Source organism: Quercus lobata, chromosome 11 (genome assembly GCF_001633185.2).
Source record: "Quercus lobata isolate SW786 chromosome 11, ValleyOak3.0 Primary Assembly, whole genome shotgun sequence".
Taxonomy (NCBI): Eukaryota; Viridiplantae; Streptophyta; class Magnoliopsida; order Fagales; family Fagaceae; genus Quercus; species Quercus lobata.
In genome coordinates, this window is record NC_044914.1 from 18947396 (window position 1) to 19000357 (window position 52962).

General features: G+C 35.0%; 4 protein-coding genes and 1 pseudogene across 10 annotated transcripts; 3 read left to right on the plus strand and 2 right to left on the minus strand.

Annotated features, from left to right (window-relative positions):
• Positions 1-4090: 4090 nt before the first annotated feature.
• Positions 4091-4672, plus strand: LOC115966524. The gene has a single exon (XM_031085743.1). It carries the CDS (start codon positions 4091-4093, stop codon positions 4670-4672), a length of 582 nt encoding a protein of 193 aa, XP_030941603.1.
• A 2212-nt stretch (positions 4673-6884) lies between these two features.
• Positions 6885-7715, plus strand: LOC115966525. The gene has a single exon (XM_031085744.1). It carries the CDS (start codon positions 6885-6887, stop codon positions 7713-7715), a length of 831 nt encoding a protein of 276 aa, XP_030941604.1.
• Positions 7716-14039: 6324 nt separating this feature from the next.
• On the plus strand, positions 14040-31663 carry LOC115966526 (annotated as a pseudogene). Its single transcript, XR_004086389.1, has 8 exons — positions 14040-14121; positions 15335-15574; positions 15827-15893; positions 27881-27996; positions 28163-28422; positions 28514-28672; positions 29668-29820; positions 31462-31663. The product of XR_004086389.1 is annotated as a WAT1-related protein At1g25270-like (transcript).
• A 5664-nt stretch (positions 31664-37327) lies between these two features.
• On the minus strand, positions 37328-39638 carry LOC115968918 (UPF0496 protein 4-like). 3 transcript variants are annotated; one of them, XM_031088460.1, is made up of 2 exons: positions 39509-39638; positions 37328-38895 (listed from the first exon to the last, which is right to left on the minus strand). In XM_031088460.1, exon 2 carries the CDS (start codon positions 38819-38821, stop codon positions 37634-37636), a length of 1188 nt encoding a protein of 395 aa, XP_030944320.1. In that variant the 5' UTR covers positions 38822-38895; positions 39509-39638; the 3' UTR covers positions 37328-37633. The 3 variants fall into 3 exon arrangements, with proteins under 3 accessions (XP_030944320.1, XP_030944322.1, XP_030944321.1); XM_031088462.1 differs by lacking the exon at positions 39509-39638 and adding an exon at positions 39383-39488; XM_031088461.1 differs by lacking the exon at positions 39509-39638 and adding an exon at positions 39375-39486.
• Positions 39639-42705: 3067 nt separating this feature from the next.
• On the minus strand, positions 42706-48782 carry LOC115968445 (tubby-like F-box protein 8). 4 transcript variants are annotated; one of them, XM_031087840.1, is made up of 6 exons: positions 48491-48782; positions 48260-48323; positions 47042-47477; positions 46754-46841; positions 45369-45501; positions 42706-43703 (listed from the first exon to the last, which is right to left on the minus strand). In XM_031087840.1, exons 3-6 carry the CDS (start codon positions 47387-47389, stop codon positions 42995-42997), a joined length of 1278 nt encoding a protein of 425 aa, XP_030943700.1. In that variant the 5' UTR covers positions 47390-47477; positions 48260-48323; positions 48491-48782; the 3' UTR covers positions 42706-42994. The 4 variants fall into 4 exon arrangements, with proteins under 4 accessions (XP_030943700.1, XP_030943702.1, XP_030943703.1 ...); XM_031087842.1 differs by having other exon boundaries at positions 47042-47506; XM_031087843.1 differs by having other exon boundaries at positions 48694-48710.
• Positions 48783-52962: the final 4180 nt, after the last annotated feature.

Consider the following 52962-nt stretch of genomic DNA (forward strand, 5'->3'; position numbering starts at 1 on the left):
ACCATGTCACTCCTCTCTTCAATGGATCATCATTCACCAAAAACTCAGGAAGAAATCCTAATAATATAGCATTCCCTTGGGTCAGGTGTTTTCCTCGACAGGATAAAGGGATGGCCCATGTTCCATTGCATCTGATAGGCATTGCTTTTCATTTGGGGGAGGTTGGCCATCAACTTTTGATATGGAATTCTCGTAGCCTATAGCTTGGCCACTACTCACTAGGATTGAAGCTCAGTTTGAAGACTTTGAGCTTGATAAAGTGTGAAAAAATTACTTGGCGTCAATTAGGCTGAGATTAGCCCGCTCTAGCAGAGGGATACAACATTGCCGCCGCCAGCTAGGGTCCCTCAATCTTTGTCTCCCCCTTCTCTCTCACACCATTGTGCGTTTGTGAATTCAAAATCACAAACATATGTGATTTTATTTGGAACTGGATTGTGATTTTAGATTTGATTTAAACCTAGGTTAGTTTGCTTTATTAGATTTGATCTGATATGCCAACTAATTATTTTAATTTATTAATTAAAAAATGTCAAATCATTGTTCCATTAGCCATGTAAGTAACACCACTAACAGCAGTTAGTAAAAAGACTAGTACAACTCATTTTTTAAACTTGAGGGATTAATTGCGCTTACTTGAAACTTGAGGGACCAATTGTGCACACAGAGTAAACTTAAGGGACCAATAGTATAGTTTCGCCTATATAATATATTGATTATTATAATAATAAATAATATATTATAAAGAAAAGAAAAAAACAATGAAAAGTAAAGCAACAAAATAAATAAATAGTACCTGGAAGGAGTCAAAGAGTTAAAGGGTCCATTTGGATACAACTGAAAACTGAAAACTGAAAACTGAAAAATACTGTAGCGAAATAATTTTTAAATGTGTGAATAATATCGTGGGACCCATTTTTAATGAAAAAGTTGCTGAAAAGTGAAATTTGTGGGTCCGTGAACAGTACACGATGTGCTGTGATTGGTCCAAAAAATTTGAAAAGTCAAATTTGCGGCTACTGTTCATTGAACAGTGCATGAACAGTAGCCGCAACACCCAAAACGCTCCAAAACGCGTGAAAAAAAAAAAAAAAAAAAAAAAAAAAAAAAAAAAAAAGGGCAGACAAAACGTAAACGCAGTTTTTTTCAGCCGAATCCAAACGCTCTCAAAAGCAATGGGTATTTAGAGCCGGTCGGCTATGAGGCTTAGATGCAACTACTACACTTTGCACAGTGAGGAGCCCACGACAGTGACCTGTGTAAAAAAGAAAGGTGAGGCAAAGTGACAAACATGCATTGAGACAGAGAGATAGAGAATCACTTGTGTAAGGGAAAATGTTTTGTAACTGTGTGAGAGACTTGGTGGTGTGGCACATCAACAAAGTTTATGACTTTTCAATTTTTATTGTTGTGTAAAAATAAACCCTAGACTTTTTAAATATATATGTGTTTATTATCAGGGATGGGGCCAAAATGATGAGGTTATTTTAAAAATAATTAATTAATTATTTAAGATATTTTCCAAAAAAAAATTTTAATTTTTTCAAAAATTTTAGGGGGCCCAAGGCCCCTTCGGTCCCTTACCAGCTATGCCATTGTTTAGAACTCTTGGTAAAGATTCTGCCAAAAACCGCAATATTTGTATAATCTTGTTAGGCAATTGGACAATCAAGTGTATATAGAGTTTTGGACAAAAATTCTTGTTAGAAATTTGGTAGACACTCGGTCAATGAAAAATCTTGCCAAACATTCGTTAGCCACTATAAATGTACTTTTCCAATTGATTTTCAATGTTTCTTTCACATTATCTCTTCTAAAGAGATAATAACACTCTTCCACTACTAAAGTGTAATCAAACTTGTATTACAATCAGAAGTTCTCGGTGGGGGGTGGTCTACACTTATCTCACTGTAGTAGTGCATTTCCCTCCCAGTGGAGGATGCTGAGGTCCCTCTAGTAACGTCAAAACTAGGAGGGTATTAGTTTATATTGCTTAGTTTGGAGTGCATTGATTCTTTTTGGATATTTTTTTCAGTATGGACGACTTGACTAATAGGTGGTGGAGTCTCTCGCTAACAGAGGAGAAGGAGGCAAAGGTTGATCTTATAAAGGAAAAAAAGAAAACAGGGTCAGTTTTGGCCGCGAAGTTCTTTACTCGGAGGATTGTAAATGTTGAGGCAGTGGCAAAGACCTTCCGACCGTTATGGAGAACTAGAGGGAATTTTGAGGTTTGTGAGGGCAAAGATAACATCCTGTTGATTGATTTTGAGATGGAGGCAGATGCAGAAAAGGTTGTTCAGGGGCAACCTTGGGCGTTCGATAGGCATTTAATGGTGGTGCAGAGGTACGATGGGTCAATACAGGTCCAGGATCTAGCCTTTAAGTCGACAACTTTTTGGATTCAGATCCATAATCTTCCCTTTCAGTTATTGACGGTGGAAGTAGCACTTAGTATTGGGGAGACCATTTGAGTAGTGAGTTGGCCAAAGGACCTAGGAGAGATGAAAGGTGGAAACTTCATGAGAGTGAAAGTAGAGGTGGACATAACCAAACCGTTGTGTAGGGGGAGGAAAATATCATGGGATGACTCTAGGGAAGGCTGGGCAGTGTTCATGTATGAACAACTGCCTAATATATGCTACTGGTGTGGACTTGTCTCACACGATGACAAGGATTGCATCTTGTGGCTAAACAGTAGGGGTACGCTACGAACTGAGGAGCAACAATTCGGACCTTGGATTAGAGCACCGTAGTTCAACCATGTGAGAAGATCAGTCATTGAGGTGCAGGGTTTCGACCAACCACGAAGGATGAAGACACAATCAGTGGGTCCCAGAGAAGTGAGATCGGGATAGGGGGTGATGGTTTCTTATGGAAGAACTGATGGTACGATCTCAGTGGCAGCAACTTTGACGTCTGAACCTGGGACAGTGACGCCGATGGAGGTGAACGGTGGTGGAGTAGAGAAGAGAGTTGGTGAACGTGTGTGTGAAGTGGATGTACAGGAATCACGAACGCACATCCCGGATTTTGAGGATGTTTTAAATGAAATTGATGAGGCTATCTGCAACGGCCTTGGGAATCCAGAATTAAAGGCTGCAGTTTCTGAAAAAACGGCAAATCGGATGGAAAGCACTTTAAATCTGGTTGACGTTGAGATCAAAGAGGATAATCCGGATTGGAAGAATGAAGAGCAGGATCGAAATGGAGTGATGTTGGAGTTAAATATGGATACCATGATGTCAGGTGCTGAGTTTAGTTTGGGCTGGGTTAGTACGGGCTTGAAAGGAGTGACACACAATAGTAGGCCCAATAAGGGTGCAAGCAAAGGGAAGCAAAAAGTAAGGCCCAAGTTATAAGTGAGAGGCCTAGAAATGACAAAATAGATAAAGAGACAGTGGGCTTAAGTGAGGGGTCTTGGAAGAGACGAGCAAGACAAAGCCCATCAACTGTGGTGGATCCACCATTGAGTATTGGGGCCGAAACTAAAAGAAAGCCTAAAAGTTCTAATAGAGACATATTTGACGTGAACTTGCATGAAAAAAAGAAGAAGGTGACTGAGATAAGTAATATTGTAGAAGCGGCGGAGGTTGTTGGGCAACCCCGCCGAGACCAATGAGTCTCCTCAACTAGAACTGTCAGGGGCTTGTGAACCTCCGGACAGTTAAAGCCTTGGAAAATGTGGTTAATAAAGAAGAGCCCATAATAGTCTTCTTAATGGAGACAAAGTCTAGTAGAGAATAGATGAAGAAAGTAAAGGAAAGATGTAAAATGAAGCATGGCCTTATTGTTCCAAGCAATGGCAGTAGAGGTGGAATAGCAATGTTGTGGAAGGAAGGGGTTAAACTAGATGTGCAGACATACTCAGATGATCATATTGATGCATGGATGGATGGGGGAGTTGAGGTAGGATGGTGGCACCTTACTGGATTCTATGGCAACCCGAAGATAGCAAAAAGACCGGAATCATGGGCAAAGCTAAAACAGCTAAATAATACGTCCTCTCTACCATGGGTGGTCATAGGGGATTTTAACGAGATTACTGGTCTTTCTGAAAAGAAAGGGGGGAAGTATGAGGCCTAGGAGACAAATGGAGATTTTTGTTGAAGCTATAAACCATTGTGGTCTTAGAGAAGTGGATTATGTAGGTCCTAGGTTTACCTGGATATACCAACTTAAAGATGGAGAACAAATAAGGGAGAGGTTGGATAGGGCCTTGGCAACCCAGGAATGGATGGATCTTTTTCCTACAGCAAAGCTCCACCACCTCTCTTCTTCTGCATCAAACCACTCTCTCCTCTGCCTCCATTTAGTGCACCGGCAAAGAAGAAGAAAAGCAAGGAAGCTGTTCAGATTTGAATCCATGTGGCTTAAAGATAGATGGTGTGAAGAAGTAGTCAAAGCAGCATGGGTGGAGAAGGAAATGGTAGCCACGGATAGGGTGCTAGAAAGATGTTTGGAAAGGTGCAGGGTTGATTTGTCTGCATGGAATAAATCAGAATTTGGGCACGTGGGTAGGAAGATATCAAATTTACAAAGAAGGTTAGAAGGCCTAGAATTGCTACCAGCTTCTACAGAGCAAATCCGTGAGTTAAAGAGTACCAGAATTGAATTAAATTGCTGGTTGGAAAAAGAAGATGCGATGTGGAGGCAAAGGTCAAGACTTGACTAGTTTCAGGGGGGTGATAGAAACACTAGTTTCTTTCATGCCAAAGCATCAGCAAGACATAAGAAAAATTTCATGGAGGGGCTAATGGATGCCAACGACGTTTGGCAGGAGGATGATGCTAGGATGGAGGAAATTGTAGTGGAGTACTACAATGATCTATTCTCTTCAACCAATCCGATCGATTTCACTGAGTTACTAAATGCAGTCCAGCAAAAAGTTTCCTTAGCAATGAATGAAGAGTTAACCCGTGATTTCACTGGTGTAGAGGTTCGAGCAGCACTGAAGCAAATGTACCCTTTCAAAGCCCCGGGTCCAGATGGAATGCCTCCTCTCTTCTACCAACACTTTTGGAGTACAAGTGGTGTTGTGGTCACAAAAACAGTGCTTGACTTCCTCAACCATGGTATAGTCCCTCCAAACTTTAATGAAACTCGTATTGTGCTTATCCCAAAAATTAAGGATCCTAAACTAGTCACAAATTATAGGCCTATTAGCTTATGTAATGTTGTTTACAAACTTGCTTCAAAAGCTATAGCAAATAGGCTTAAAAAAATCCTTCCTACTATTATCAGTGATACCCAAAGTGCTTTTGTACAGGGGAGGCTTATTACTGACAATATTTTGTTAGATTTTGAATCCATGCACCATATTAACCAGAAAAGAGAGGGAAAGGAGGGTGAGATGGCACTTAAATTGGATATGAGTAAGGCATACGATAGAGTGGAATGGATATGTCTGGAGAAGATTATGGAAAAGTTGGGGTTTGCAGAGAGGTGGAGAAACCTTATTATGCAGTGCATAACTTCTGTTACCTATGCCATTAAGATTAATGGGAATCCTAGAGGTCACATTATTCCATCAAGGGGTATCCATCAAGGAGATCCCTTGTCATCTTATTTATTTCTTCTTTGTGCAGAAGGCTTATCATCACTAATCAAGGCTACAGTTAACTCTGGGAATATGGAGGGCATAGCTATCTGTAGAGGAAGTCCAAAATTTTCTCACTTATTCTTTGCAAATGACAGCCTCATCTTTTGCAAAGCTTCTCTAAAGGAGTGTGCCTCTCTTCAAAGGGTGCTAGAAATATATGAGAATGCTTCTGGCCAACAACTGAACCGAGCTAAAACCTCACTTTATTTTAGTAGAAACACCCCCAAGGAGATCTAAGAGGAGATCAAAAGGAGATTTGAAGCTCAAGTTATCAAGCAACACGAGAAGTACCTTGGTCTACCATCATTTGTGGGGAAGAATAAAAGGGGCACCTTTAATGACATCAAAGAAAAGATTGGAAAGAAGTTACCTTGATGGAAGGAGAAAATGTTGTCTAAAGTGGGTAAGGAAGTCCTTATCAAGGCTATGGCTCTTGCTATTCCAACCTACACAATAAGTTGTTCCAAGTTACCGGACTCCCTTTGTGATGAGATAACGAACATGATCAGGAATTTTTGGTGGGGACAAAGACATGAAGAGAGGAAAATCCCTTGGATTAGTTGGGAAAAGTTGTGTGAGCCTAAGGAGGGTGGAGGTTTAGGCTTTAAGAACCTTAAACTGTTCAACCTGGCACTCCTAGCAAAACAAGGCTGGCGGTTACAGGTGGGACAGGAGTCGCTTGTGTACAAAGTCTTGAAGGCGAAATATTTCCCAAGGAGTGATTTTATCAATGCCTCAATCGGTCACAATCCTTCTTAACATGGCCTAGTATTATGGCGGCACAAAATCTGGTAAAGGAATAAGGTGGAGAATAGGTAATGGTGCAAACGTTCAGGGGTGGATGGATAAATGGCTGCCTATGTCATCTACCTACAAAGTAACATCCCCATGGCTGTTTATGCATGAAGACACACAGGTCCAAGAACTAATAGACACCTTTACTGTCAGTTGGAAGAAGTCAATAATTGATACTCTGTTTCTTCCCCACAAAGCTGAAGCAATCAAAGGCATCCCAATAAGGTCTCAGTTTTCTGCAGACAAGCTAATATGGATTGAAATGCAGAATGGCATCTTTAGTGTGCGTAGTGCGTATAAGCTAGCAATGAAGATGGCAATCAGTGGTGTTTGAGGGGACAATTCTGATAGCAGCTCTCTTAGGCGTTTCTGGAAAAGGCGTCATTTTGGAAGGAGAGCATGCCGAGAAGCCCTACCCACTAAAAGAAATTTGATGAAACGTAAGGTGATACCAGAGGACATGTGCGAGATTTGTAAGGAAGCCTCGGAGATGACTGGGCATGTCTTACGGAGCTGTTCGAAAGCACAGGAGGTTTGGGGTTGTTCCAAGGTGACGATGCGTGTTGCTAAGATAGAAGGAGTCTCCTTTTTGGATATTATATGGCAGTTGCTAATGATATATGGGGGTAGCGATGAAGTAGCTGCAAGGGTAATTACCATAGCATGGGCTCTATGGAACAATAGAAACGAGATGCAGAATGGTGGGGAAAGGAAGTCGGGACAAGGGCTGGTACAGTTGGCAATGGAATACCTTGCCAAGTATGGAGCAGCTATGGAGCTAACAGATTCAGTGGGACCGGTGGTGGAGCTTCCAGTGAAGTGGACTCCACCAAGAGAGGGGTGGTTTAAGATTAATGTCGATGGTGCCATTTTCTCAAAACAGAAAAGTGCAGGGATCGGGGCGTTGATCAGGGACGAGTTGGGAAGAGTAGAAGTTGCTCTGAGTAAAAAGGTTGATGCTCCTTTAGGCGCTGTGGAGGTAGAAGCCAAAGCTCTTAAGGCTAGCCTGATGTTTGCGAGGGATGAGGGTCTTCAAAATGTGGTCCTAGAGGGGGACTCGTTAGTTTTAATAAATGCTTTATGTGGGACCGCTTCTCCACCAGCTTTTGTGGAACCAATTGTCATGGGTGTGCTGGACCTATGTAGGGATTTTAGAAGTATAGCCTTTTCTCATGTACGTAGACAAGGAAACGAACCAGCACATCTTTTAGCTAAGCATGCGTCTAGTGTTGCTGATTTTATTAGTTGGATTGAAGAGGATCCTTGCTGCATTGAGCAAGCTCTTATCCAAGATGTACTGTCATTTTCATGTATTCAATAAAATTTCATTTTTCTTATCAAAAAAAAAAAAAAAAACTTGTATTACAATCTACTTGGATATACAAAATATCCAACACTCCTACTAGGTCGTAATACATCCTCTCAGTCATAAATTTAATTTGACATGTTGTAATGCATAAAAGATGTGTCTTTCAACTTAAACCTCCACTTAGTGTAATAGCCTTAAGACTCCAATAGAATTAATGGTGGCTAGGTGTTTAAACCAAAATTCTTTATGAGTTAATATCAGAAAATAACAAATATATGAGAACATCCACAACAATTTAAGAATTCCACCATTTTTGTTGGAATTGTTATGGTCTTATGCTCTTCCCAGTTTAATTGATGAATATTTACAAGAGAAATCCATTTTTCTCCTATGTTCACAAAGGTGAAGTTCGTTCTTTATGTCTTTATTACACATACTTTTAATTGTTTATGAACTTCGTCTAGAGTATAAAATTCATCCTTCAAATACATAACAAACAATACTAATCCATTCTAAATGAGATGCAAAATTTTAGTGCCTTTACTAACCATGTATCAATAGCTTGTTGTAGCACTTTAAACCTCCTAGCTTAAATCAATTCAAAGTTTGGTTTCCACTATTAGTGATTCTCTTAAAAAAATGGTTTTAGTCTCATTCCCATGAATATTACCCTAACCAAGTCTCGAGACAATGCTTTGGTAATATGGCTAGCCAAGTTATTACTTGAATTAACAAGCACAATTGATATGGTACCATCTTCTATCTATTGACTTATGAACTTATGTCTTATACTTATATGTCTAGACTTTCCCTTTTACACCCTACTATATGCTCAAGCCATGGTGACTTCATTATCATAGTACATCAAAATGGCTAGTATCAGTTGTGACCATAACCCTATATATCTAACAACATATTTCGTAGACATTTTGCTTCCTTGTCCTCTATTGCCAAAGCTATAAACATATATTCCATGGTGGAATGAGAACTATTCATTTGTTTCTTAGATGCCCATGAGATTGCACTCCACCAAGAATAAATATCCAACCATAATAGACTTGTTACCACTCACACTTTTAATCCAACTAGCATTCAAATACACTTCCAATAAGACTGGAAAATCAAAATAAAAGAGTCCTAGACTAATGGTTCTCTATAAGAAACCAAAGACTTTGCCAATTTATTGTCAATTATCCTCACTTGTATTACTTGTATATCTAAAAATTTTGCATGTTGCAAAGTTTGTGTCTGGTCTAGTGTAATGCTTGTCTAAGAAACACAGACACGGCAAAATTGTCAACACACTGGTGTCAGACATATATCTGATACAGACAAACACGTCAAGTACGCACTCAGAAAGATAAAATCAATTTTTAATTCAGTTGTTCTATTTTGATGTTAGAACAACCAAATTAAACAAAGTTCCAAAATATAGATATGTTGTAAAGTTGAGATGCTAAATTGAGTAGAAAAGGCAACCATGGTAACAATAAACAATTATCTACACAATCAACGAATTGCAGAAAGATTAATTACGCTATACTGACCTTATGCATGTTTTTACAGAAAAGTGCATATGTCTGGTAGAATGAAGATTGAAAGAATGAAGGGTATTGTTTTGGTCAATTTATTCTAACTGACTCGAAACATTGGATGGATTAACATTTTGCTAGAGCATGGAGTTTCGCATTTATTTTTTCAACGCGTCAACTTCTAAATTCGGTCTTTTATCCTATGTGAGATAACTAGAGATAATACAAAAATAAACTTTCACTTGCTTCTACTTTTACATGTAGTATTTAATATGATAACAGATCCATTCCTAACATTTAGAACAACAAGGTTTAAAGCATACAACTCATCTCTTATATAGATCATCTAAATGCTAAGGGTAGTAATAATTAAAATCAAAAAAAATTTAAATTTGACTTTTTGCAACAAAATCTTCTCCTTCTCTTGATTTAACTTTATTGCAACCAAAAAAAAAATTATTGCAATAACCGTTGCAACAAAAACTTTTATTGCAATAAATTTCCTAGGTTATTCTTGCCATATCTATTACAACAAACAAATTGTTACAATAAGTTATAGCAACTATATATTTCATTGCAATAAATATTTTTAATAATAATAAAAATATTTTATCGCAACAAATTTATTGCAACGAAACACTATTGCAACGAAATTTTTGTTGCGATAACTTATTGCCACAGAGTTTATTGCAACAGTGGGCAACAAAACTTTTTTTGTTGCAGTAGGTATTTATTGCAACAATTTTGAGTTTATTGCAACAAAAAATTTCATTGCAATAGGGTTTTTTTCTTGTAGTGAACTCTATGCTAGCAGCCACGGTAATATAGAGGATACAAGCATTATCTAGAATGATTAGGTATAAAGCATTTGTAGGTGGCTTTTTAAGTCTGCTATCAAATCCCAAGGCTCAACCCTGGACAAGCAATGGAAACTACCAAGCTGGAGTACGGTAGGGGCAGAGGAAATTTCCAATGGAGCGGTGAAATACGTAGAGATCAGAAAGAACACCAATGGTGAAAGCACTTTGTTGGGCCAACACTAACACTAAGAGACGAAAGTTAGGGGAGCGAATGGGATTAGATACCCCAGTAGTCCTAGCCGTAAACAATGGATACTAGGCGCTTTGCATATCGACTCGTGCGGTGCTATAGTAACGCAGTAAGTATTCCGCGTGAACACAATCACTATTTTGTTTTTTCTCTCTAAATATGCCTTAAAAAGTACTCTCTCTATCCCAATTTGTTGGTCCTCTACTCCATTTTGGGATGTCCCAAAATGAAGCCCTCTTTTTAAAATTAATAAATAAAATTTCTATCTTACCCTGTACTTTATTTAAAAAGTCAATGCCATTCTTTTTCTATAATTTAAATTAATAAGGGTAGTTCTGGAAACTTATATTTTTTATACAGCAAACAAGACAATAAATGATGTTCCCTTAAAAAGTTAAATTTTTTAAACAAGACAAACAAATTGGAACAGAGGGAGTAAACACCTAACATAAAACCTTCTTCAATTCCTTTTGCTTTAAAACACACAACTATTGGGTCTCAATAGCATACCAATGGACGACAAATATTCACCCCAATTCAAAAACATCAAAAAGTATAGAGTAAAATACAATGAATGAAAATATCAATTTGAAATGATAAGTCACAATTCAAATTGAGCCCTATGAATTCAAATATCAAAATATTTCGATGTACATAAACAAACAGATAACCCTATACTAAGACATGAACTTAAATTAATAAAGTAACCTTTGTTGTTAATTTTTTGGGAAAATTTTGTCCAACCCATCACAAGACGATTATTCCTTCTTGAACAACTGTCATGTAGTGGGTTTGAGAAACTTTCCACCAAACCCTTTCTCATATATTTAACATGCACTAGACAGTTGTGAAAAAACAAATAGATATTTCGACAAAATCCAAACTTATACAACCCATCACCAAAAGAAACCCTAAACTACAGTACTCTGGAAAGAAACCCTAAATTGCTTTTAAACAAAGAAAAATTCCAAAAAATATATTTATTTTTTGGGGGTTGGAGTTTGCTATGGGTTTTGCCTTTTAGATTTGGATTTTTATGGGTTTCTGCAACCCATCACCAAAACAATTCCTAAACTACAGCATTCTAGCAAGAAACCCTAAATTGTTTTGAAAAAAAGAAAAATTCAACATAGGAAAAAAAAAAGGTTTTGGAGGTTGGAATTTGCCATGGGTTTTGCTTTTGGGATTTGGATTTTTGTTGGTTTTTGTTGCAGTGGATTTTGCTATGAATGTTTTGTGGATTTCTGTGGATCTGGTGCCAGTGGAGGGGTTTGCCATGGGTTCATGACAGTGGGTTTCTATGTGGGCTGGTAGGCAAAGAAGAAAAAGAAGAGAGAGAAATAGATAGGACAAGAGTGAAATGAAAAAAAAAAAAAACTGAATTCTCTTACTCTCACCACTTATAGTTTTTAAATGTAATGTAAACCCACCCAGACTCTCGCTTTTTGACTTTTGAAACGACTTTTTTTTCTCTCTCACGTATAAACTCAAATTCGGTACTTTATGGATGATTTTACATTTTTTTTATTTCTATTATTAAATTATTTTAGTGAATAGTCAATAGATTTATTTAGTGAATGATTGTCAAAAATTCATTTAATAGTTTGCATTTAATAAAATTTAAATTCTAGAATGATTAAACTTTGTCTTAGATACTTTTGCACAAACTTTATCATTGTAACTAAGAGTCTGTTTTGGTAGCAGCATTTAAAGAGTGTTTTGTGTGATTTCAATGCATAAAACCATGGGACCCACTTTTAAGTTAGTTGTTTGGTCAAAAAACTTTAACAAAAGGGTATTTAGATAGGATTGAGATCTTATGTAATACCTAGTATGTATTGTACGGGATGCAATAACTTCAATATAAGCCATAGATTAAATCAAATGTTCATAAAATCAACACTTAATTATACAAAATTGACTTTTTCAGATGTTCCCTTGTCTTGGCATTCCCATAAACTGCTACAGATGCAAATCGTTGGGCATGAAGTCATTTATAATGTTTATAATGAAATGTCTAAATAGAATCAAAGTTCATCTAGAAATACTTTATATTTTATTAAAAGAAAATTAAAATCACTAAATTTTGGAAGATTATTTTGAACCAAAAAAACCTAGAATATTTTGGGCATGTACTCACAAAATATAAAAATCTATAATCTATTGCCTAGAATTTGGGCTAAACTAGTAAAGTATGATTAGTAACAATTCAAGACAACAAAAAAATTCCTCAAAAGTTCACCTATACCCATAGTTTGTATCTATAAAATGAACTATAAAAGGCCAAACATATTATCCTACCAGAATAATACATTGCTGCATAGTCAATCCAAATTTAGGAAAAGAACATGTACTTTAGAAAAATTAGGACAGAATAAGAATTTTTAGAATACACCAAGCAACAAAATTAATAATTAATGTATAATAAAAAAAACCTAAAATTGCTCAAAAGGTACTAGTCATTGAAGACTCAAAGAAGGCAACAACAACAACAAGACAAAGAAGTAATGCAATAACAAAGATAAAAGCAAAGGGAAATAAACTACAAGAAGGTTAATACATAGAACTTTACTCTTTACAAATCCAAATTTTTTTGTCTGCACTTACTTACTACACGTGTTTACATTGATGCCCTGCTTCTGTTTAACTCCTACTAGGACTATTAGTAACTATAATATATATATATATATATATATATTCACTTTTTTTTTTTTTTTGAGAATGTATAACACTTTTTTTTAGAGAGTTTCAATATATAGAGTCCGCTCCTGATGATAGCTCATTATCATCAAATCAAGACATCAATCAGTTTTTGGTGTAGGTTATCAGTTTTTTGTATAGGTGGGGGATTGAACCTCAAATCTCTTATACAACCATCATAGACTTTACCAGTTGAGTTAACTGGAACTCACGATAGTCACATAATAAGATGTGGGTAGTATTGTAGATAGTAATTATATAAAATGCTTTAATGTATGTATTTTTTTTTTTTTTAACAAAGTTTCTTTCCATGTATGTATCTTTAAACTTTAGCATTTGCTTTAATGTATGTATCTTCAAACTTTAATGTATGTATCTTTAAACTTTAACATTTGCTTTAATAAGATGTGGGTAGTTTTTTTTTAAAAAAAAATTAACATTTGCTTTAATGTATGTATCTTCAAACTTCTTATATATATCTTTATATTAGTGTGAATTTTGAAAATTTAACCGTTGAATTACATGTTTTTATTATATCCTTTATGCTTGCAAAATATCAAGAATGTCAAAGATCAATTGTTATGTTATCAAACAAATGTTAAAATTTCAATTTTTTGTGATCTAAAATTGTGTATAAAAGATAAGTTTATTAATCAAATAGTAAATAAAATCTGATTTGAACGAAATTTAATATACATATTAAGAACATAAGGAACATGAAATTCATCCACTAGATTTTTAAAATTCACACTTAAAAAATAAATATATGAGAAATTTGAAGAATATATCGTCAAATTAGTTTAGAGAGAAATTTTATTCTTTTTATTCTTTTTCTTTTTGAACTAATGTATGTATATAATATAATAGCTTGGTTAATGTTGTATTATAAATTCAAGAGAGGGTTAATTTAGTAAATCCATCTTAAGCAACTCACTAACACATGCATGAGTGACGTGTTCTCTACTTAACCCCAAAAATTTGCCAAATGACCGGCCATGCAAACAAACATCTCCAACTCTATAACTCTTTAACTCTCTAAACCCATGGGTCCAGCTTTCAAGTTTCTCTCAAAGCCTTCTTCAGAAATTCAAGATAAAATGAGTCTAGCTTAACCCCTCCAAGGACCGAAGCCTGAAGTAAGGAAATCTAGCCTCTCAGTACTCCTTTAATCATGGGTTTCTTTTTCTTTTCTTTTTTTCTTTTTTTGTAAATGGTGTATTGTGGTTGGGGTCTTAGAAAGCATGAAATTGTGAATGGATTAGTGAAATATATGCATAGGCCAAAGGGATTTGTTGAAATGGTTTAGGGCCTTTAAGTAGTTATAATTGAATTCATGTGTTGTATGGTTCAATTGGTCAATTCATACAAAGAAAATTTCATATGTTATTAACTTGACTTGCTGCCTGACTTTCTTGGGTAAACAATGATGCTTGAATTAAGTAACGTGCTGCTTGGCTTGGTATTAGGTTCAGCAGGTCTAGTATATGTATAAAAGTTCCCACATGAAAATAAGGTCACTTATCTCTAATTTGAGAATTTATGAGAAAAGTTGTCACTACTGCCACCTAGACAAATTCTGCATTGGTAGCTTATAAATTTCATGATAAATTGTATCTTTTGAATTAGAGTGTCTAGGGTAGCTCCCTTGATAGCTAACACACATGGTTGTAATGGAATTGGTATAAGGTTTTTTTTTTTTTTTTTTTTTTTTTAAAGCTATGCATCAAAATAAATAATTGATTAGAAGTAAGGCAAATTAAAGGCGATAACATAAATTAAAATGCGATTAGTTGATTTGTGTTAATATCAGGCTTAGGGTGAATTAGCATGCCCGTCTTCAGTACAAGATCACGATTTGGGTCGTGACAATTGTTTTTACATATATTAATTTTGATAAACATAAAGCCAAAATGACCAAAAGAAAAAACATAGAGCCAGAATTTTTTTTTCCGATGGGATAGAGCCAGAATATTGAATGGCACAAAAGGAAATACACATAAACCAAGATGTATTTAGGACCCGCTTTAAGAACTTTTTTTTAATAGAGTTTCTACCTATGGCATTCAATCATCATCTTGATAATAGCTCTTTATCATCAGTTTAAGACACCAATCATTTTTTGGTGTAGGCAGGGATTGAACCCCTGATGATAGCTCTATACTACTTAAGCTAACTGGAACCCACCGCTTTAAGTACTTGATTTTGCTAAAGATCTGAACTATGAGTGTTTTTTGAGTTCATCCTAATAGGGATGTAACTGCATATGCTTTATAGTTTATATTACGTCTCTATTGCTTTCTATGTTTAGTTTCTTTTTTCAGTAACTCTATAACAGCTCTCAGATACCAGAATGATCTCTCCTTCTCTCTCTTGAGTTCCACATCATATGCAAAAGATGGGGCACCTATGTAATGTAATACATAGCTTGAAGCCAGCGATTGTAATGGTAGTGGTTCAGATTACACACGCAGGGATGAATATATTGTTCAAACTTTTAGCAGACGATGGAATGCATTTGAGGGTCCTTATTGCCTACCGAATGTTGTTTGCCACTGCCTTCATGGTTCCTCTTGCTCTCATCTTTGGAAGGTGCTGTTCATATACGTATTTAAAAGCTATTTCTTTGGCACAAAATTCCCATTAAATAAATAGTGAAGTCTGCTTTGATGATATATCTACTTGTCCAAAATGGTTTTGCCATAAGATATGCCTTCTAATGATTTTACATTTTGTTAAGTAATTTGTAACATACGAACATAAAAACTTAGGGAAGAAGAAAAATGTAAGCTATATATGTGTATATCTCCTTAAGTTAGTGATTGTTTTTTACAACTTTTGCAGGAAGACCAGGCCAAAACTAACATGGGTAGTAATGTTCAAGGCTTTTCTTTGTGGGTTATTTGGGTAAGTTGCAAACATGTTACTTAACATTGTGATAGGCTGAAAGCCGAATTGTTGTTCAGCAATAACAAGTTAAAATGTAATAAATAAATTGTGAGAGTCCTATTCTATATATATATATATATATATAAAACCGAAGCCTTTGCTGGCACCACAATTTTCCACGTCAGCATAATATTTAAAAAATATATATAAAACCGAAGCCTTTGCTGGCACCACAATTTTTCACTTCAGCACACAATATTTAAAAAATAAAAAATAAATAAAAATTATAACTCCTCAAAACCCTAGCAACCTTACCCCTCTCTCAAGCTAAGAAATATAAAGTCACGGTTTCTGCAAACTCTCTTTTTCTCCAGACGTAGGAAGCCCTAAAGCATTCAAGATCTACAAAACCCTAGCAACCTTACCCCTCTCTCAAGTTAAGAAATATAAAGTCACGATTTCTGCAAACTCTCTCTCTCCAGACGTAGGAAGCCCTAAAGCATTCAAGATCTACAATGCACAGTATAGATTTTAGCTTATAAAGTTCAGCTTTTGTAAGGTTAGTTTTGTTTATATATTAATTAATACATAGTACTTTGTTCACCATTGAATACTCATACAATCAATTTCCAATTCAATGTTCAAGAATTAAACCAAAATTCTAACTGCGCTATCATAAAATATTATTATTAGTATGAATTTTATGGAGTTGCGGTGTTCAAGAATTAAACCAAAATTTTTTTAAATTATCTATAATATTTTGTCCTCTAAAAATTTTATCTCTTTGATTTTAGTATATTGTGTTTCTTAAGCTATAGAGAGATTTTCTTTGGTTTCTGCAAACTCTCTCTCTCTCCAGATGTAGGAAGCCCTAAACGCACGGTATAGCATTCAAGATCTACAACTCACGGTATAGATTTTAGCTTATAAAGTTCAGCTTTTGTAAGGTTAGTTTGTTTATATATTTAGTCCTTATGTTTAGGTTTAGGTTTTAAGAGATTTATATATTACTATTATGTGGCTGAATTTCCCGTGACATCAGTTTTATGTTTTTTTTTTTTTTTTAATTTGTATTATGTAAGGTTAGTTTGTTTACATCAGTTCTTTATCTCAAAGATAAGGCTTTTATTTCTACCGCAAGAACTATTTAGGTATGTATCCCTTGCAAGCACACATAAACTTAAATTGTCTTTTAATATATGCATGCTTTATTATTTTCTAATAGTTTTCCCGTGCATCGCACGGATTAGCGACTAGTTTATCTAAAAACGAAAACAAAAAATCATGGTGGAGAACTTATTGAATCATCACATCTTCTTTCTCTCTGAAGAAGGTATTATATGGGGGTAATTATCCTAATATTTTATTAAAAATTAAAAAAGCTTAATCTAACAACTATATCTTGAAAATAAGAATGAACGAATAACAATTTCCTAACACTCAAACCTAAACATAGGCAAGCTTAGTACTTTCCGGTCAAAATTGAAAATTAATCTACAAGATCGAAATGTTAGACCATCTTGCCTAGCTTGGAAGCCAATCTCCTAACCTTTAGAGCACAACTACTCACTTTTCAAGTCAAATGAAAAAAATAAGGGATAATTTCCTGGTGAATCACCATCTTTCCTGGGCAACCTTGAGGAGATTGAAGACAAAATTCTCAATTCCTTGGTGTTGCGCAGGCAGGGACAGACCTAGGGGAGCCCAAGGGGGCCCCGCCCCCCGGCCCCAAAAAAAAAATTTTAGGCCCCCTTGCCCAAAGATAAAAAAGAAAATTTTATTTTATTGGTTATATTTTTTTATTTTTAGAGTTGCGCCTCTCTTCCAAAAACTTAAGAGTCACTCCCTTTTAATCAGCTTAGCCCAACTACAAACTACTCAACTCAAAAATTTAACAAAAACAAAACTTTAAAATAAAAAATAAAAAATTCTAGTTAGCCTAGTATTTAGAGTACTAGAATCAACTATTCTAAATGCTAAATATTTAGTATTTAGAACACCAAATACCAAAAAAAACACTACTGTACGAGACATTTCAAATGCTATATTAAAGTAGCAATTTTTTTTTTTTTTTGGTAGTAGCTGATGCTCTTAAAAAACAATATTATTTTGTATTTTTTTGTCGTTGTTGGTAGATGATTGTATCTTAATGTATTAAGAAACAATGATTTTGTGTATTTATCTTGGTTGATAGTTTGTTAATACTATATAGATACGTATTTGGTTTTTTTTTTTTTTTCTTATTCTTCGACCCCTCTAGCTTGAAATTCTGGGTCCACCCTTGTGCGCAAGGGAGTTTAATGAAATTGCAAGTGATCATGAGAAGCTTGGGGGAAGATTGAGACTAGATAGACAAATGCAAAAATTCAGAGATGTGTTAGATGAATATGGTTTCAAGAACTTAGGGGTTTGAAGGAGGAAAGTTTACGTGGTGCAATGGACACAGGGAGGGGTCACACGATTTGGGACAGGTTAGATAGAGCTGTTGCCACTATTGATTGGCTCACTGCTTTCCCAACTACTAAGGTGGTTCATCTGGAATGTGGTACTTCAAACGACAAACCGATACTTATCATGCTGGCAGGTATTCCAAAATATTTGCAAAAACCATGGAGGTTTGAACAAATGTGGATGGAAGAGGAGCGTGTCATTGAAGCAATAGAATCTACCTGGTTACATGATTTTCCAAGCAACTGGCACCTCGATGGCTAAGGTAGAGAGGAAATTACATAGGTGTCACAAATCTGAAGTGGTAGAGCCAAGTTGTGTTTGGCAATGTTACTCGGGCATTAAAAGAGAAAAAAGATCAATTGAGAACAGTTGAAGATGCAGCCATCCAAGGGGGCAACGTCACGGGTCCTGAGGTTAAAGAAGGATATATATATGGTCTTTTAATTAAGGAAGAGAAGATGTGGAAGCAATGGTCTCGAGCTCTTTGGTTGCATGAGGAGGATAAAAATACTCACTACTTTCACTATTGTGCTACTCACAGATTTCGGAGAAACAAAATTGATAAACTAGAGGATGCCGAGGGGGCAATCTGTTCTGATGAAAAGGGAATAGCAACCATTTTGGTGAACTACTACCAACAACTGTTTACTACCTCAAATTTGAGTATGATTGATGTTGCACTAGATGAAATTCCAGCCTTTATTGATGCTGAAATGAATGGGTTGCTATCTATAGAATTCACTAGAGATGAGGTGGAAAGTGCTTTGAAGCAAATGGAGCCATTAAAGACACAAGAACCTGACAGAATACCACTCCTCTTTTTCCAAAAATATTGGCCGAACATTGGAGATGAATTTTCATTAGCTATTCTAAGCTGCCTAAATTCAGGTTCAATTCCACCTTCCATTAATCACACTTATTCCTAAGGTTAAGAGCCCAACTAAAGTCTCTGAGTATCGCCCCATTTCTTTGTGAAATATATTGTATAAACTTGTTTCTAAGGTTGTTGCAAACAGGTTTAAGAATTTTTGCCACATTATTTCTGAGTCACAGAGTGCATTCCAATCTGACAAAGCTATTTCTGACAACATCTTAGTAGCTTTTGAAACTTTGCACCACATGAAAAATCAGAATAAAAATAATAATAATAACAGGTTTTATGACTCTCAAGCTAGATATGAGCAAAGCTTTTGACAGAGTAGAGTGGCTTTTTCTGCAGAGAACGATGGAAATGATGGGTTTTTGTGAGAAGTGGATATCCTTGATCATAGCATGCATCAGATCAGCCCCATATTCAGTCCTTGTGAATGGGGAACCTAAGGGTAACATCAAACCTCCACGGGGTATTTGCCAGGGAGACTTGTTATCCCCATATCTATTTCTAATTTGCTCAGAAGGTCTTAACCACTTACTCTAAAGTGTAGCAAGGGCATATTTGATTAGGGGTTTTTCTTTATGCTGTAATGGTCCATGAATTACCCATCTATTTTTTGCTAATGATAGCTTACTCTTCTATCGGGCTGAGATGGGGGACCTGCAAGATATTCAGAATATTTTGCTTATCTATGAACATGCATCAGGGCAACAAATAAATCGAGATAAAACCACGGTTTTTTTCAGCAAAGCAGTTTTGTTAGAGATAAAGGTGGCCATTCAAATTTTTTTGGGGGCGACAGAAATTAGAGAATATGAATGCTACCTTGGTCTCCCCGCAATGGTGGGTAGAAATAATAAAGGCAGTCTAAACTACATCAAGGAAAGAGTTTGGAATAAACTCTAAGGGTGGAAAGAGAAGTTGTTATTTCAGGCGAGTAGAGAAGTCTTGCTAAAAGCAGTAGTGCAAGCCATTCCCACCTTCGCTATGGGTTGTTTCAAACTCCCGGTAGGTCTTGTTCATGATATTGAGATGTTGAGCAGGAAATTTTGGTGGGGACAACGCAGTAAACAAAGAAAAATTCATTGAAAAAAATGGGAGACTTTGTGCAAACCAAAGGTACTGGGAGGGATGGGTTTTAAAGATTTAGTCAAATTCAATGATGTGATGCTTGCAAAGCAGGTGTGGCAACTATTGACAGACTAATCTTCTCTTTTCTACCGTGTGTTCAAGGCAAAATACTTCCCAAATGGCTCTATTTTTTAGGTTGAGTCTTCCTCAGGGTCCTTTTCTTGGCAAAGTATCTTAAAGGCCTGTAAAATTGTTTCAGATGGGATGCTTTGGAGAGAGGGAGATGGCAAGACAAGTAGGGTTTTTGAGGATAGATAGCTGCCAGGTCAAAATCCTTCAAAAGTTATTTCACCTTGGACGAGTATCGATGATGACTGGACAGTTTCACAATTGATTGACCAAGACATGGGTTGGTGGAATAGTTCAATAATTGATGCTCTTTTCCTCCCCTTCGAAGCCCAAAAGATCAAAGGCATACCCCTGTGTGTGTCTAATCAAGAGGACTGCACTGTTTGGCTGAGATGCAAGTCGAGGCTCTATTTTGTCAAAACGGGTACCAACTGTTATGCAAAAAGCAGACCAATGAGGAGGCATCAAGTTCAAATGATACATCTTCCAGACTATTTTGGGGACATATTTGGAAGTTGCGAGTACCAAACAAGGTAAATATATTTCTGTGGCGTGCATTTGCCAACAAAGCTGATCCTACAGAAACGAAAAGTGCTAGACAATCCAAGCTGTAGCCTCTATCAATTAGCATCTCAGAACACCCTCCATGATCTATGGAGCTATGCACATCTCCATCCTATTTGGGACATTGCTTTCTCTGGGGTTCGACATGATTATCCCCAACTAGCTTCTTTCTCTGACTTAGTGAGAATCATTAGCCGAGAACCCCAAAATCTGGAATTGTTTGCAATGGTTGCTTGGTCTATTTGGCTACATAGAAATAAATTGCGCTGCAATGAACCCAGCCTCCCTATCCAAAAGATTTTTGAAGCTACTATTGCACTATTTTCAGAGTTTCAACAGGGGGCTCATGTGAGAATTCAGAAGCCATAGCTAGCTCCAATCAAGTGGATAACTCCATCTCCAAGTGAGTTAAAGGTAAACTTTGATGGGGCTACTTTTGCTAAATCTGATGAAGTGGGGATAGGAGTTATAATCTGGAACGAGAGTGGAGAGGTGATGGCAATGTTATCTGAGAAGATTTCTCAACCCCGTTCAATGGAAATCCTGGAGATATTGGCTGCAAGAAGAGCTATTCAATTCACATTGGAACTTTGCTTTCATCATGCTACTTTTGAAGGGGACGCTGAAGGTGTGATTAAAGCCCTCTCGCTAGGCAGTTTTCCTATCGCAGCATCTGATCATATTATCAAAGACTGCAAGTCTATAGCAAGCTCACTTAAGGCCTATTCTCTCTCATACAAAGAGGCAGGGTAACAAGGTTGCTCATGCCTTAGTAAGGGGAGCTAGATTTTCTTTTTCGTTGCAAGTTAGGATGAAAGATGTTCCACCAAACATTTTGAATTTTTTTTTTTTTCTGAAGGGGAACAAAGATTCATTGCCTCAAGAAATTGAAGTACAACAAGAAAGACAAAAGAAGAAAAGAGACCTCTAGCTACTAACCTGCCAGCGTAGGAACAACAAACCAAGAAAGACCCTCCCAAACCTAAAAAGCTTATACACACCGGCCAGCTAAAAACTTATAAACTATCTTGTTGAACTCCCTTTTCAAGAAGACAAAAACTAACAAAAGCAAGAAAAGCCCAAGATCCCAACAAGCACTGAAAAGTGCAGTCAAGTTAAACTGTCCCAAAGACAGCGTCAGCTAGACCCGAGTTGACCAGTTCACAGAGGCGCTTAGGAGCTCGGTTTTTCTCTTCCTCTGAAGCTTCATTTGCTCTCAAGTGCTTTGCTCCAATCTTCAACATCTAGGCGAGAGTTTGATCATCACTAACTTTTCCTTTCGCACGGGAAACTTTTTTCAGACTGCCTTTACCCAAAATCTATTTTCCTATTCCATTAGCTTTGGCCTGAAAAATTACACCAACTTGGACAGCATTGGCCGGATTCTTCTTCTCTGGGTTGTCTTTCTCATTTTTATCTAAAGGAGCTTTAGTACTTGGGCTCCCTTGAGAAATAGAGCCTTTTGGGCTTTGTGAAGTAGGGCTTTTTGGCCCATGGGAGAAAGAGCCTCTATGCTCAATTGAAAAATCCTGCCTTAGATGATCACGTGACTTCTCACAGGAACCCAAAACACTCAAGTCCTGTCCTGCCGCTGCACTCATCATCTGCTCTGTAGGTCCACTGAAGGCTTGTACGTCACCAACAAGCTGTCCATCCGCACATGTGGTGTTATCGCTTCCCCAGGTATCACCCTTCTCCAAGCTTCGTTTCCCGCCCACAAGACCTAAAGCCTCAAGACATGTCGAAGCAAAACCAGTTGTCGGCCGGGTCATTTACTGCACTTCTAACTCATCGGAGATCACTCGAATCGTGTCCTTGCTCGAGTTTCTTTCTTTGGCTGCCACTTTTGCGGTCCACCCCGCCCTTAACCAGTCTCCATATTGATGGCAAGCAATTTGCCAGACCCCAGATGTTGGGCAATGTTTTTTATCATGCCCAAGCTTCCCACAGATGAAGCAAACAATAGGTAGCCTTTCATATTTGAACGTAAGCCATAGTCATTCACCTTCAGAGCTTGCAATATAAGCTCTTCTTCTTAGTGGCTTATCAATCTCCAACTCCACACGGACTCTCATGAATTTTGCCTAATCAGATTGCCACAAACGCCTATCGACTTCAATGAATTTACTTAACTTGCTACCAATTTCTTCCCCAACATCCTATGACATATGCTCAAAAGAAAGACCTCAAATTTGGACCCAAAAGGAAGAATGGGTGAATGAAATATTTGTGGAAGTCAGCCCTGTTTTCCATCTACAGAGCAAGAGGAGGTTGTTATCAAAGCTCCAAGGCCCACACCTCTCAAACCACTCCATTTGATATTTTGAGCTAAACTTGAATTGGAGTATATTATTTCCAACTTCCACAATTCTCATGTCTGAACCCATTTTCCATGCTGATCTAAGGGTGTTCTTCAGAGCACGTTGGTTCTGTTGCCGATCAGAGAGAAGCCACCCAAAAAGACTTAGGGAACATTCTTTTAAAAGGCCTGAGCAGTTTGTGACTGTGATAGGAATAGCTTCTTCTTCTTCTTTTGTGAGTTGCAGGTTCTGTAAGCTAGAGAGAATACTTGGGTCCATGACTAGAGATTATTGGCTCTTGCCTAAAGAGAACAAAAGAAAACTATACAACCCCTAAAATGGAAGATTAGGGATGGAACAACTCGTATTCAAACGAGAGGAAAAAAAACTCCTACTAGGGAGAGAGATGAAAATAACATTTTGAATTTTAATGTTGACGATTTTCCAGTTAAATGATTAAGCCCAATGGGTGTAGATTCTCCAAAAAAAAAAAAAAAAAAAAAAACCAACAAGTCAAACTTAAAAAAAAAAAGTCAAACTTCAAAAATTCAATTATATAATGAAACAAAGTATCATATCAAAAAAAAAATGTTAATAAAAAGGTAATTGGGTGATGTAAAATTAATATAGATATATATTATGTTTAACTTTATAAATAAATTACATAATAAAAAGAAACAAGTTGTATTTTGTTTATACGATGAAGCACCAAAATTTGAAAGTAGGAACCAGGAATACAAGTTTATAATATATATATATATATATATATAAAACCGAAGCCTCTGAAGCTTCCACAATTTTCCATGTCAGCACAATATTTAAAAAAAAAAAAAAAAAAAAAAAACTAATTAAAAAACCTTCCTTTAAAAACTCCAAAAAAAACCCTACGTGAGCAGCATATCTGAAGTAGTACACAACCAGTGGCTGTATCTCCATCTGAAGTAGCATATCTGAAGCAAAACACAACCAGCGGCTGTATCTCCATCTGAAGCAGCATATCTGAAGCAGTACACAACCAGCGGCTGTATCTCCATCTGATGTAGCATATCTGAAGCAGCATTATCGCTAAAAGTTTGTCCTCTGATGATTGCTCCACTCATGCCCCTGCACAGACATACAATCTAGACGTGGTAACCCATGATATTGATAGTTATCTTTATATATATCCTTTTGGAGCAACATTATTGACGTTAATGGAAACTCATAATATTGATAGTTCTCTTCAAGAAGATTATGGTTCTGATCATAGGGATTTGTTATTAGTGCAGTGAAGGTTGATCTCTATTGAGTAGTCACATATTTTTTTTGTTTTGTTTTGTTTCAATAAATTTTAGGATTATAATCTTCTGATTGTTTATGCCTTTTGGAACTTCCAACAGTCATGGATTATTCTGGGGTATCTTCACCTACAACCATCGGCTTCACAAATTTACACCTCATTATAATTTATTTTATTTCTATTTTTTTTTTTGTTTAATAAATTTGAATTTAGGATCTAGATGATGATATACATACATGTGTGTGTGTGTGTGTGTGTGAATGTATTGGTTGGTGTAGAGTTTGGTTTGAATTCTGGGTTTTTTGCTATGGCAATTCACTCGAAATTTTTACTATATTTGAAAAAACGAAGTTCTTTTTAGGGTTTAATCTATTGTAGAATTATAGTTTCTCACATTATTTGGCTAGGGTTACATTGCAGTTGATGATAAGTATATCTGAATGTATGTATGTATGCTTTGGGCTAGCTTTAGTTTGATGATTTAACTTATGTTTGTTCCTCTTCTTGGCATTTGTGAATTAAAGATTTGAAGAAAAAAAAGTTTTGTAGCTGATACTACATTATTATAGCAGGGTTTCATTGATTTCTGTTTGATTTTTGTTGATAAGGCTTTGGGAGAAAAAATTTTCTATTATAATACTGTTCTTTTTCTTAGACTTCAAATCCTACATGAAGCAAAAGTCTCTAAAAAACCAAGAAAACAAACACATCTTCGATGTTGTTCTCTCACTACCAAAATACCAGTGTCTCCACTATTGCTATAGCTATTTTCACTAGGGGTAACCAATCTTTTTGTTATATTTCTATATTGTGAAGTTGTATATTCTTTGGTTTTGTTTCAATGATTTCTAGGCTTTGAATCATCTAATTTATTCTTATTATTTTTGGACTTTTGGAAATTTTAACATCTAATTCTTTGATTTCTCACTTTTTTTTTTGCAAGATCTGAAATTATCTAACAGATTTCAACAACTATATCCACAAATTATTCTTTTGAAGGTAACTCATCTTTCTCTGTGTAATTACATAGACATATATATTTTGTTTTGTTTCAATAATTTTTTGACTCAGAATATTTAGATTCTTTAATTTTTTTGGCATTTTGAAAGTTTTAACATTTGAATTTTTGGGTTCATTTTTTGCAATAACTGAATTTGTCAACTATATAGCCATGGATTACTCTTTTGAGTGTAGCCACATCTTTCTCTTATATTTCTCTGTTGTGTGATCAAATATTTTCGTTATGCTTTAATAATTTCAGCTTTGAATCTTATATATAACCAAAACTTCTGAGACTTCCACAATTTTCCATGTCAGCACAATATTAAAAAAAAAAAAAAGTAATAAAACTTTTCTAAAACCCGACTCTACCTCTCCCTTTCACGATGCTCTGCCTCCAGATGCTCTGCCTTTCCCTTTAACGATACTATGCATTCTCTTCCCTGCCTTCCTCTACTAGCTCCCCCTTGATCAAACCCTAAAATGCTAGCCTTATTTGTCTCTACTCTAGTCATGTATCTTCTCCACTATTTGGGTATTGGTCACATTTCCCTACCTTCGGTATTCCCCTCCCAGTTGCTTCTCTGCCTTCTGGCTTTCAATTATTTTGAAAAAACACACAGGTTGAAACATGGTGTATGAATTATATGAAATTTCTAATATGTATTGGTGTTATTCGATTTGATTATATTGGTTAAAACTTGGCTATATGATGTTTTTAGAATGACTTGACTATTTAAATTTTATATGACTTTAAAAGGTTTGCTTCTCAATTGAATGCAGTTCAGCTTTTTGATAAAATTCCTTTTTCAAAATATGCACGATACACGTCTAATATGAGTGTGTATATTCAATATTGTGTTTGTTTCTATGCTTTTAAACATGCATCATTGTTTGTAGTGTGAAACCCAGTTGAAATTTTCACCATTTCAATCAGTCTTTTTTGTTCATAACAAACACACAAGATAGTCTAAAGAATTACATAAAAATTATTACTTTTTTGTTTGATAAGTTATGGTACTTTATTAATGGAAACAATTAATATATGCTCAAGATAATGAGCATCAGCACATCGTAACATTAAAAAATTATGCTTAAAAAGATTGCTTCTTTCAACTTTATTCTGCAATGTTTTATATTCTACAATGTTCTGTTGATCAAATTGGTTGCAACCTAATAATCCTAAGTAGGTGACATTATTTGCCCATTTAGTAAGCCATTCTTTTTCACATCTTTTCTAAAACTTCTATTTTGTAGAGTGCTTTGATATGCTTATCTAAGCAACATTTTGTGCTAACCTTACATGAATTTTCTAATATGTGTTGGTGTCGTTGGATTTGATTATATTGGTTGAAACTTGGTTATATGATATTTCCAAAATGAATTTACTATTTAAATTTTATATGTTAATTATCCTTAATTTATTGTTAAGTTGGTGCTAAATGTTATTCAAAATCATATTTTGAGAGGTACTTTTTGGTTTTTGGTTTTTTTTTATTTTTTTTGGGATTATTCCAATCTTCTATTAAATTTGATTGAAATAGTAAGCTTATAATTTAATCTCCATTATGATTTCAAATTTAATTTTTCCTGCAACCAGTTTGATAGTTATTGTCATTGAAAGTGTCAAAGTTTATAATTTTAGTACAAATTTTGTAGTTTGTTATTGTGATTATCATGTTTAGTTTCTGCGGAAATATAATAATGATGACTATGAAAGGCTTATTTCATTTATTATTTTAATTTATGAAGGGATCTAAGAATATATTCCTCTCTCAAAATGGTTTTTTACCCCAATTGTTTTAGGGGTTCTATATACTTGAGAGACTCTTTAAAGTTTGAAGTTTCTGAGTATGTTCTTAGTTTTCGATATTAATTGGTGTCTATGTCAAATTTATGTTTCATCCCCCCCTCTCTCTCTTTTTGTATCATTGCATTATTATTTTTTTTTTTTTTTAATAATGACTTTTGTGTGTTAAGTCAAAAAAAGTGGGAATGTAATTTATATATATATATATATATATATATATATAATTATAGGTTATTTTTGGTAGTGTAATTGGGATTCAGCCATCTTTATATAGCTGTTGGGTATGATTTAAAAAAAATAAAAATAAAAAAAAATAAAAAATAAAAAAAAAAAGATTCTATTGATCATTGACGGAATGCAACACCTACTCTTCTAAGTTTATGAAAATTATTCTGAAGGAAAAATGTCAACAAGAACTTATTTCTTTCAGTAGGTTAATTACTTACTTTCAACAAAAATAATTGTCAACAACTTGCTTTAAATTATCTCATGCATCGCACGGGTTAGCAACTAGTACGTACTAATATTGCAGGGTACACTAAATCAAAATCTATATTTTGAGAGCTTTGCCTTCACGTCAGCAACAGTTTCTGTAGCCATGAGTAATCTCAATCCAGCCATTACCTTCGTTTTGGCAATTTCTGTCGGGTACTAATAATCCTCCTTTCTTACATATATGTGTTTTCATACAGCAACTAATCCACAGGTTCTTTTTCTCCCTATCAAATATATATAGGATTTATGTTACTGATAAACCAACACTTGGGCTTAAGTCTCTGACTATAATAATGAGTCCCAATAAATTTGATCTCAGGTTGGAAAAGCCTGCGCTAAGAACATTGGCTGGGAAACTGAAAATGGCGGGGACAATGGTAGGGATAGGTGGGGACAATGCTATTCACTTTATACAGAGGTGTGGAAATTGACTTGTGGTCAACGCACGTTGACCTTTTACATCATGATCATCAACAACACGTGGCACCATCACACCAGGGGAGCTCTAGCCGTCAAGTAATTGGCACCCTATTGTGTTTAGCCAGCAGTTTATCCTATGCAATGTGGTTGATAATCCAGGTCAAATAATTTTTTATGATTAATTTTCCTCTTGTTAGTAATTTTTTTTAATCAGTTTTAATTGTTCTATTGCTATTATTTTTAAGTACAGGCAAAAATGATTGAAAGCTATCCATGCCTTTATTCCAGCACAGCTCTCATATGTACAATGAGTTTCATGCAGTCTATTGTTTTTGCCTTATGCACTGAAAGAGATTGGAGTCGGTGAAAGTTGGGCTGGAATCTTAGGCTCCTTACAGCAGCTTATTCGGTACTTCAAACTGTATTTTTACTCCTTTTGACTGCTCGGCTAAATAGTAAACTACATAATAAACCCTAGAATTTAGGGGTATATATAAGAAATTAAATTATATTGTTTCAAAAGTAACAAATTAAATCTCGCCCTTTCTTTAAAATAAATTTTGATGGGGCAGTTTTTAAAGATGAGAGGAATACAGGAATAAGGGTGGTCATTCAGGATAATAAAGGATTGGTTATAGCCTCAATGTCACAGAGAGAGTTGCTCTCTCACATTCGGTTAACGAGGTTGAAGCAATGGCAGCCGTAAGAGCCATTGGATTTGTGCATCAACAGAGTGCTGAGGACACACTTGGGCTTATTTTGGTCATTTGATCTCATATGGGAAGTTGATTGTAGAATCCTTTAGTTCTATAAGTTTTTCAGGTGTACGTCAAAGAATTTCTATTGCTCGTAACCTTGCTAGACATGCTAGAAATGTTAAAAGTTTTTCAGTGTGGATGAAAGATGTTCCTCCTCACCTAAATGTTGTATTTCAAGCTAATTTGGCTCTGATTTAATTGGAATCATGGCTTCTTTCTCAAAAAAAAAAAAGGTTAAACTACATGTTTTTTTAAGAATTTAATATTATTTGAGGGTTTAATTTGTTTACATTTTGAAAATATTAGGATTTAATTTGTTACACCACTAAATTATTAGATTTAAAAGGTAATTTTCCCTTAATAATATAAGGATCTCCAAATTACCAAAGGCCCCTGTTCTAGTGGTAACTTTGATTCATCCAAAGGATAAGCTTGACCTTTTTTACTAAAAAAAATACGAACCTTCAAATTTATGTTTGGAAATCTTTTACCGAACATAATTTGTAGGCTTACCTCTATCTGGAATTTGATTTTTTTTTTTTTTTTTAAATTGCTATAAACCTAAATTTAGAAGAATCTTTGACAGTTTTGGAATTCGTCTTAAATGACTTTTGATGGGTGCTTTGTTTTTCCTTTTAACTTGTAGGGGATTGTGTCTTCTGGTTTGGTGGTGGCTCTAATTGTTTGGTGTATACAAGAAAGAGGTCCATTGTTTGTCTGAATCTTCAATCCTATTTTCTCTCTTAATCGTAGCACTTGCAGGATCTTTAGTATTGGAGGAAGAGCTGCACCTAGGAAGGTAAATATTTTCCAACAAATTCTTAAACATAATACTAGTCCTCCCACTTCCAAACCAAGCACTCCCTCGGTCCCTTTCCCTCTCCCTTGAATTTTTGATTTATAGCAAGTACTCTAAATACTACAATGGTCACCCATGGCATAACAATTAACAAATGTTAATCAAATAATTCCTAGTTTGAATTGTCTTTGGCATTCAATTTCAATCTATTATGTTCACAGATATATGTGGATTTTCACTAAATTTCTTATGAGTATAAAAGGAGAATCTAGCCTTTTGCCTTTGTTTGGCAAAATATTTGGCAATATGCCCCTGTTTGCAAACTATATAGGGGCGTGCCCCTGTTTCGGTACTCGATGACACTAAAATCGAGTTACTTAAAGAACTCGGTTACCTTCAAATCGAGTTATGCCCGATCAAACTAAAAAAAAAAAAAAAATTGCATAGAACTCGATTTTAGGGAGATTGAGTTCCAAAACACCGCTATAGGACTTTAAAACGTTATTATAGGGCTAAAAAACACCACCATAGGGCTCCCTCAACTTGCCATGGCACAATCACACTTAGAAAAAAAAAATTTGCAGGAAAACGCCGCTATATGGCTTTAAAACGTCACTATAGGGCTTAAAACGCCACTATAGGGCTCCTTGAACCTAGTATGAGGTAATCACACTTATTTAAAAAAAATTGCAGAAAAATGCCGTTATAGGGTTTAAAAACGCCATTATAGGGCTCCCTAAACCTTGTATGGGACAATTACACTAAAAAAAATTTTGCATGGAACTCGATTTCCAAGAACTCGAGTTCCATGCTTTTTTTTTCTTTTTTTCTTTTTTTTTAAGTTTGATCAGGCATAACTCGATTTTCTACAAAGCGAGTATTTAATTGAAACTCGATTTTAAGGTAATCGAGTATCGAAACAGGGGCACGCCCCTATATAGTTTGGAAACAGGGGCATATTGCTAAATTTTTTTAAAAAAAGGGGTAAAATGCCAGAATCTCCTAGTATAAAAGAGGTATAAGTTACCCCCAGTTTTTTTTTTTTTTTTTTTTTTTGAGAAACAAGTTATCCCTAGTTAATAATTGGTTAACCTGAAAATTAAAGAGCATCCTATAAAGTTTATCTAGATTAAAGTTACTAATTCGAATTTTTTTCACATTCAATGTCATTCCAAGAAGATTCTCAAAAAAAAAAAAAAAAAAAAAAAAAAAAGATAAATCAATCCAATAAGATAAGTCACGAATTGTGTGGAATTCCACTAAATTTTCTTATGAGTATAAAAAGAGTAATTATTGATTACACCTTAGCCAGCAATGTTATCCTGACAAGATGAAGAGTAACCATTCCTCTCTCTCTCTCTCTCTCTCAAACTTCCAAATATAGCATAAAGTATTTGAAAGTAAAAAATGGAAATATTTTAAATATAAGGCAATAAAATCGATTTGACCCCATACTTCATTAACTAAATTATTTCAACCCAAGTGGGGGAGTAAATCTCTTCGGCTAAAAGGATCAGTGGTCTCTTTTCATAAATGTTGATTGTCAAATTTGTTATATTATTGTAGATTATGTAAAAGCTTAATCTCTACTAAAAAAATTATAAATTATTTTATTTGCACTTTTATGCTTTCAATTGACAGTATACTAGGAGCGGCTTTGATCGTGTGCGGGTTGTACATGGTGTTGTGGGGTAAAAGCAAGGAAATGAAGATTATAAATCAACCAGAGCCATCAAAAAGTTCCCAAGAATCTCACTCTCAATTGAGTGAGACTGCTACCGCAACTGCAATAAATAATAACAACAGTGGCAACAATGGAAGCATTACAAGTAGGGGTGTGTAGCCAACTAGTTGATTAGCCAAAACTGACCTGATCTAACCCAAATCGCCAGGTTGGGTCAGTTTTTAGGGATTGGTGGGTTGAGTTAGATTGCCAAAACAATTTTTACGATGGGTCGGGTTGGGTGCAGGTCAATAAATTCACAAATCTGCTTAACTCGACTCAACCCACATATAGTTAATATTTTATTTACTCTATTATTTATCAACTGAGTTGGGATAGAACTATATAATATTCTACCAACTATAGAATAATAAAACTAGTTCATATTTATTTATTTTTTTCTCAACTCAATTGACATAGAACCATTTGATATCTTACTAACTAAATGAAATGTCATTTGGTTTGATAATTTGTGTATGGTGGATTGGTGGTGCTCTTACTTAGAATCTACAGATGGTAGGAGCAACTAATAAAATTATTTGATTTGATTATTTGTGCTGGTTTGAACTTTGAAGCCCTAATAAAATAGTTTGTATTGGCTTGGTGCTATACTCAGATTTATTAGGTTATAAATTTGCTCTTATTTATGTTGGTGCTATTCTAATGATCAATTTAAATAAAATGAAATAAAAAATTGTCCAAGCCAAGGATCCAACCCGATCCCAGTGAGTTGGGTTAAACCCAAGCCTGTGATGAGTTGTGTTGGGTTGGAATTTTTTCAACTCGACCATGGTGGGTTGGATTAAAAAAACCCTCAATCCAACTTATACACACCCCTAATTACAAATATTAGCCCCAAATAGCCCAACAACATTAAGCATAGCTATTGATGGAGATTTATCATAAATGAGATTTGAAGAAAATGAAATGAAATAGTAGTAGACACACAATGCAAAAGATGACTCCCACGTCATTTAGAGATCTAGAATTGAAATGGAGAAAGATAGATGCTACAAGTTAGTTTTTTCTTAAATTAATACTAGTGGCTGACCACTGCTCTGCTTTGCACCGAATTTTTTTATTTGTAAATATTAGTCTTTAGGCAACTATAGTATAATTTCTTTACATAAATCTTATAAGGGGTTGAATTTCTTTGCTTAATATAAGTTTACATTTAAACTAAATTAGATAACGATTAAGTTAAGGTTCTCCTTCTTTAGCAAGTATGCCTTCAATTAATTGTTTTTTTTCCCCCTATTAAGAGGTAAACACTGTAGGAATAAGAACTAGATTTGTAACCAAATTCAAAAAAGATATATACAAGAACTGATCTCCTCGGATTGTGCCGAGGACGATTTTCTTTAGATAAAACCAGTCTATCTTTACTTTCTTATCATCTAGATCCATTATAATTGTTATCCAACTCATTAAAGCCTAGTTTTCTAACCCACTCTCTACAAATTCATTGTATTGGACTCTTTGGACCTAGATCTTTTTATCTTTTGAGCTTAGGAAACAAATTGTGGCCTTACAGTAGTAAAATATAATTTCCATTTCAATAGATTGTCATTAACCAATCATTACATGATATTAAATATACCAAAAGTTCTACTTTATTAACCAAATTTTTTAATGATATTAAGTATACCAAAAGTTCTACCTTAGAAACTTTAGAAGATTACAATATCAATATAGCTATTGTATTTTTATTATTTATTAGAACAAATAACAAAGTAAATAAAGTGCTAAGTAAAAATATTAATCAAATAGAAAGATGAAATGTAAAGAACCAAGAAAATGAAACATTGAGCTAAAAAAAAATGAAACAATATATATATATATATATATAAATATATATCTCTCTCTCTCTTAAATCATATGGTGGGTCTCAATAAAAATATATAAAATAAGAGCAAAACTTAGGTACAGTACTTAGGTGCTACTCTTTAGGTTCCCCTTTTAAGATTTTGTTATGTGAATTTTTTTTCAAGGGATGGAAATATTTTTTTAGTTAAGTAGCCACATAACTGAATCTTAAGGGGGAAACTTAAGAAACAGCACATAAATTACTGTACTTAAATTTTGTCCATAAAATAATATGTAACCATTATTTGGGAAGTTATACTTGCACCCACAAAAATGGAATAATAAAATTGAAATCACATGGTAATTGAAATTTAACAAATTCAAAACCTATTAAAGATAAAAGAATAAAAATTGGCATTAATCTCAAAATAATATCAACCATTCTTAAAAAATAAAATAAATCAATCAATCTTTGGCCTCAAAATCATAAAATCTCTATATGAAGAAAGTAATTCATGAAAAAAATAAAAATAAAAAAATTCAGAAAATGAGATTAGAAATAAATCGCAAATGAGAGAGAGAGAGAGAGAGAGGGAGGGGGGTACCTTTGATGGTGGAGATAATTAATAAATAAATATTTATATCACTTGTGAAGCAAAAAGATTTTGACGTCGTACCTTTATTGGAAATGTATATTAGAGTTAGTCCTCTATTATAACATAGTGCATGGAATTGTACGCAATTGCCTTTTAGTAAAATTGAAGTTGGGTATTAAAAATAAGGCAAAAAATATCATTTTAATTCCTATATTTTAGAGTCACTATTAATTTGGATATATTTTTATGATTGTCAGTTTGATTTCTGTTATTTCCAACTTATAATTAATTTAGTTCATACCGTCAACTCACTAATGAAAATTGATTATAAGTTGAAAATAACAAATTAACTGCTACCAAAATATAGAGACCAAATTAAAAAAAAAAAAAAAAAAAAAAAAAAAAAAAAAAAAAAAAAATAAAATTTGCCTCAAAAAAAAAAAAAAAATTTAATTTCCTAAAAGGATTAGTAATAGTAGGTGGTTGAATAAGGGGGATTGGAATTCATAAATCTGCAACCCAACAACAAAACTTTAGTTACAATTACAAAACAGGTTGAGACTTTGCTTAAGAGAGAAGGGAGGTTGGATTGTGGTGTATGGCTTAGGAGTTTTTCTTTCAATATTGGAATTTGTATCAATGATGTTTCGGAACTTTGGTGTGTATTACAATTTTCAAGGCATGAATTTGAGGCTTTTAAGTTCTAAAAGTCCCAATACATCTTTTAAATAATGGTTGATATGGTAATCTGCATCCTACTACTTGAAATCTAGTCCAATCTAGCCCTTTTCTTATGGAATAATGGTAGGGGAATTTGTTATACCTAAAATTAAAACATTCCTAGAGATAAAGCAATGTTATGCTGACTGCTGATGAACATGATGCCAATCTCGTGATTACAACTCTGCTCTGGCAAATTAGACTTCTTTATTTATTTTTTTCTTTTCTTTATTGTGTCATGTGTGATATATAACGTATTTTAGTTGTTGCAGTTTATTTGGGCTTCTAAAATGAGTATTTCTAGTATCATATAAATTGTCACAATTTTTACCACAATTATCTTACGTGTCAGACTGTAACTGGCTGCATGTCACTTTTACATAAAGACAACTTTTTTTTCTATTATTCATAGTCTATCATATGGATAATTATAGCACAAATTGTGCCATTTTATAAGGTCTTAGAATTTTTCTTTTAATATATATATATAGTCCATGTAGCATCCAGTGCGCTGGAGCTGGATAAAATACCTCATCACGTCATTATAGGATTAAAAATTACATTGCCAATCATTTTTTATGCATATTTTTCTATAGATGTAATGACAACTGACAGCACGTTGTGTGAACTGCTAATGGAAATAAATTACGAGAAATGTTACATCTATAACTATTTTCACAACAAATCGTAAGTGTTACTTGTTCTAATTTGATCTCATCACCTGAAATTACTTTATTTTTCCCACCAATAACAGCCAATAACACCTGCCACTTAAAATTTGTTATAAAAATATTTTAAACACAGCATTTCTCATAAAATATTGACATATACAAACAAGAACCTTAAACAAGCAAAGCTTCGCCACCCAAAAGAAAAATGATAGAATGTAATGAAATGGTGACGCCATCCGCACTTTCACATTAACCATGCCCGATTGCCTAGGTGAACGGTTTCAGATCAAAGATGTGTGCGAATTGAAAAGTTCCAATTTATAAAATTTCTATAGCTTCAATATTGATTAAGGAGCCCCATTAGCATCAAAAGTCAAAACTAAAATGGCAATTGTAAATGAACCAAATTCAGAGCCTAAACATGCTTTGAAGGTCCATACCCAGCATATTGGCTCTAACAGAACAATAGAGCATTTCTATGATCATGATTCATAAAGCCTGCACCATTATTTCCATCATGAAATCTAAAAGATGTATTTTTCTGTTGTTTTTTCCTGTAAGTATCAAGTACAGTCCTCTAACCATTTTTTTTATAGGTAGACATTTTATGCATTTTATTTAAATATACAGCAACAGACATACTACTTTCTTTTTTCTTTTAACAAAGTATAGAAATTGTATTAATAATGATAAAGGGAAAGAGACAAGTAAACGGGGTGTGGGTGAAGAGTGGTGTTTCAGGTCTGAGGTGGAGTTAACAGATGTGAAGGAGCTTCTATCATGGCTGATTGCAGAAGGAAAACCACTTGAGTTATTTGCTTAAATGGCTTGGATGGTGTGGACTCAAAGAAACAAAGTACGTGTCACCCAACAAGCTGTTCCGCTCCATCAATTGGCAGAACAAGCGAAGCAAAAACTGACTCAGTTTAGAGCTGATCGGCAGAATTATGAAGTGCAGGTCACGGACAGCAATATTGGAGGCTCTAGATGGTCATGTCCGCAAGGTGGTTTGGTGAAAATAAATTTTGACGGAGCTGTTTTCAGTGAATCAAATCAGTCCTTAGTTGGAGTGGTAATCAGGGACAATAACGGAGCTGTGCTGGCTTCCTGTTCAGAAAAACTTCACCAAGCATACAAACCTGACGAGGTTGAGGCACTGGCTGCTCTGAAGGCAGTCACTCTTGCGTGTGATTTGGGCTTTCGAAAAGCGATCTTGCGTGTGATTTGGGCTTTCGAAAAGCGATTCTTGAAGGTGATTCTCTTGGTCTAATCAAAGCATTGAAATCAACAGAGGATTGCCTTTCTCCAACAGGTCTGCTGGTAGGCGATGTGAAACTGGTTGCTAGTAGTTTTGAACAATTGGTGTTTTCTCATGTTAAAAGAAACGGCAATAAGGTTGCTCATGGTCTGGCGAAAAATGCTTTACGCATACCAAATTTACAAGTATAGATGGAAGATGTCCCATCGCAAATTACTTTGATTTTAGATTTGGATATAATTGTTTCAAGTTAAATAAAATAAGTCAGTTTCTTTCTCAAAAAAAAAAAAAAAAAAAAAAACCTATTTATATGAATATAAATCATATAAAAATTTCTCACATGAAACACATTATCTCAAAGTAGAAATTTTGGTAACATCTGTCAACATAACCTCCAAATTCATTCACTGTAAGCCTATTTCAAATTAACGAACCCAAGTCCATTCAATGGCAACATTGTTTCTTAATGTAAACTGATTTTGTTCATAAAAAGAGGTTCCATGACCTCTTTTTTGCCGTCTCCCATGGCAACTTTTTTTTTTTGTTGTTGTTGTCTTTGGCAAGTTGCCATAGCCACCACTATTAAAAAGACTGCTTGTCAACTTAAACACTTTCCTTTTATTGCATATGCATATTATCCAGAGAAGTGCTGTCAAGTTAGTTAGAAGCAATTTCAGATTTCAGACAATACTCAAACATAAGTAGATTGCAACCCAAAAAAAAAAAAAAGGTGTATTACAAAAATGACTGGTTAGAAGCTTAACATACTTTCTCAAAATGAATGTGAGTTACCAACAGATGTGATAAAAAGAAACTGTAAAAAGTTCTAAAGCACCACCATATAGCAAAAAGATCTTATACAAATACTATGTTCTATACAGCAAGTATAGAGATAAATACAAGATAGCTACCTGTTTAACCATTTATTGCTGCTGAACACCTCAAGTCATTCTTCCTCCTTGCAAACGGCAGACAATATATAAAAAACATACTCGCAAATGTTTACATTTGATTCTCACCGGTAATTAACCATTCTCAGTTACTCCAGACTGTTTGTTTTACCCAAGAATTCGAGACCCTCATTCCGGCATTTCATAATCCTATGAAACACTTCCCTCACTTGGCGCTCCAACGGATCCAATCCATTTTTAAAAGCTTCACAAATTAGTGACAACTGCTGCACCTCCTGCTCAACTTCCATTTTCTGTTCCTCTGCCAATGGAAACTGAACTGCTTCTACCAAGTCAGTCATGTGGCGTGCACATCTCTCAACCTGATAAATCTCCTTCAATAACCCATTAGAGTTCCGGCGCTCTCGCTTCTTAGATTCCTCTATGATGCGCTCATAAAGCAAGTGCAGTGAAGTGCCCCAAGAGAATTGCCGTGGGAATGAAAAATGAATATTGAGACTCCGATCTTGACATGGAATTGCAGCAACAAGAACCCACAAAACGAACATAAGAACAGAGCTGATGGTAAAAACAGGGACTACAAGCCCACTAGTAGCCACAATCTCATTCCCACGAGGCGGGATCAAGTTGTTTGCAATTGACTGCAGTTGCTTAGCTGCAGACCAAGTACGAGACACACTCCATGAATGAGAACGAGAATGCCCCCCTGAGGACCCCCCTGAGGACTGATGATGATGCTTAGTGTTATAACGCCCAAATGACCTGTTCCTGTGCGAAAACACTGACCCAGAGTCTTTCTCATCAAGCATTGTAAGTGCCAGATCCATCAAAGCCTTTCTTGCTCGACGAAACTGGCCTTCACCCAATGCCCTCTGGCCAGATTCCAAAGAACACAAAATAATCTCCAAATGCTTCTGCCACAGTCGAATCTTCTCAATCCCATCACGAGTTGCATTACAGATATCAAGTGCCTTCACACTCCTTTCAAAGAATTCAGCAACCGATCGGTCCAAAGGTGGTTTAGAGACTGATGCTTTGTTGTTCAGTAGAATAACCCTGAATTCCTCCTGGCAGCTAACAAACACATCCAAAAGCTTCCTAATCCACACAATTGAGAGCAACTCATCAGCACTAACAGCTGACAAGCCATGGAAACGGTCTGTAACTTGTTTTTGGAACAATTCAAGCTCTGATTCCAGGGCACTAGACTCATGATTAACATCAATGGAATTAACCTGTTCTCGCCTTAGACTCCAAATTGAACGGCCAAATGGCGCCGAAGGCGATGAAGAACCTTGATTATCAGTAGAGGGCATAGTCACAAGATTCAAAAGATACCACCCTCAGGATACCCAAGAGCACACAATACACAAAATCAACAGAACCTCATCTGCAATTCAGCAAATCCCAACAACTCAGTACCAACAAATCCACCAAATCAACAAAAACCTATCTGCAATTCAGCTATACTCATCAAACTCAAAACAACAAAAATTCACAAAATCAAAAGAACCCCATTTGTAATTCAGTTTCATTTACGAATCCACACCCAATATCCACAAAATTTTCAAACCCACCTAAACAATTTATATAGGTTCAAAAGCTGAAATGCAGAAACTTTTTACAACCCAAATCTATAAATCTCAAAATAATTAAATAAAAATAATAATAAAAAAAACCCAACAAAACGTAAAAGCAGTTATATCAAACCCAGATCCTAAAATCCCAAAAATCTCAATACCCAGATATGCAAATCCAAAACCCACAATTCCTAACACCCAGATCCACAAAAATTCTCAAAACCCAGATAAAGATTGGAAGCCAACAGTAAAAATAGAGCATTAAAAAAAAAACAACAAAAGATAGTACCTTTATACCTTACTTCATGTCAAAGTATTACAGTTCAGAATAAAACATAGATGTGCAGAGAATCAAACACATATAAAGAGCTTTTTAGAAGGAAGAGAAAGAAAAAAGAAAAGTCTAAATACTAAAATACATACAGCAGCAACTTGAACTTATACAGCCAACGTTGGATCTCCCAACCCAAGCGAAGGACATGAGCCCCTCGACTTGGTCGAACCCAGAGTCAAAAGACCAGAAATATTGGACTTAATCAAAACCCAAAAATAAATCAAAATATGAAATTAAAAAAATAATAATAATAATAAAACGAGTGCATTGACTTTTTGCCCTCCTAAGTGTTGATATTTGCAAATATTTCTAATATACCTTTGAATTCTTTTCGGTTCCTTATGTGGATCACACGTGTTTATTTCATTTATACCCCTAACTTGCTGCTTTCCTTTATTTAACGAAAGCTTTTTTAGTGGTCCCTCATCCTAATAACACTCTCCCTCCCCCCATTTTAAAATTCTTTATTTAATATTTGATTCTACCATTTGCACTTAATTTTGCAAGAATTCAATGTGTCCTAAAGAATGAAAGAGGTCACAAAAAGAAATGAGATGGTCGGTTAGTCCATCACATGTAGTTCTCTTCTTGTCTTTCTAAAAAAAACTAATTTTTTAGGTTATGCATGGTTTCAAAAATCGGAACGGTCAAAGAACCGAAATAGGGATCCATTCCTAGTCTTATCTACTTCTTGACCAGTTTTTTCGGTTTTGACCAGTTATTTACTGGTTTTCACCAAACTAGTTCTATGTAAGATTAATGGTTTTAAAAACTAGACCAGCCAGTTTGATCGGTTGAGCTAGGAACCGACCACTAGTCCGGTCCGGAAAAAACACTAAAAACCAGTCAAAAAATGGATAAAACTGGGAACCAAAGGCAAATCTAGTTTTGCCCCGATCCGATTTTTAAAGCCATGGTACAATTCTTGATTCAACTAGTTGAACCAGCTGACTCGATCCGTTTTTTAAACCGTGCATAAATGGTCTTATTCCCTAAAGTTGTCAATTTTGTTCCAATGGCTATTCCAATCAATGCATTGAAATGACATATTTCTGAACCCATTTGTTTCAACATACCATTTCAAGGTTATAACTTATAATTAATTTTAATACACACACACATATTATGTAGCACAAAATAAATATACCTATATTTTATAACTTTGTATAAACTCTGACTCTAACTCAATTACTCAAATGCAAATTCAACACAAAAACCTCAGCAATCGTCACACAATAACTCAAGGTTTAAACCCAAAACCCCAAACAGCCTAACCCCCCACACACAGATAAATAGTGAAATACCAAACCCTAACAAAACCATTTCAAGGTCAGCCAAAAAAAAAAAAAACCAAACCAAACCTAAACATAAACATAAACATAAATCAATAGCACATTAATCAACCCTCAAATCTTATTAGATTTAGTAGAAACTAGATTATGGAATTTACCTCCTAAAATCACAAGAAACCAACTCGCAATAAAGAGAATCAAATATGGAACTTCTCACAATAGCGAAATAGGTCTTCCTCAAGATGACAATCAAGGGCAAGCAACAATGGGTCTTCCTCACAAGGCTTTGTTGGAATGAAAGATAAAGAGAGAGTGTGTGAGATTGGATTTGAAAAGGGGAAAAGAAAGGCGGAGTTTAAGAGAAGTAAATGGGAGGAAAAAGGTCTTGGAATGCGTAATGAAATTTCTCAAAATTGACCAGAATGGATGGAACCAGCCAAAATGGTCTGAAATTTAGGCTAAGGTGGAAGGTGGTGTTTTCTTTTATTACAATAAATTTCAATTGTTTTGTCTTAAATGAAACATATTTAATAATTTTTGTATTTTATTGTTGTATCTTACAGGCTTACACTAATGACAGGTATGTTACCTTTTTGGAGTGAAATCACGAATTAAACTCACAATTTCACTATAAAATAATGAGTTCACCCCAATATTATGTCTACCATTAAACTACAAATCTTCCACAAATCAATTATCCACAGCCTAAAGCCAATGTAGCCTCATCAATAATTCCCAAAACCACAATGCTACCGATGGTCAAACACATACCCAAAACAACCACACCAGCCAATCAATTTTAACTCAATATAATTTCAAAGAAAAATGGGTTAAACGAAGGGATTTTCTTAGCCCAAATAAAACCAAAAGAGAAGAAAGATTATGTGGAGGCATTCAATATTGGGAGCAATCAAACTAGGAGTACCTTGGTGGAACTAATTAGACGTTAACGTTGATGAGATTCTCGAGCTCAATCTCGTTCATGTTTGATTGGGAGAACAGGGGCTTATTGAAGTGGCATGTGTCATGTTATTGTTTTTAAGTGTTTTTCTTTTTTCTTTTTTTTTTTCTTTTTTGGATAATTGGATAGTTATAACAATAGGAAAGAATTATTAGAATCTTGGATCCCCAAATAAATTAAAGCAAATTATGTCATTATTTGCTTAAAAATAATTGACACACATGGGAAATTGGGAATATTGACACTAATGTGGGGGTATATTGCAATACTTATTTCAAATTAGGAGTTAATCATCATATTTGACACATGGGAAATTGGGAATATTGCAAAATAGGTGATTATTAGGAATAGTGAAGTATGACCTGAATAAAATAAATTTAGAAGGAAAAAGAAAAAGGAAAATAATATCCAAGATTCTCCTACACGTTGGTTGGTTCGGTGGTTAGGAGTTTGTGACCCTGCCTGTCAGGCTTGGGTTCAAGTCCTCTCCATAGCCAATTGTTGGTGGGCATCCTTGGTGGGGTTGACCTCCCACACGGTTTGGTTAGAACGGCCAGAGCCTATGTCAGACCGGCGCCCTGTCCGGGGGTATAATATAGTCATAAATACCTCCTTTTTCTTTAACCCAAAAAAAAAAAAAAAAAAAAAAAAAAAAAAAAAAAAAAAAGATTCCTTTCAAGCATCAAATTAATTATACCATATTAGTACATCCTTCCTATTCATCGACCAACCATCATTATTGAATTGTCACGAAATCAACCAACATCACACCATTGCATGTCTACCACTTGCTCCCCATCTATTACCATACTCACTATGACCACCAATTCTGCTGTTGTTTAGGGTACATAGGCACACGATTATAAATTCATGTCTCTACATTACAGGGAGGAAAGGAAAGGAAAGAAAAGGAAACCAAATATTTTACCTTTGTTCCTACTTTCGAACATTAGCTTAAAAATACAAGTCGAGGGGCTACATTCCTCGGGAAGCATTTAAATAGTGTTAAGTAGGCACCAAAAGTAACCAGATGAATCAAAATCATATGCCGTTGAAATTCATAATTGATTGAGCATGAAACAAAAGGTACTAAAATTTTTAGTTCACAATGCAGTAAGCTCAGTTATTAGAATAGCACCATAATTGCAAATGAGTTTTACAACAACAGAATAGCATTAACAACAATTTCCTACCCTAATGACAGCAAAAGGAAAAGATACAAAGAACCACCAAGAGAAAAGGAGAAAAAGGATTGTCATTTCACTTCTCTGCTTTTTGATCCTTGCCACCCTTCAGTTTTTTGCATCCTCTTTTTTTAATTATTATTCACAAGCCAATTTGGTGTCAAAGCTGCTCAAGCAAATTGCAAAAGCCTGAAATGCAGATAAAGGATAACGATAATCCATGGTGAACATATCTTTACCAACTTTACCAAACTGTAGAATTATCTTATCGTGCTCTGGTGGGGCAGGCTGAGATGGTGTTGGTGCACCAGCAGCTGGCTGTGTAGCAGCAATCAGCTGAAAGTTTTTAACAGATGCTACTGTTACCCGCCCACGGAAGTTCAAGCACCAACACTGTAATTGTTCATGCCATCTAGGGGGCTTATTTTTCAGAACCAAGGGTCTAAGTTTGCCGTCCTCATCATCATATTGGGGTCCACCAATTTCAGAAAATCGTGCGCTGCTAAAATCAACAGAGTGATCAAGGGACTTTGAGAAGGAGATGCTACGGAATGAGTCCTCAAGAGAGCGAGGAAGAAGCTCCGGCTGGCCAGGGACACTGCCGCCTGCATCAAGTGCTGAGGCTGGGATAGAATGCATCATGCAGTGCATCCTTCGTGGGCCCCGCGTGCCTAACACATTTAGTTCGTATGTTACCTGGGCAATGTTGTAGCTGCCTGTTGGAACTTTTGGGGAAACTTTTTTGGAATAAAATCTGCGGCTTGAGCGCCCTGGAGGGGGGATGTGGGCAGAAGTGTATGGAGGCTGCGTATCATATATTATAAATTTTGTGCCAAGAAAGTTTGATCTGGAACATGAAGCCAAGTACTCGTGTTTTAGTAAATTAAAATTTGAAAGAAAAAGGGAAAAAAATGCTGAAAAAGAACCAATAAAAGCTTCTAGCAAATATACAAACCCTTTTTTCCTAGCTGGAATAACAAAGAAAACATAATGGCAACCATTTTAAATATATAACCTAAGGATCCTCAAATGAGGATATGTGCACAGGCACACAGAGGAACAGACACATGGGAGAAGGTCCCCAGAAAAAATATAATAATAATTGGGGGTTTGAATCCCACTAATTGTGTAACATGACAAGGTAGTAAGCTCAACTGTTCAGCATGTCATAAAGACTCCTACCACATATAAGAGGCACTCCATGGTGCTCTTTATAGTGGATCCTCTTTTGATTCATGAAGAGGGAATTACAGATATTCAATTTGAATGCCTCTTTTAAGCAAACCATGTCATTTCTCCAAAAAGGCTGGATGACATTTGCATTCTGAAGTAATTAGTCTTTTTTCCACTAAGAGTATTTTAGCATTTTACTACTTACTTTCCATTAACATTCCTCTAAATGGAAGAACATCAACAGCATCCTAAACTAGAAAATCTTCTTTGAAGAGTAAAATAGAAAGTTCTTCTAGAATGAATATTATTCTAAACGCTGGTCCCAAAAGTATGGAAAAGAACAATGTTAGTGAGACTACGCTGTTTGTATGTCTATGTAACCAGTATGGATACCAAGGGAGCTTTATCCATAATAAGTTAAAAAGGTTGTACCCAAAGCACAAGGCCCCCACTTGTGCGAGGTCTAGAAGAGGTGGCCTCATCCCCAATTATGGAGAGGCTGATTCCTAGACTCGAACCCTAGACACATTGCTTGGACAAGGGTGGTTGCAATCACACCAATGCCCAAACTCAATATAGAATAAGCCAAATGTATCAAAAATTTGGAAGAACATAATTTTGAACTTATGAAACACGTCCTACATTTTTTAGATAGTCCAGAATTAAGTACTGAATACACCTATTAGTATAGGAATATATTGAATGATACACCTATTGAATACACCTATTAGTCCAGAATTAAGTATAGGAATACACCTATTAGTATAGGAATACACCTATATATATCGGTAAATAACTTGTAAAAGGTTCAAGGACACATGTTATTGTCAATGTTACACTACTTAGTAACTTTTAACACAAAGTATATTGACAAATCCACCATTGGATTACATGGTCTCTCCATATACTCCACGCTTGCCAAATATCAAAATGATAAAAATTTAAGATCTACTCCATCTATAGAAATTTTCACTTTCAAATTTTTTATATTAAAAGAAAAAAAACACAAGTTTACACTTCCAATAGTAAATAGAATCCACTTAACATAAAACTTCATTTGTGTTTTAAGCATGGAGTGAAAGTAAACCGTCAATATACTTATATTACTAAAATTTATTGAGTGGCATAACGTTAAAACAGAGTTACACCACTAAATAGCTTTTAATATAATGAAAAAAAAAAAAAAAAAAAAAAAAATCTACTTATTAACATATCCTCACCATATCTATCCTCTATTTTATAAAATGACATATTAATAACTTGTAACAACCATATGGATGTTTCTTAGTGCACATTGTGTATGTTTATGAAGAGAAATGTAAATAGGTATTGAGCCTACCTCAGCTTGCCAATATAAGTGCTACTTGATCTAGATATGTTATCAGCATCCATAGAGATAACATATTCTGTGCATGTGGTTCTTCGAGTCCTCTTTGCCGAAAGAAGAAATTTTCCATTTTCAACCAGCAAAGCTGCAGGAGAAGAGAATAAGTAAATGTCCAATTTATTCAAGGAAAACAGTATATACAGACTGGTTCAAACCATTCAGGCAGGACAATACATAAAAAAATAAAATAAATAAATAAAATGGAATAGATTTTCATAAAGAATAAATAGAACAAGATTATAAAGAAAAAAAAATGTTAGTTAATCTTGAGTCTTGACTTAGGTCTACAGACTAACCAAAGAAGCATGATAAAAGGTAAAGTCAAACTCACTCTTCTCACAAATGGTGCGTGAAACTTGCTGGCCAAAACGCCATCACAAGTATTTTACGGACCATTTTAATACCTCACTCAACAGCTACAGCACATTTTACTTATTTTTATCCATTTGCTGATTTAATTCTCCCTCGCTGACCAAAGAGCATTTGACATGGAATTTTGCACTTGAATCAAACTCCAAAATTTCCATATATCTTGAAAATTAAGCTCTTTCATAGCCAAGGCAAGCTGAATTGACATCCTAAATACACCAAAACCCATGGAATCGGACTATGAAGACCTAAAGAAGCTTTTTATAGCCAACATAAGTATAAATTTGACAATGCTTGGACTACGTCAAATAAAGCGTAGCTGAATGGTAGGGCAAGTCTAGCTCTTTTCAGTTGCTTGTTACAATTAAAAAGCCCTCTAATCATAGGGAGGCTGAGAGTGCTCATGAAATGGAATAAATTATAAACATATACTTTCAGCATAATGTTTTCACAAACTAAATGAAAATGTGTCTTCTATGAGTATTAAAATAGACATAAGAAAGGTATCCCAAAAGAACCATCATATTGGGAAGTTACTAACTTATTTGCACTTAAACATCAGGCACCCTTTAATTCATGAATTTACAAAGCACTGGCCTTCAACAAAGCATATTAGTTATTTTTCTTCTTTGGCTACAACAAGCAACATTATTGAATTGCACCAGCCAGTGCAATAGTGAACTTTTCACAAGAAACCCAGTATGCATCATTCACATACACTACCAATACATTTTTTATGATCATAATAACAATAATTACAACTCTTCAAAGCAGAAAATTGGTATAAATACTTGTAGATTCATGTATGCATTCCAAAAATAAATACACTACCAAATTAATGAAAATACTTTAATTTAAAGACATTAAATGCCTTTTTGTTGCTGGATATCAATGAATAATATAGAACCACAAACTAAGAAATTCAAAGAGATTAAAAAGGCAACTTAACAATATGAAAGGATGCTTACCAGGACTAAGACACAGAAAAAGGTGGTATGTTAAATTAGATTTATCCCTTTTTATGAAGCACTGGATAGCTCCGTCACGTGGCCCTGGCTGAAAATTCAAACAATCAAAAACAGTCAGTGGCACCCTATAGGATGTCCAAATGTTTTAATGCAGACGCATTACCACTATAAATGAAACATATAGAAAATCCTGGCAACTTTAATTCCATTACCAATTTGAGTTAAGAAAAAAACTACTAATAAACGAATAATAGTATGCAATAAAACAAATGACACAACAGAACCAACCTGCTTCAGGGACACAGGGAAGGTAAGCTTCCCGCAGAACTCAGGACTCTTCACTATATCTTTGCACATCGTCCTCCAAGAACGGCAAACTGCTGCACATGCAACAACATGCTTACGAGAAGGCCACACACTCTCACTTTCTTCCAGCCTCCTAATTACATCAAATAGTAGCTCAGGAGGTAGGCTAGCCCATCGACTGTTCTGTATTATGATAGGCTGTTCTTGCAAATCATGTAATGAACCATGAGATTTGCCTCTGTGATGACCAGTTAGCCTGACTTCAAAACCCCGTCTAGATAAGCTCCCAAAACCATCCCTCACATCACGTACTATGCTACGGAACGACATTCTACAGGTGGATCACACTACCAGTAAAATCAAATATCTCACACGAAACTTTCTGATAAATTATATTCCACTTATTAAGTACATACAGCTGCCCATAAACAAAAAGTGCATCAGTTCCTGCCAAAAATGTCATCAACAAAAAAAAAGATAGCAAGAAAATAGAATAGGAAACAAAAGTAAAAAAGAAAAGAAAAAGAAAAAGGCAGCTTCACATGGACTACAAAGTATTCCAAATAGCCGAACCTTATTTGTTAACAACTTTTATAGGTTCTTAACTTCATGCTTTACCAAAAAGCTATAAGTCAGTTTCACTAAGCCAAGTAACATTCTATCTTAAGAGCTCATCAAAAACTCTTAACTTGCTTTCTAAAGATATAATAATACAAATTATACAGTGAAATACTTTCTGCAGTAAAGCATACAGTCCCTCTTAAGAAAAGGAAAATCTAAACAGAGACATAAAGCTGGCTGCGTTTGAGGAAAGTCGTTCATGGAAAACCATTAGGACAAGACAAACCCAAATCTAGAAATAGAAACTAAAGTAATTTCCTTTACTTTGTTAAATTAATTATGTCACAAACCCATACCAAAAAAATAAATAAAAACTAGATGAAAGATAAAAATTTTATCTATATAACAAAGTGAGAATTTATACCTGCTGATCACATAACAAAGCCTTTTTCTATTTTCTATATAATTTCTTAATTATTTTTAATTTAACCCAGTTTCCGCTAGATAAACACAAATTCACTAATTCCATTCCAAAATAAAATAAAAAGTACCCCCATCTCACTTCAACAAATTCCAAAATAAAATACTTGCCTTGTGCATCTACATATACCAAAAGTAAAAAAGTGTAAGAACACAAACCTGGTAAGGAAGCTAAGACCGATCAAAGCAGAGCTCAATAACTTAGTCAAAACCCATTAAAGATCTGCAAAGCACAACAACATGTAAATTTTTAAAAAAAAAAAAAACCAGAAATTTCCTCATAAAGAAAAGACTACTAGAAGAAGTTAAAGAACCAAGATTTTCTCTGGAATTTTTTTGAAAAAAAAAGGTAGATTTGAAGGTGAGTGGAAGAAAAAGAGAGATCTATACCTCAATGGCAAGTACCTCAACAAAGACACAAATCTTAAACTAAAATCACAAACTTTCTTTTGGTGTTTTTTTTTTAATTTTTATCTTCACTTCTACAGTTCTATCAGGTAATATAAGGTAACAACAACAACCAAAGCAGAAGGAGAAAAGTCGTCAAAGTCAGAATTGTAACAACAACCCTTTTTTTCTTCAGACCACTGTACCTCTCTTTAGGTCTCTCTCTCTCTCTCTCTCTCTCACATCCGGACTCCAAGTCTACATTAAATTTAGTTCACGGAAGCAGCAGAGAAAAAGGTACTAGAAAATTTAATAGTATTATTTATTTTTTTTTTTTTATGTTTAGGTAGTGATGTATATATAGTATGAAATATTAATAATCTTTCCTAAAGTGCCAAGTGTGTTACAACTCTTTCTTTTTTTTGTTTCTTTTTTTGGTGGTGATGTTTTATGAGTAGGATGTGTTATAAACTTACCAAAAGATTTATTAGACCAAAAGGGCTTTGACCTTTTCTGTCATATCTTACAATACAACGACGGAAGTTGCAGCGAAAGAGTTGAATTGTAACTTGTAAGATATTCACAGGCAGAAGAGAGAGAGAGATATATATAAAAATGAGTTGTCACTCACTTGTAACTTGTAAGATTGTGGAATATACTATATAGAGTCTAGACTATGCTGGGTTTTATTCCTCTACGCTAGCTCCTTCTATTTCTGGATACGTACTTAAGATTTTTCCACTTTAGACTGCCCAAATTCCTTCCTTTTCTTTTTCTTTTAATAAGGTTGTGTTTTTCAGTTTTTGTTTAGTTTCTCAACCAAAAAAAAAAAAAAAAGTTGTGTTTTTGTTTGGACATAAAATGTTTTAAAATACTTTCTATATTTTCGGGTATTTTCCCCAACTTAAAATGTTGGTCAGAAAAGAAATTATTTGACCAATAAAATGGGTTTTAGGAGAAGTATTTGCTATATAGTATTATGATTCTTTAGGGGGTTTTTTTTTTTTTTTTTTTTTTTTTTTGGGAAGACAGGCTACATAGTCCTATGAGGAAAGCAATTTGGAAGCCTCCCCCAGATGGGTGGGTTAAGTTGAATTTTGATGCAAGAGAAGAGAAAACTTCTTTAATTGTAGTGGGCATAGATAATAAAGGAGATTTGATTTTTGCTTGGGCTAAACAAGTTGGACCGAGGTGGGTGAAGTAAAGACAGCACTTTGTGACATAAGAAAAGCTATTAATAAAGGAATTTCTAAAATTATTGTGGAAGGGGATGTTTAGAATGTAATAGGTCCATTTGGGAAATGCAAGAATGAAGACTCATTGGAGTATTGCAAAGGTGGTTGCAGATATTTTAGATCTTGTTAAGTGTTTTGATGTGTTTTCTTTTTCTTTTATATACAGCGAGGGCAATGCTTCAGCCCATCTTTTAGCCCCATTAGGCTGCTTTTGTAAATTGGGTAAGGCCATTACCCATCTCTAATGTCCCTCTCCTGGTTGTTCGGGTTGTGGAAAGAGAGATGAATCCAGACCTTCCATTCTTTTGTACTTTGATGACTATCAATATAGTAATTATTTAGCAAAAAAATTTGTCAATAATGAAAAAAAATTATTGACATTTAACAAACAAAAAAAACAAAAAAAAACAAAACAAAAACTCTCTCTCTCTCTCTCACACACACAAGTACAAGCAACTCCTAAAATCATCTATGATTCTTTTAGCTCTCCAGGTTTTAAACATTGATGTTTTGCGCAATCGCAATGCAAAGCCAAAGTTATAAAACAGGGTCGCGATAGTCATCATTATGCCAATGTGAGCAATCCTATATTTATGTTATTGTTGTAGATAATGCTGTCAAAATCGAGATCCTATATACGTAGAATCATAGGAGATAGGTGGAATCGTGGAATCGTGGATCGTAAGATCCTACATTATTTGAGGAAAAAAAACACACACACACACACATTGGTATGTTAAATAATCACATAAATTATACATTCATTCATAATTTGCATCCATTTGATGTATTACTATACATCACTATATCCATTTGTAAGTATCATTTAAAAGAGGCCAAAAATCTCAAAACGTGACACTCTATTGGGATGTTATTTTTCATTTGGTCCAACTGACATTCTATCTCTCTACATTAGAAAAGCAAAACTTGATCTTTTAGGATATTATTTTTAATTTAGGTCCAACTGAACCTTATGTCAAGTTAAAGAAAATTACAAGAAATCAGGATCGTTTGCGATCATCAGAATTATACAATCCTACCAATCCTAAACAATTGCAAAGATCCTTGAAAGATTCGGATCGTTTTTTGCTTGGGCTGAACAAGTAGGACCGAGGTGGGTGAAGTAAAGGCAGCACTTCGTGCCATCAGAAAAGCTATTAAGAAAGGAATTTCTAAAATTATTGTGGAAGGGGATGTTTAGAATGTGATAGGTCCATTTGGGAAATGCAGGAATGAAGACTCATTGGAGTATTGCAAAGGTGATTGTAGATATTTTGGATCTTGTTAAGTGTTTTGATGCATTTTCTTTTTCTTTTATATACAAAGAGGGCAATGCTTCAGTCCATCTTTTAGCCCCACTGGGCCACTTTTGTAAATTGGGTAAGGCCATTACCCATCTCTAATGTCCCTCTCCTGGTTGTTTTGGTTGTGGAAAGAAAGATGATTCCAGACCTTCCATTCTTTTGTACTCTGATGACTATTAATAAAGTAATTATTTAACAAAAAAAATGTCAATAATGAAAAAAAATTATTGACATTTAACAAACAAAAATAAATAAAAACAAAAACTCTCCCTCTCTCTCTCTCTCTCTCTCACACACACACACACACACACACACAAGTACAAGCAACTCCTAAAATCATCTATGATTCTTTTGGCTCTCCAGGTTTTAAACATTGATGCTTTGCGCAATCACGACGCAAAGCCAAAGTTATAAAATAAGGTCGTGATGGTCATCATTATGTCAATGTGAGCAATCCTATATTTATGTTATTGTTGTAGATAATGCTATCAAAATTGAGATCCTATATACGTAGAATCGTAGGAGGTAGGTGAGATCGTGGATCATAAAATCCTACATTATTTGAGAAAAAAACACATTGGTATGTTAGATAATCACATAAATTATACATTCATTCATAATTTGCATCCATTTGATGTATTATTATACATCACTATATCCATTTGTAAGTATCATTTAAAAGAAGCAAAAAATCTCAAAATGTGACACTCTATTGAGATGTTATTTTTCATTTGATCCAACTAACACTCTATCTCTCTACGTTAGAAAAGCAAAACTTGATCTATTGGGATATTATTTTTCATTTAGGTCCAACTTAGCCTTATGTCAAGTTAAAGAAAATTACAAGAAATCAGAATCGTTTGGGATCATTAGAATTGTACAATCCTATCGATCCTGAACAATTCCAAAGATCCTTGAAAGATTCAAATCATTTTGGGTAGGTAAGATTGTAAAATCGTAGGATTTAGATTGGGATTTTGACAACTATGGTTGTAGACATCCTATTTTGTTCTATTCTATACCCAAGGACCTCAGCCCCAGTGACAAAGAATCCAATTGCTATTAAAATAATTAACATCGTGTGTGAAATCCAATGGTCCAAAAAGCTCAATTCATGACCTAAAAAGAACCCAAGTTTTAGTCCAAAATTCAATTGCTAGCCTAATCCATAAAAACAGCCAGATCGATGTGTGCACCAATTTTTCGGCATATGTCAATCTAGGATAGCAAACCTCATTTCACTTAATTTCCATCTTGTTGAGATTTTTGGTCAATCAAACTAATCAATTGACTGGCTCTCAAAGCTAAGGCAGGGACTAGCTCATATGCTTGGAAAAGCATTCTCAAGGGGCGGGATGTGGTAAGTAAAGGATTGCAATGGAGAGTGGGTAACGGCTCGGAGATCCGTATCTACCAGGACAATTGGCTCCCTAACCCACACCTTAAACAAGTACTGTCTCCCCCAAATTTTCTCGACAATGATGCTAGGGTATCAGTTCTGATTAATGGTAATAGAAGATGCTAGCTTCATGATGTGATTGACAATCTCTTCCTGCCTCACGAAGCTAGATTAATTAAATCTATTCCTCTCAGTTTGGTGGATTGCGATGATAAAATCTATTGGCCTTTGAATTTCAATGGCGAATATTCGGTCAAAATAAGGTATAGACTTCTTATGGATCAGGATGCTAGCGAAAACCCAAGTTCTTCGGACATATCCCAGTCTAAGCAAATCTGGAAAGCGGTCTGGAATTTGAAAGTTCCAAATAGAGTGAAAACCTTAATTTGGCGGGCAGGTCTGGATACTCTACCTACTCAGGCAAATCTGGTGAAAAGGATGGTGTTGTGCTATCCAGTCTGTCCCAACTATGGTCTGGGGCAGGAATCGGTCCTACATGCCCTTTGGTCTTGTTCGGCCTTATCTGAGGTTTGGGCA

Excerpts from the sequence above, each read along its gene's own strand:
- LOC115966524 (XM_031085743.1), top strand. The coding sequence starts at position 4,091 with ATGGAGATTTTTGTTGAAGCTATAAACCATTGTGGTCTTAGAGAAGTG.
- LOC115966525 (XM_031085744.1), top strand. The coding sequence starts at position 6,885 with ATGACTGGGCATGTCTTACGGAGCTGTTCGAAAGCACAGGAGGTTTGG.
- LOC115968918 (XM_031088460.1), bottom strand. The coding sequence starts at position 38,821 with ATGCCCTCTACTGATAATCAAGGTTCTTCATCGCCTTCGGCGCCATTT.
- LOC115968445 (XM_031087840.1), bottom strand. The coding sequence starts at position 47,389 with ATGTCGTTCCGTAGCATAGTACGTGATGTGAGGGATGGTTTTGGGAGC. Across the intron at positions 45,502-46,753 it reads TTTTCTGTGTCTTAGTCCTG|CTTTGCTGGTTGAAAATGGA; the intron begins GTAAGCATCCTT and ends CTTCTCCTGCAG. Across the intron at positions 43,704-45,368 it reads ACTTATATTGGCAAGCTGAG|ATCAAACTTTCTTGGCACAA; the intron begins GTAGGCTCAATA and ends TTCATGTTCCAG.